The sequence below is a fragment of the Citrus sinensis genome, chromosome 2 (assembly GCF_022201045.2).
Source record: "Citrus sinensis cultivar Valencia sweet orange chromosome 2, DVS_A1.0, whole genome shotgun sequence".
NCBI classification, from domain to species: Eukaryota; Viridiplantae; Streptophyta; class Magnoliopsida; order Sapindales; family Rutaceae; genus Citrus; species Citrus sinensis.
In genome coordinates this window covers 12209861-12270808 of record NC_068557.1, presented here as the reverse complement: position 1 = coordinate 12270808, position 60948 = coordinate 12209861, and the positions used below count along the sequence as shown (strand labels likewise).

Sequence of the window (60948 nt, the reverse complement as noted above, 5' to 3'; positions counted from 1 at the left end):
TTGATCTCCTTTCTAATACAATTATGATCCCATTGATCACATGAATCATAAATCACCGGATAGCATTAAATGTTGAATCATACCACTGCCTAATTGATAATAAGGATGAAGATCTTTTTGACACTCCTATTTATAATGGTGATAGTGGTCATTTCAATAATACTTTCAATGATGGGGACATTGTGCATGATAAGGGTCTAATTGGTGATATGGAAGATTTGCCTCATGTTCACAACGAGCATGAACCATGCCAAAGTAGACATGTTATCCAAGGCCCCATTTTGTGAGGCTAACAATTGACCCCTTCCAAATATTGCTCCAATTTTCTCTTCAAACTTGGTTGCTTTATAATTTGTTAGAAGTATGGATCCAATTATATTTGTGTGGGCAAGTTTTTCAATTCCAAGTATAATTTAATATTGAAACTACGTAAAGTTTCCTTAAGAGATAAGTTCAATTTCAAGGTTGCAATGTCCATATCAACATGTTTCGAGGCACATTGTTCTTCAAAATCATGTAAATGGGTCCAATGATATCTGTATAGTCATTATCGGGTAAGGAATCAGATTTTTGGTCATGTCATCGCAAACAGATTTATTTAGAAGAAGCAGATATACACTCCAAATGACATTATAGTAAACATACAATAGGAGCACAATACTTGCTTATAATACCAGTAGGCATATCGAGCTAGAGAATTTTCTCTTGAAGTGATACAAGGAAGTTTCCCCCAAGCACTCCTATGTATTGGAGAAGGAAAATAAAGGTATCTTACTAATATGAAATTAGATGACAATAGTAATTTCTTGTACTATTTTGTAGCTATTAGATTTTACATCAATGGTTTTTTTGCAGTGTATCAAACCAATGATTGTAATAAACGGTACTTATCGTAAAGGGTTATAATGCGGAACGAAGTTTGTGGCAACATGTCTGGATGGAAATAATCAATCGTACATAGCTATTAAGATTGGTGATTTCAAAAATTATGATTCTTGGGAATAATTTATGATGAATTTGCATGGAGTAATTAGTGATGTTCTTACACTCAAGAATTAATAAAATCAATTTTATGTGGTTTATAAAATATTTTTAAAATAAGTGAAAAAATGTTTTAAAATCCCAACTTAAATGCTAATGTTGTATCATTTTTGATGTCTCTATTTTTATTTTTAGTTTATATTTTAAAAATATTTTGTAAAGGGACATAAATTCTTATTATTGTTCTTGCACAAAGATTAATAATTATGACTCTAAATATTAGGATTTTCATGAATTATCATGAGCATTACAACTTTTCATTTGTGCATTATAACGATGGAAGGTAAAATTTTCCTACACAAGATCTGTGGATTTATTTTAATTTACATATGTAATTACTAATTTGGTCCAAGATCTTTGAGTTTGTAAAAGGATGGAAAAACTAATAGTATGATATAGTTATTCATTTAACCCATGTGATTTAATAGCTTTTATGAAGATTGGAACATTTCTATACATTTTATAAATACAACAAAACTTTATTACATGCATTTAATAAGAACAATATTAATAATTGTAGTAAGGATGATAGTGATAATTGGTGGTGGTAATAGTAATAATATTAAATTTATACACACACACGTGTGCGCAAAATGAGTTGAGCTTTAAGCCCAACTGAATTGTTTAGGACAACAGTTACAAACAAGGCCTAAAAATCTGGCTAAAAAATGAAATGTCAATTACACTACTAAACCACATAGTTTAATAGCATTACACAACAAAAATAATGAAACCTAATTTATGCCCCTTACAAAATATTTTGAAATGGGGGAAAGAGATTTTGGTTGGGTTTTAGGGATTTTACTTTTACTATTGTATTTTTGTATTTTAAACTTTGAACACATTACCTATACCTTGACTCCATAGGTCTAGTGGTTTGTGATCCAAACATCAAAATTTTGAATTTCAAAGTCTTAAGTTCGAGTTGGGACATTTACAAATTATAATGATATTTTTTTAACCTTTGATACTTTAATGTTACTATTTTTGATGTTTAATTTATTGACATACTAATATCAATAATTCGTAATATCTATTTGTTAAAAGAAAAAAATGGCGCATATGTACAAAATTATTTACACTATTTACAAAGTATCAAAAAATAAAGTGTTAATAAAGCTTATTTTTGCAGTAATGCTAACTAATTATTTGCTTGTTGTTTGATGTCATCTTCAGTTCTTTTTTTTTTTTAGTCTAAATGGTAGGGAAGGGATGTTTGCATTTATTCATTTAACTAGTTGTCTTTTAAATATTCATAAAATCTGAATTTAATCCAAAGTTATTAGTTTGATCCAAATCCGAATTAATATGAAATAATCATTTGATTTGTAGTTAATCGGATTAGATTTAAGTTTTGGATTACATTCAAATGGCTTTTATCCCAATCCAAAAATCTGAAACTCGGTCTAAATGATTTGAATTCAATCTGAATCTGTTTTCTTAAAATAACACTTCAATTGTTGTATAATTTAGTTTATAAACTTTATAAATATATTATTATTTTTTATTTATTAATAAAATTAAAGTAATACTATATTAAAAGTTTATATATATCACAATATTTTATAAAATTATTTTTCATACCATAAAAAGTCAATTATTATTTAATATTTAATACCCTTGTTCGCACATCAGCGAACACGAATTTTGACATTAGAGACTGGCAAGTTAGGTTAACTCAAATTCAAGGCTAGCAATCTGCCACAAGGTCCAAATACGCAACCATTTTTTTCGCCGGTTCGAATCCTAAAAAATTTAAACATTGGCAAGTACAACGTTTCAAATCACCACTAAATTGGGTCAAAGATAAAAAATTTAAAGCTAATGCTAAGTTACATGCAAATTTAAACATTGGCAAGTACAACATTTCAAATCACCACTAAATTCCGTCAAAGAGAAACATCAATAAATTATTGTTGTCAGTGGATCCGAAGCCTCCATGCATTCAAACTCTATCAACGAGAAATTTTAAAATATATCAGAGATATTATGTCAATTATATAATAATTAAATAATATTATGATATGTGTATATTTATTTTAAAAAACTATCATATAAGTGGTGGTTATATTAAATTCAATTACACATTTTATGCATACATCAATTGACTGTAATAAATCAGACGTATTCTAAAATTTCTCTAAAAATAGATATTACATTCATTGGGAGTTAATTTTCCACCCTTACGTGAATTGCGGTGCTAATATCGAAATATTTGTTCCGCAATCAACACTAAAACAATGAATATTTTAATTGATCCTTTTTTCTCTTAAAAAATACTATTCAGCTATTTACAATCAGTATTAACGTAATTTTAATTGAATTTATAAAATAGATAAATTTTTATCTAGCCATCAGAGTTCTTTTTTTCCTTTTTTTTTTAAATGTTTATGAGATACTCCAAAAAGGTTATGTACCTGTAGAGACTCTATTCAACACTAATTGGGTAACTCTCGATGAACCTTATCAATAGGACAAATCAATGTCACTGGTGAACTGCAATTCAGAATGGATAAAAATTCAAAAGTAATGACAATTACATGACACATCAGGAGGGTTATGATGTATTTTAAAACTTTGGGGGCGGGGACCGCGGGGTGAATGTTTACAATTTGCCAAACAAGAGTGGGGTCATTTCCCTTTTTTGTGAAGGTTTTTATTCTTAATAATCAATTTGTCAATCACAATTTTTTTTCCAATCTTTGTTGGATTAGGTTTCATTTTTGGAATCAAATTATTAAATTCATACACCGATCCATCAAAGTATCCAAGATACGTCTAAATAGAGTTATTCCAAATATTTAAAAAAAATTCAAATATTTTTAACGTGAAAATAATGGTAATTATTGCGACTACTGTGTCTTCTCTCAGCCAAGCCTATAAAATGCGGAAGCATGAAGGCACTAAAGACACCAGCAAGCTTTAGCAACCCTTTTTTCTCAAGACTCAAAAGCCTTCAGAAGCAATAGAAATTAAATGTCTTTAGAAGTTTCAGCCTCTTCTGCTAAAGTCATCCAAAATTCTGGGAAAGATTCTACTCGTCGCTCTGCAAATTTTCGTCCAAGTATTTGGGGGGATCATTTCCTTCAATATACTTGTGACTATCAGGTAAAATGTTTATTCAGAAATTATATTCCCCCTACCATTATATTCGCCCCTGTATCGGTACTTATGATTCTCTAGTAGTATTGCTCTAACAACCTTTTTTTTTCTTTCTAATAAATATATATACAGGATGTGCCAATCAATTAAAGGAGTTATTGATACTATAACAACATAGTAATAGGATCAATAATGATAGAGATATAAATAATTTTGTACAAATATGTATGTAAAAACTGGTGTGTCATAAAGAGATTGGCTGAAAAGTAATAATAATTATTTTTTTCAATTATGTGGTCTCATAATAGTTTTATACAACCAATCTCCTTTGTTAGTTTGGGTCGAGACGTCGGATAATATCCACATAGTCTAAAATGTTTCCATTCCCTGATATTAGCTTCGTTTCTTCAAATTTCCATCTCGTTAGGAAACCGATGATCGAAGTCTAAAGCATCTAGAGCTGAAGAAAGAAATTAGAAGAATGCTAAAAGCTCTTAACAAGACTTCACATACACTTGAATTGATAGATGCAATTCAGCGGTTAGGAGTGTCTTACCATTTTGAAAGTGAGATCGATGAAATCTTGGGAAAGATGCACGAGGCTTACCGAGAGTGTGATCTTTGGGATAATGAAAATGATAAGCTCTATTATATCTCTCTTCAGTTTCGATTGTTCAGACAAAATGGCTATAGAATTTCCTCTGGTATGTATTTTTCTCATTGTTCCTCTTCTTAAATGTCTAGTAAAAACCCTTTCATCTTCACTCATGTCCAAGTCATAGGAGCAAGAGAAACTCAACTTGTAGCTCTTGTACATGTGTTATGTCAGTTTCACTTGCTTTTCCTTTAATTTCGTGAAGTAACAGAAGTTATGTATGGAAATCAATTCATAACGAATAAAAACTCTTGGAGAAGTTATAGAACATGCATTGCTATATCTTCTAGTTAGAAATACATCCAAGCTATCGTCTCATTTGAGCTGCCGCTCGGTGAAGCTTAGTGCTTCTGACTATCTTTTCTACTTTTATAATTTACGTAAAGAGCTGTCTACATTCCCCAACCCCCCCCCCCCCCCCCCCAAAAAAAAAACTAAAAATATGTTTCTACTACGATGGATACAAGCAGTTTTGTCCAACCAATAAAACTCAAGCATTTGCTTATCTTGATTTGGACATAATCAGAAACCAATAGAGAAAACTGAAAGAAAGACATGGAAAAGCAATTCAAAAAATTCTTATTAATTGTCATTGCTATAAAAAGAATGTTTGTATAAAATGGTAAAAATGAAATTCAAAAACAGAAATCATTTGATGCACTAATCTTTCAAATGGGGTAGCAGATGTGTTCAATACGTTCAAAGGCAGCGATGGGAAATTTACGGCATCTCTTGCAAAAGATGTTCGAGGAATGTTAAGCTTGTATGAAGCTACGCATCTCAGGGTTCATGAAGAAAATATACTAGATGAAGCGCTTGCTTTCACCACTAGTCACCTAGAGTCAATAGCGACTCATCAAATCAGGTCCCCACTTGCTGAACAAGTCAAACATGCCTTAGTTCAGCCTATCCACAAGGGCTTACAAAGGCTTGAGGCAAGAGAGTACATTCCTATCTATCATGAAGAACCTTCCCACAATGAAGCTCTGTTAACCTTTGCAAAGTTAGATTTTAACAAATTGCAAAAGCTTCACCAGAAGGAACTCGGTGATATTTCAAGGTAAATAACTAAGCTCTAAAAATTATTTCAATTCCACTCTGAGTAAATTTAATTAAGCTTTCCTATTTTGAAGGAATATTAATTTCTAAATGGTTGTCTCATTTAGGTGGTGGAAAGAATTAGACTTTACGCATAAGCTACCTTTCATAAGAGATAGAGTTGCAGAGGGCTACTTTTGGGCAATAGGAGCATATTTCGAGCCCCAACATTCATTTGCTAGAAGACTATTTACGAAAGTGATTACTTTGATTTCTGTTATTGATGACATCTATGATGTGTATGGGAAAATTGAAGAACTTGAGCTTTTTACTTCAGCTATTGAAAGGTTTGAATCGCTCATATTTAATTTGAGATCTCATGCTCAAGATTTGGTATATTTTGGTTAAATTCCGGTTATTGATATGGGCTAGCAATTTCTTTCCCAGGTGGGATATTAATGCAATAGATCAACTTCCTGAGTATATGAAACTGTGTTATGGGGCCCTTATTGATGTTTACAGTGAAGCAGAGAAAGATTTGGCCTCTCAAGGAAAGTTATATCGACTCCATTATGCAAAAGAAGCGGTAAGTACTCCTCAATTTTTCATTAAAAATTGATATCAGGCATAAATTCATTCTTAATTGCTACAACGATCTGATATATTTGGTTTCTCATGACCAGATGAAGAATCTTGTTAAGCATTACTTATTTGAAGCCAAATGGTGTCATCAGAGTTATGTACCGACAGTGGATGAGTACATGGCAGTTGCATTGGTTACCTCTGCCAGCCTAATGTTGTCAACCATATCTTTTGTTGGCATGGGAGACATTGTAACTAAAGAATCTTTTGAATGGTTATTCAGCAATCCTAGATCTATTAGGGCTTCTTCTGTAGTTAACAGACTCATGAATGACATAATGTCACACAAGGTAAACATATAATATATATCGTGCCAATGCCGCCATTAATATAATTTCTCTTCAACCAAAATATATTTATACATTTGTTTTTGTTTTTGCATATAGTTTGAGCAAAGCAGAGGGCACGTTGCCTCAAGCGTTGAGTGTTACATTAAACAATATGAAGCAACAGAAGAGGAAGCATACAATGAGCTCCGGAAACAAGTTTCAAATGCATGGAAGGATATAAATGAGGATTGCCTACGACCAACTGTTGTGCCAATGCCACTCCTTATGCGAATTCTCAATCTTACGAGGGATGCAGATGTCACTTACAAGTATGACGATGGCTACACTTTTGCCGAAGTGCTGAAAGATTTTATTGCTTCTTTGTTTATTAATCCTGTGCCGATATCAGCATGATATTAAGCTTATGTTTCTCAAAACCCTGCTGCTAAATAATCAATCCCTTGCCGTTTGAGCTTGGATGCTTTTAAAAAATAAGTTGAAGGGTGGTGATCCCCCGTTGTAATCAGACTGCACTTAGATAGACAAGTTTTAATAAAGTTTTTGTAGTTTTTATTTAATTTAAATAATCTTGCAGTTTGCACGATTAAGAAATTAAGTCATAGGAAGATATTGTTATTATTATTGTTGTTAATTATTGCTTTTTTAATTCTGACATGATTATTGTTTTCCATTCTGGTATGATATTTGAATCCCGTATCAACTTTAATTATTATCTCTTCAAAAATCATTTAGATTTTCTTATATCTCATTCCATTCCTATATACATGAGAATCACAATTAATAGCTCAATACAGGTACGAAACAATTCTTTTGTTCCATAGTCTTGAGGCTATTTACAATTAGGCAAGCAAGAATTCCTAGCCAATTATTTTAATATGGACAGTAATTTTAGGAGATAAAAAAAAAATTAGGATTTAGCTATTGAGAAATTAGGAAGGATTTAATTGATCGATCATGCAATTTTATTAGTCAATTTTATATTTTGGAAACTGATTGGAGTTTACTATAAGTTACCTTTAAAATGACTGTTATTTCCGTTTAAAAAATAAATAAATAAATTGATGCTAGGGACTGATGGTAGCTCAGGCTAGACATGTGGGCTGATATTCACCTATTACAATATAATATGTAAAAAGCAAAAAAAAAATTGGTGAGAGATGGAGACGTGTGAACTGGTGAGGCCCAATTACATCCATTCGCTATTTCTCCCTTAGCCATCTTTTTATTTAGTTACTTTTGAGCGGTACTCTTTTAGTTTCAGAGACTTAAAGGCCCTGTTTGGTATTATTTTTGAATTTGTATTTTTTAAGAATAAAAATAAAAATAAAAATAATATTTTATAGTTACTATATTTTAAATTTAAATATGCGTCTGATATCATTTTTTGTATCCTATATTTTAAAAATAAAAACAATAATATGCGTTTGGAAGATACTATTGAAAATAATAAAAATAAAGAATATGTGTTCGGTAATACATTTTTAAAAATAATTTTTACTAAAATATTTAACTAATACATACACAAACATACCATGCACATTAAGCAACTCTACCTAATCAGTAACTTTTTGTTCTTTTTTTAACAATTGTTAGTTTGCCCAAAAATTGTTAATTTTAAAATTTTTAAAAATTGATATAAAATGTTAATTGGTATCAATATTATTATTAGGTATAAATTTATTATTAATATAATGTTAATTATATGATTTATATATGTGTCATCATCATTATGTACTGCCAACAAATAATAAGAAATGTAATGGTCAATCTCAATCCATGTGAAAATGACGGATGAATCCATAATTTTTTTTTTGTTTTGTTCGTCCAATTAAATGCAAAATCGACGGCATGCTTCGAGCAATCATTCAAAACGAAAAATAGATTCGATCGGTTAAGCAGAAAATGAAATTAAGCCCTCCCTAAAGCAGAGCAGAGATGCAGCAGCAACGGCCGCAGCACCACCAGTCAAGACGGAGCCGAGATGCAGCAGCACCAATCAATCCTCAACAGACATGCAGCAGTATCAGTCGATCCACCATGGCCGAAGCAGAGCAAAGATGCGCCACCACCACCACCACTAGTCGAGATGGAGCTGAGACGCAGTAGCTGATTTTGGTTGGAGAACTGTCACGGAGAGAAAGAGAGTTGTGGATGAGAGAGATGAGAGAGAGATGTGTATATTGATCGGGTTTTGTTTTGCAATTTATTCTAAAATTTGGTTTGTGATTCACTGAGAACGTGTTTCTCAGTTTTATAACTGTAAATGCTAATCTGAATTATTTGTTTTACAGTTTATTTTTTTAATTCAGCGGACCGAACGGGTATTACATTTAAACTCCAAAAACGAAAATGAAAATAAGCCCTTCAAAATGATACCGAATGGGCCCTTAGGGACTGCTCTTTTTTTCTTTTTTCTGACTTAATATTTAATTCACATCATTTTAATCAGTTAATCATTAAATTTATTTTTTAATTTAATGAAAAAAATTTCAGTCATTAAATTATTAACCCAATTTCTTTTAACATTTTATTTAATTTAGAACATCTAAATGACATCATTAAAAGATTTTTTTCCAGAATATCCTATCTGATTAATTAATTTTCATCCTTACCAGATAATTAATTTTCATCCTTACCTAAATAAAATTTAATAATTAACATTGTTAATCTTCTCTATAACTTGTGGTAATCAATATCGTGGTAAACTATTATTATTTTTATCTTTTCATTGTCTTCAAATTAGTATTATTAATCTTTATAATTTTTTTGAATATTTTTATATAAAACATTATAAATAACAATAAAAGTGATTAAAATATACTGATTTAGATTATTAAAGGATTGTATTCAATTGAACATTATTATTTAATAATAATGTATTATCTTATTTATATTTATTAAGATGCCTATTGTTTGTTTAATCTTTATAATTTGTAAGGGTACAAATGTAAAATATTAGATTTCAGATTTTTTTAAGTTAAAAAAATAATTTAATACTTATTTTTAGCTATTTAGATAAAAAAAAAACATGTCATCCAGATTTACACATTCAGTTTTATTTAAAATTCAAACTAATTGAGGTCTATTTGGATTTTAGGAAAAAAAAAGTAAAATTTATAAAAATAACCATAAAACTTTTCAGTTTTTTAAATTTGACCCCTCAAACTTTTTCTTATCATAACTAATTGAATACTAGTTTTTTGAACCAAATAGCCCTCATTACTTTCAACAAATTTGCAAACAATGCCACTCATACAAATTCGAGATTTTATTTAACACTCTCAATAAACCTCAACACTCTTAACACTCTCAACAAATCTCATCACTTTCAGCATAACAGAAAATATAAAATCACCAATTGGAGACCATCTTAAAAGTTAAAGTATGTTTTTACACTATAGGTTTTTAATGTATTAAGTTTAGGGTTTAGATTCGAAATTGATGTGGGTTTTGTTGTAAATGTTATTATTTTTCATTCATAAAATAATATGATTTGTTAAAGTACTTAGATTTAAGTTGAGAGATAAAAAAAAAATTATTGAAAACAATAGAAATTCAAGGTAAGAATGAAACCCAGGTTATGTGCGACCAGCTAAATTATGTGTGACAGGTTGGGCAAGAGGTGCCTGTCACACATAAGTACCATTGTATTATGTGTGACAGGCACCTGTCTCCCAACCTATCGCTCATAATTCGGCTTGTTGCACATAATCATAGTATGTGCAATGATACTTTTCGGAAGCTATAACTTAGGCTACACATGTCTATTTTGGGTATATATTTTATTGTTTCGAAGCTTGCGGCGAGACGAATCAAACCCAAACTTTTTTTTTTAGCTATTCTATTCCATGGTCAAACTAAAAATTTATTTGAATTTATGTGCGACAAGCACTTGCCGCACATAAAGTTGCCTGTTGTACATAATCACAGTTTGTGTGACATTTATGTAAAATGTGTTGTATATTCACTTTATCATGTTTTGTATTGTGTAACAATATTTATATTTTTTTTAATATTTTTTAGACCTAATGGATTTACTTGTGCTTCAATTGTGTTGCGACAGTTGGTAGGAGAATTATTAAAAAAAATATGGTTACACACTACAAAACATAATAAAATGAATATGCGACACATTTTGAATAGATGTCGCACAAACTATGATTCTGCGCGACATGCAACATTATGTGCTACAGGTGTTTGTCACCCTTAAATGAGGTAAAGTTTTTGTTTGACCATAGGGTAGAACGAAATAAAGTTCTGGATTTGATTCGTCTCATTGCAAGCTTCAAAAAAGTATATTATACGCATAAAATGGTCATGTGTAGTCTAAGTTATGATCTCTAAAAATTATTGTCTATGATTATGTGTGACATGTTGAATTATGTGCAACAAACAAGGCAACATGTGCATATCACACATAAATATAGTAGCACTTATGTGCGAAGGCACCTATCGCCCAGCAAGCTTCGAAAGAGTATATTCTACGCCTAAAATGGTCATGTGTAGCCTAAGTTATGACCTCTAAAAAGTATTGTCTATGATTATGTGTGACATGTTGAATTATGTGCAACAAACAAGACAACAGGTGCCTATCACACATAAATACAGTGGTACTTATGTGCGAAGGCACCTATCACCCAGTCTGTCACACATAACCTAGGTTTTGTTTTTAACTCGGAATTCTACTATTTTCAATGATTTTTTTTATTTCTCAACTCAAATCTAAGTACTTTAACAAATCACATTACTTGCAACTGAAAAATAGTAACATTTACAACAAAACTCACATCAATTTTGAATCTAAACCCTAATACATTAAAAATTCATAGTGTAAGAACATATACAAACTTTTAAGATGCTCTCCAATTGATGCATTTTATATCTTTTGTTATACTGAGAGTGATGAGGTTTTTGAGAGTGTTGAGAATGTTAAGGTTTGTTGAGAGTGTTAAGTAAAACCTAGAATTTATAACAGTGGCATTATTTTTAAATTTGTTAAAAGTGATGATGACTATTTGGTCCAAAAAACTAATATTTGGCTAATTATGATAAGAAAAAATTTGAGGGGTTAAATTTGAAAAATAGAAAAAGTTTTAGTTATTTTTGTAAATTTCCCAAAAACAAATGCCACCCTCGACATCCAAAAACATCTAGTTCGCAGGTTAGGCTCCAATATACTGCATCTTATTTAGGGTGTGCTAATTGGTATTTCGACTGGAATCAGAATGTACTAGAATTGGAATAGAGAATAGAAAGTAGAATAAATTATTTATCTTAACTGTAGATGTGAATAGAAATAAGTTGTATTACCATTGCTGTGTTTATTTTGCCTTAGAATTAGAATAAATTGTTGTAAATTACTAAAATGACGTTCATTAATTATTGTTATTATGTATTAATAGTTGTGATTACTATTATTCAAAATAATTATTGTTAAAAATTGTTATTATTGTTGTTGTTGTTTTGGTTATTATTATTATTATTGTTGTTGTTAGAATTACTATTACTATTATTATTATTATTATTATTATTATTATTATTATTATTATTATTATTATTATTAGTAAAATTATTATTGTTTATCATCATCGTCATTATCATTTTCATTATCATTGTCATTAATTAACAATATTATCATCACCACCACCACCACCACATTATTATTATTATTATTATTATTATTATTAACAACAATTAAGAAAGAATAATAAAAATAACAATAATATAATAATATTTTCATTGAGGATAAAGTGAAATTATGAAATTTAGGTGAGTATAAATTAGGGAGTTCAAGGAATGAGAACTTGTTTTCCAACGGCAACGAGAATTAAGTTCCCATTCTTTAATCTCAAAAATATGTGCACTCATATATTTTATTCTCACTCTTACTTTTATTTTAATAAGTAAATACTATCAACCATTCTTATTTTAGATTCTGATTATTAAATTTGAGAAGTAAACGCATCATTAATATAACCATATGCCTGAGCAATTGGAAAAGCAAATTAAGAAGAAAAATGATGAATATAATTAAGGCAAACTTTGTTCGTGCCAAATATAAAATAACTTTAAAAGAATGTCAGATCTTCACTAAATCCATGATGATCCACGACATTAACAATACCCCATTCTACCGTTTTATATTACACTTCATGACTACGGGGTGGTGCTTTTTATACTCTACAAACTACCCATAACATCCTTTGGGGAAAAAAAGTAATAATAATATATAATATATACCTATCGCTTAAACTATGTAAATGCTGACTTAGTATTTTTTAAAGTAAAATATGTGTAACACCTTTGCTATTTACATTAAAAGGTACGTAACATGTGCTATCAAATTTTTGAAAAGATGGGAGAGTTTTTAGATCGGGGAAGGGATGCAAATTCATTTAAGAATCGGTGGGAATAATTTTATTATATAAACACTTTGAATCGATGATACAGTTTGAGCATAAGAGAGGGCATGACGCCTCAGCTGTTGAATGCTACATGAAGCAACATGGTGTGTCTTAAGATAAGGTAATTGATTAAGAGCCCGTTTGGGATTGTGGTAAGGTAGTTGGGCTGTCAAAACCCAGCTACTAAGGTGTTTGGTAACACTTGTAGCAGAGCTTTGACAGCTTAGGAAATTTTTTTTCTCAATTTATATTCCACAACAATAGTTTTTACTCCACAGCAGCTGCAGCTTAAAAGGTATAACACCTCACTCCCAAACATACCCTAAATGAGAGATTTCTCAAGCCAACGGATGTGCCATTTCCCACGCTTGTGAGTATTCTTAATCTTACGTGTTTATACGAATTTCTGTATAATGATGGTGATCGATTCATGTGTTCGTATTTGATGAAAGAACAAATTGCCTTAGCTTGAGCCTGAGCCTGACCCTGTAATGCTTTTAAGACCATTGCAGTTTTTGTTAATTTTATTTCATCACAAATTTGAGCAGTTATAATAAATAGTATCAGCATGAAAGAACAGTCGATCGAAGTTAAAAAGTAATATTAACAGTTTGAAGTAATTTTAGAGTGACCATGATAGGAGGAAAACAATTTCTTTTGAATATTAATTAATGTTGTACCCTTACATCTTAGTTTAAGGTTTTGGGTCTACTGATTAATTTCTCAATGTATGAAGGCCTAAGTTTATTACTTAAGAGTAATGATTTTTTAAGTTTTTAATTTTTTTTTAAATAAAAGATGAGTCAAATTTAAATTACTTTTTTATTCTTTATCTCTGAAATATGAAGCTGGGTGGTTAATTGATTAGCGCGCGCACGCACGCGCACACACACATATATAACTATATATATATATATATATATATATATAGTTATTTTTATTGAACAGGAAAATAGCAGGAGATTATATATAGAAAGTGCATAATAGATCCATAAGTGGGAGAGAATTGAAAAAGTGAATGTTATGTTCCAAATAAGCTTCCACACGAAGCGTAAAATAATTAAACAAAGATTTTATTTGGCAATTCGAATGCATGTGCTAGGCGCGGGAAGAAGACATTTTAATTGTCCTTTTGCTTTTATCTCAAACGAGCGGTTACCTTTCAAATTCTAATAAGGAAACAATATAAAAAAGGTTTGTTTGTAATAAAAAAAAATATAAATAAAAACGGTTTATTCAGTGGGCTTTGTTAAATGGGTGCATGGCCTTAACTTACTATAGGTGGTGAAGAATTAATTTCAATTAGAATCCAACAAGGATTAAGCAAGTCAGTAGCCATATTATAAAAGGAGACAATGAAGAAGCGGAAAGAAGGGAACTAAAAGAAGTTATGGAAGTGTATCAGGCACAGCAGGTTAAATAACGGGAGAGCCATGGAAATACAGTAGAGGGAAAGATGCAGATATGGACTCCACCACCAAACAACAAAGTGAAAGTCAATGTTGATGCAGCAGTCAAAGAAGATAGGAAGAGTGCAGGCTTGGGCGTGGTCATCAGAAATCATCGAGGGCAAGTGTTAGCAGCAGCAGTGAAAAGCATGAATTTCCAGGGGAACATAGCTATAGCAGAAGCTTATGCTATCAAGTGGGGTATGGAGGTAGCCAAGGATCTTAGTCTGTCAAGTGTGATTATAGAGACCGACTGCAAAAATGTGGCTGACTTAGCAAATAAGAAAGTTAGCAACATGACAGAGATTTGGTGGACTATGTCAGACATCCACAAGAGCACACAAGATTTCCAATTGATATCTTTCCAACATGTTCTAAGGAAGTGTAATGGCTTTGCCCATTTTTTAGCTAAAAGAGCTTTGTGTAGCTCAGAATCTGTTATCTGGAGAAACAATTTCCCAGCTGATGTGTTATGTATGGCTGAAAGTTTAGTTTAATGAAAAGTTTACTTTCTTTTCAAAAAAAAAAAAAAAAAAGGAAGATCGCGGAAGACAGATAGGAAGAGGAGCGGCAGCATCAATCCTTCAATTTTTCCATGGCTAACTGTATTTACTTTTGTTCCCTATTTAAGTATGTCTAAATAATTTCCGCCTTTTTTTTCTTTTGATACACAGGGGCTCTATAAAGCGCTAAAGTAAAATAAGAAGGGGATGAGCAACCCCATATATGTCATGAGTAATAAAAGATTCAAAAGATTCTACTCTAAGAGGGGGTAAAAAAAATGAAAACCAAGAGGAAGAGGTAAGGCATAGTTGGCAAGAAAGTCCTTAGCGGAGATTACTCATTTGTAATCACCCTTGTGAATTGTGAAATCACGCTTGATAAGGTCTCTAATGGATCGGAGCAGAGGAGATTACTCATTTGTAGCTTCCAGCGGCTGCTGAACCAGTTGAAACACACAGTGGCTATCAACTTACACCATTACCCTCTAAACCCATGCTTCCACGCTATATTAAGACCATGAAAGAGCCCCCATAACTCAGCTATAGTAACTGAACAGTACCCTATATTGATACCAAACCCAGTGATCCAAGTCCCATTATGGTCGCAAACCAACCTACGAGCGCTAGCCTCACAATTTTTCTTCCGAGCCTCGTGATTATGGTTCTTGATGATCATGGTCTCAGTGCCCTAAATAATTTTTTATTTAATTAATTCCCTACATAGATTGTTTGATGATTATGGTTCTTATTTCACATGTTTGATTGACTAATTATTTTTTCATCTTTAATATCATGTATTCTTAATAGTTAAAAGATTATTTGATTAAATTTAAACTTGGTAAACTAATGATTAATATGATTCTCTTTAATTATTTATTTTTTTAATAAATTAGATACATAGAATGCTTAGAAATTTGATTCTTTATTTTTCAACAGGATACATATAATGTTTAGAAATTCTATCTTAAAGCGAAAAAGATCTTACATTAGATTTAATTACTTAGTCTTGATTATCATATTCATAAAATGACATAAATTAATTTCAAATTGTCATTTTAAAGTCATATGCTCATCACAGGACACATCATAAAAGTTAATTAGAGCATCATAAAAGTTGATTGGAGTTAGAACTATTAAGTTTGGCATAACAACAAGCATCCAAATTTATATCCCTTTATAAAATGTTTTCAAAATATAAACTAAAAATAAAAATAGAGACATAAAAAATGACACTACACCAATGTTTCAGTTAGGCTTTTAAATCAGTTTTTTCCTTATATATATAAAGTGTTTTATTATTTCTGTTGTATAATGCACTAATGCTGTTAAACTGTGCAGTTTTATAGACTAAGCAATATTATATCTTTTGGTGTGGCTTCTAGGCCTTGTTTGTAGCTACTGTCCCGAACAAATATATAAGGCTTAAAGGGCAACACATTCAATATATTTTTGAATTTTTTAATTAAAATTCTCTTGTATTAATATTATCACTATTTCCAACATAATTATATTATCAATATTGTTCTTAATTAGTACATGCATGTAATAAAGTTTTACTGCATATATAAATTTATAGAAATGTTCTAATCTAGGATGCTGGAATTGAGTTTCGGAAACCTATCAAATTGTGCAATTTAAATGAACTATTTTATCACGCTATAAAACCACATGGTTTAATAACTTTCTTAGATTTTCATATACTCAAAGATTCTGGACAAATCCATACTTGCATATGTAAATTAAAATAAATCCACAGATCATGCCTAAGAGAGTTTACCTGCTGTCATCATAATGCACAAATGAAAAGTCATATTGCTTGTCATTGAACACATTATGAAAGTTAATAGTACTTAGAGTCAGAACTACTAAGCTTGGAGCAACAACAACTACATGAACTTATATCCCTTCATAAAATGTTTTTAAGAGATAAACTAAAAATAAGAATAGAGACATAAAAAATGATGCTACATTAGCATTTCAGTTGGGCTTTTAAGTCAATTTTTTTTTTATTTTTAATACATTTTTTATAATGGGCATAAAGTGTTTTATTATTTCTATTGTGTAATACTGTTAAACCGTGCGGTTTTATAGTATAAGCAAAATTTTATCTTTTGGGCTAGGCTTCTAGGCCTTGTTTGTAGCTAATGTCCTAAACAAATAAGGAGGGCTTAAAGCGCAACAGATTCAAGATGTATTTTAGAAGTTTTTAATTAAATTTTTCTTGTATTAATATCATTGCTGTAATCACCACAATTACATTATTAATATTGTTCTTAGTACATGTAAGTAAGAAAGTTTTACAACATACATAAATTTATAGAAACTGTCTAATCCAGCATGCTGGATTTAAGTTCTGCAAAGCTGTTCAAACCTTATTCAAATGAATTAATTTATCATGCTATTAGACCACATAGTTTAATACCTTTCCTAAACTTTCATACACTCAAAGATCTTGCACCAAAGGTGTGCTTACATTTGTAAATTAAATTAATCTAGGGATCCTACATAGGAAATTTTACCTACCATCATCATAATGCACAAATAAAAAGTCATAATCCTGGTCACATGGCACATCTTTAAAGTTATAATACTTAAAATTAGAACTATTAAGCTTGGTGCAGCTACAATCATCCGAATTTATATTCCTTTATAAAATGTTTCTAAAATATAAACTAAAAATCAAAATAGAGACATAAAAAATGATACTATACCAGTGTTTTAATTAGGTTTTTAAAATCAATTTTTTTTAAATTCTAAATGGGCAACCCAAGAAAGGGGTGAATTGGATATTTTAAAAATTATAAGAATAAAATCACAAATAAATATAAATAATGCCTTAATCAATTTGATAAATGTAAATTCAAGCAATAAATTAAAATAAAGAGATAAGAAAGAAGAGAACAAGCATGTGATTTTTACATGGTTCGGCAAATCCTATCTACATCTCTGCTTCCAAGCAACTCGAGTTTGAGAATTTCACCAACTAAACCTTACAACTCAAGGCTTCAAAATGTTTGCAATTACCTTCCTAGGTGTGAATAGACCTTTACAAATTGAGATGAATCACACACCTCTTTCCCAAGTGTTTTCCACACTTACAACCACTTAATTTTTAAAACCTAAATGATGTTTACAAAGATATACACTCTCTTAATTTAATGTAAGCAAATGATAGCTCAAATGAATGTATGTATGTAATATTGAAGCTTAGAGCTTTTTTGAATACTAATAAAGATTGCCAAGATTTTTTAGCGGAAGTATTTTCCTTAGCTATTTATGGATAGTCCAATAAAATTAGCCATTGTTGATTTGTTGGGCATAATCGGTTTATCACTTCCCATTAAACGATTTATCGTTTGCTTATGTGGCACTTACCGTTATGTCTAAAGTTTGAAATTCTTGCTTAAGCAATTTACAGCTTCAAGAAAAACGATTTGCCGCTTGATTCCAAATAGCCATATTGATGAAATTGGTTTGCCACTTGCAGATAACGATTTATTGTTTGAGTCCAGTAAGTCATCTTGATAGAATTAATTTACCATTTCAGCTCTATAGTTTACCCTTTGATTCTAGAGAGCGATCTTGATGCAATTGGTTTGCTGCTTTCTTTTTAGTGGTATGTTGTTTATTTCCAGTAGGTAATTTTACTTTAGTCAACTTATAGTTTGGATTATAGTGGTTTACCGTTTAAGCACAAAAGTGAATCTTTATTTGAAAAGCTTTTATGAAAACACATGTTGGGTGCTTTTTATTGCTATAGGGGTCAATGTGCAAGTATACACAACAAGTAATATACTGATGAGTATTCAGATCATCTCTATAAGAGATTGATGTTATTAGACTTGCTACAGTAATCTTAACAGTGTAGTTTTGTTCTAATTAAAATAAAACAATTTATGAAACTAATGAACTAATTAAACTAAATATGCAATAACTAAAATGCAATAAAGAAAATTCCCACGTCAAATACAAGAATTTAACCAATAGGAATAGAGTAATTGAGTGATTAAATTCACTTAATGGTGTTGACTGTTCCTCTAATTAAAATCTTGTTGCTACAGTATCTACTACAGTACTAGGCAGAATCTCTTATGTATCTTCAGCTGTCGCTTGTTGGATATCTTATAACTAATTGCAACTTAACAATTACCAATTGTTATGCTAACATTAGATATAACATTATGTGTTTGCCGTTCCACTTACCCTACTAGGTGAATCCCTATGTCTAGTTATTTACTAATTTTAGATCAAGCATGACTTTATTCAAATTGAGATTTACTCAACTTGGGAAATTCAATTTAAAACTAAGTATTGTTTTAATTTGATCCACTAAGTCAGACATTTTTTAGGCTCTTTCTTAGGTAGTTTCCACTAAATGGGTGGTCAGCTGAAATAGGGAATTGTAACAAGAAAAATTAAGACAAAATGTTATAGCAAATACAGAGCAATACACATATATCAGTAAAACATCCATTAAGATTATTTATCACTCAATCACAATTAAATTTAGTTCATGATTTGCAATAGATCAGTGAATAAAATTGCTTTAGCCAGCAAATACATCCCCATAAGTAAACATAAAACAAGAAATAAGAAGAAAAACTGAGTTATGCTTGGTCTTTGTGATTTGTCCTCTGTTTTCCTCCTTGAGTCCTCTGTTACAGCCTTCAATCTCTCTCTTAATTTTTGTTTTCTTGTTGTTTTCTTTTTGGTATTCTCTTTGGGTGATGGCTTTCTCTTTTTATTTTCATGCAAGCTCCTTTCATAACTAGGGAGGGATTAGGGCAACCGAAAGTGTGTGGCGTGTATCCTCCATTTTGGAAAACTTCAGATTGCAATTTATTAGTTATTGCGAGTGAAATCCAGTCTGTCAGTGCTCCAGGATTGTTACAACAACAACTACAACATCTTCACTGATCCAGATTTATTTTAACTCATCTGTAGCCAAGTTCTTTCATTATCTCTGCAAATCTGTTGCAGTAGCATTCCATCCCTAAAATTTGAGCTTTTGATCACCTACAATTATGTGCATTATCTAAGCACAAAATAATCTAAAACAACTCAATTTATTAAAAATAAACTCAAATGGATGCTAATGTAAAATGTAACTAAAATACAATAAAAACACATCATTTACTCTCTAAGTTATATTGATTTAAGTCCAAAAGTGTCATGATAACTCTCATTTCATAAAGTTATCGCACCCCCAAATTTAAACCATTACTTGTCTCAAGTAACGATACTAACACTTTAATCACACAATCATGCAACAAACAACTTAGCGCTGGTCATCAAGCTTCTCAGGATTCATGAATCCTCAGAGCACGCTCTTAACCATGCAAAATTGCCATAGCAGTTCCAATTCTGGACTTAGGCCTTACTCTGTCTAAAGTGTGTGTGTGTTTGTCACTTTGCTCAAGTTCTAGAGGTGCTGTAGCATCACACAGACATCACATATAACTTAAGAATAAAACATATGTATATTCATATATGGGGGAGCATAAGTCACAAATAGGTTCAAACTGTGCTACAATAAAATATTCTTTCTTTTTTCTTTTTTTAGCAAATTCTCCTCAATGTGCCACTGATTTTTCTTGTGAATGTTAATCACTTGTAATGATGACAGCCAATTACTTAACCAATGCACATATCACAGTTGTTGTAGCAATGTTATAACATAGGTTTATCTATAGACACCTTTAACTCAAGATTGAACATGGAGCTCATGAACAGACTTGGCTACTCAATATCTTAGATAGAGGATCTTGCTCCTTTTTTTTTCATTCGCTACAGTAATGCTCATAACTTTCGCTATCTCTTTACTTAAGTCTGCATATGGGGTTCATACTCAACCCTGGTTACTCAGTAACTAACCCCTTGGAGCATAATTTATTTCCTATCAAGCACAGTTTACGAGAAATCTAAAAAAACTTTCCCCCCAAATTTGAGATATTTTCTAACCTTTTTGGTCTTCCTAGTTTTGCTACAGCATACTCACAAAACTCAACCAAAGCCTCGGCATAAAGATAGAGTTTCAACCTTCATCTATAAACTATCCCTACTTTGTAGTCATTCATTCCCATATTCAACACTCAATTCATCCCCATAGGGTTTTATAATTTACCAACAACTATTAGATAAATAGAGCTACACACATAATGCGAGCACATGCATTAATAAACACATTACGTCGTAGCATAGCCCGCCCAAACATGAGAGGTGTTGTGTCCTCACAGGCACACAAAATAAAGTAAAGACAAACATGTGTACACTAACAATAAAGAAATACAAAATGAACAATCTAAAATAAGTAAAAGAAAAGAAAAGTTTTAAAAGTTGGAAAATTGTATTGGGCTAGTAGGGGATACTTCCCTGTTGTTGGATGTTCTGTTACAGCTCTTGCTGAAAAAAGTTCACTTCTTCTTAGTTGCACTTCGTAAATGTTCCTTAGGTGAACCTAGTGATGCAGCAGTTGATTGTTCCTTTTTCTGGCTCTGAGTTGGACTGATTGGTGGGGTTCCAGCAGGTTCAGTAGCTTTGGGCTTAGTTTGCTTGTTCTCTTGTGTTCTAGCTCTTCTGGTGTTGCAGCACCTCCAGAAGGTTGTGCTTCTTTACGTTTGTTGAAAACCCTAGGAGCTGTGACAGGAGATTTTGTTAGGGTTTGTTGTGTAGCAGCTTGAGTTGGTGTTACTGCAGCTAGTTCCCTAGTAGTGATACTGGCAATAAGGTCTCTCAGGCTACTTCTTGCTTCTTTTGTTCTAGCAACTCTGTTAATAGCTTCCTTTATGGCTGCATCTACATCCTTTTCCCACTCTGATTCTTACTCTTCTTCAACTAAAATTTTCTCTTTTCCTTTGCTTATGAGAGTCGCCTTTAGAGACCCTGCCTCCCTTTCCTCCTCTTCTGCCTGCTCTTTCTCTTTATCTTCCTCAATTTCCTCTCTTTCCTGCTCTCCATCTTTAGATACTTCTGCTGCTTCAGCATATTATGCTTCATGTTACTCTGGCTGTTGTTCTTCCCCAAACTCTCCTTTAACCTACTCTGCTGCATCAGCATCTTCACTCTCTTCTACTGGAGCAGCTTCCTTAGCTTCTCTAAAATTAAATTGTTGCAGCAACGATTCTAGAAAGTTTGCATCTTTACTCTTCATGTACCAGGCAAATTGGTGCTTTTGTGCTTCAAAATATTGTAAATAGGTTCAAAATCTCTTATTTTCTTCCATATATGCTTGGACACATGCTTTCACTGCTTCACTAAGTTCTTGAAGTATATTCTCGATCCCTGTGGCTTGTTCTACCCTTGCTGTAGTAGGGCGTTCTGGGGTTGTTGCAACTGTAGATTTTCCAACAACTCTCTCAATTATTCTCACGGTAATGGCCCTTTCATTCTTTATTCCTTCATCACTATCTTCAAATTGCACTCCCGAGGCTTCACATATTCCCATGATAAGAAAACGAATTAATAATGTAGTAGATTTTTACTTCTTTACTGCACAATCTCTAATTTCCCTCCCAATGATCTTGCCTACATCTATAACTAAGCCCTTGACTATAGCATACAGAATGATGAGTCTGTCTTGAAAAACTGTGGTAGTGTGGGTAGTTGGCATTAATCGAGATTTCAAAAACTTTTCTCGAACCTTGGTAATAGGTTTCAAATCTATTTTACAAATTACTCGCCCCTCTTTATTAATCCACTCACTACCTGAGACAGTCAAGGTTTTAAAAATTTCTCCCCATTTCTTCACCATCATGTTCTCAGCAAATTGTGTCTATTCACACTCTACAACAGTAGGTAAATCATTGAAGGCATAAATAATTCTAGAGTCTAAAGGGACTTGTACTTATCTTACAAAGATATTGTGTTGATCCTGCTGTAGCAAGCTGGAGTATAATTCTTTTACTACCGGGATGATTGGATCTTGGGGGTGAGAGCAAAATTTTTCCCATTCTCTTCTTGCTACAACATTATAGATGATGTTCATTACTCCCGTTGGTTGCTTTGGGAATATAAAGCCCTTTTCCTCCAAAAGTTTTCATGGTTCTATAAATTCCTCAAATTTATCTTCTGCTCTATAGTTGTGGAAGCGTGAAAGGTCCTTCAATCTAGCAGCTCGTGTTTTAAATTTCGGCATTACTGTAGCAGTTCGAACATAATTGTATTGTGCTGAAAAGAAATATAGAATGTAAAAAGAATTGTAAATATTGTTGAGAATTATCGATGAGGATAGAAAGAGATTTGGTGGAATTGAAAAAGATTCCAGTGAATCCCTAATTTATGGCATTTAAGAAAGTGGAAAAAGGAAAGTAATTAAGAGGATAACATGGAAATATTTTTTTTTAAATTTAAAAGCAAATCTAAATGAAAAAGGAAATGATATATATCACGGTAATTTAAGGGTTGCATAATCTTCCCTTATCTTCAATTCTAATCTGCTGACGCAAGCATGACAACTTTCTAACGGTAAAAATCCAAGACTTGTCAGTGCAATGGTAAAAATTACTGTTGCAGCAATTAGATTCCCCTATTGGTTGAGAACCACTTTCCTACTGCCATGTTGTATATGATGTAGTAGCAATTCCTGCCAGTTTTCTTTGCCCTTTTTTTGAACTTTTTAATTTAAAAACTTGCTGTAATAAAATAAAAGAAAGAAGAGAAATTAATACTCGATTTAAAACGACAAAAATTGTAAATTAAAAGTATGTAAAACTAGACTTAATTTTTAAGGAAAAATTGAAATAACTTCCCTCATTATTGGGTTGCCTCCAAATTAGCGCTTAATTTTAAGTCCTTCAGTTTGACCATCCTTGATTGCTCATGTTGGATCCCTTAAGAATAGGTCCTTCATTGGGTGATTCACAATAATTCCTATGTAATGGTTTACTATATGCCCATTCACCTTGAATTCTTGATCTACTCTTTCATCTTGAATTTAAACAGCCTCATGAGGATATACTTTGATAACTTTGAAAGGTCTTGACTATCTAGATTTCAATTTTCCAAGGAAGAGCTTTAATCTCGAGTTGTAAAGCAAGACTTGATTGCCTAGAATGAGTTCCCTCTGCTGGATTCTTTTGTCATTCCATTGCTTGGTCTTCTCCTTATAAATTCTTGCATTTTCATAGGGGAATAACCTGAACTTCTCTAGCACACAAAGTTGTAATTTTCTTTGCTCCGCTGCAGTAATCATATCCATATTCAGTTGCTTGATTGCCCAATATGCTTTATGATTCAACTCTAATGGCAAGTGACAAGCTTTTCCATAAACAATTTTGTATGGGGACATGCCAAATGGAGTTTCATAGGCTGTTCTATAAGCCCATAAGGAGTCATTTAATCTAAGTAACCAATCCTTTCTATTGGGACTCACAACTTTCTCCAAAATCTTTTTTATCTTCATGTTGGATACCTCTGCATGTTCACTTATTTGTGGATGATATGCTGTAGCAACCTTATGCTTAATTCCATATTTAGCCAATGCTACAGCAAATGTTCCGTTATAAAAATGTGTTCCTTCATCACTAATAATGACTCTTGAAGTGCCAAATCTTGAGAAGATATTCTTTTGAAGGAACTTCACTACTGCCTTGGCATTATTAATTGGTAATGCTACAACTTCTACCCATTTAGAGACTTAGTCCATAGGCACTAGGATGTCTAGATTGCCGAAAAAGTGTGGGAACAATCCCATAAAATCTATCTCCCATACATCAAAGAGTTCTACTTTCAAAATATTAGTGAGTGGCATCTCATGCTTTTGAGAGATGTTCCCTGCCTTTTGACACCTGTCACAACATTTAACAAACTCATAAGCATCTTTAAAAATCTAGTGCCAATAGTAACCTGATTGAAAGACTTTTACTGCTGTCCTGTGCCCTACAAAGTGTCCTCTATATGTTGCAGCATGACAAGACTGTAGGATGTCTGAAATTTCTTCATCTGGTACACATCTTTTGATCACATGGTCTAAACACATCTTGTACAAGTAAGGCTCATCCCACTGATAATTTTTTACATCATTAGGAAATCTCTTTTTTTGCTCGTAGCTTAAATCGAGTGGTAATAATCCACTCACTAAATAATTAGCAAAATCTGCATACCATAAAAATCTTGACTGCTGCAGCATCCGAGTTGCTGGCAGCATTAACAATTGCTCATCAGGAAACAACTGCCAGCAACTCTTGCCTTTCATTTTCCCTAGCATTGTTCTAACAGAATGGTCACTAGTATTACATATTAATTCAAAAGGCATACTTCAATCTGGTGCTATAATAATTGGTGCTGTAACAAGAGCTTCTTCAACTCAATAAAAGATTTTAAACAATTCTCATCAAAATTGAAAAGTCTGTCATGTTCCAACAACATGCATAAGGAATTAGTTATTTTTGAAAAGTCTTTAATGAACGTTCTATAGCACCTAACATGTCATAAAAAACTCCTAATGCCCTTTATTGAAGTAGGTGGTGGAAGTTTATCAATTACCTCTATTTTTACATTGTCCACCTCTATTCCCTTTCTAAAGATTATATGGCTTATGATTATCCCTTTTTGTACCATAAAATGACACTTTTCCTAATTTAACACTAAATTAGTCTCCTCACATCTTCTAAGCACATTTTGTAAGTTATGTAAATAGTTATCATATGATTCCCAAAAAACTAAAAAATTATCTATGAATACCTCAAGTGTTTGCTCTATTATATTTGGAAAAATAGACATCATACACCTCTGGAAAGTTGCTGGAGCATTACATAGGCCAAATGGCATCTTTCAGAAGGCAAAGGTTCTATAAGGACAAGTGAATGTTGCCTTTTCCTGATCCTTTGGTGCTATAACAATCTGATTGTAGCCTGAGTATCCATCCAAAAAGTAATAATATTCTTTTCTAGCAAGTCTATCAACATCTGATCTGTGAAAGGTAATAGGAAGTGGTCATTCCTTTTGGCTTTATTTAGCTTCCTATAATCCTTGCAAACTCTCCATCCAGTTACTATTCTCGTGGGAATGAGCTCATTCTTTTCATTTGCTACAACTGTTACTTTACCTTTCTTTAGAACACATTATATTGGACTTACCCATGAGCTATTTGATATTGGGTAAATAATTTCAGGATCAAGCCACTTTATGATTTCTTTATTTAGGACTTCTTTAATGATGGGATTCAATCTTCTCTGTTGCTCTATAGAGTTGCTGTAGCAATCTTCCAATAGAATCTTGTGCATGCATATGGAAGGGCTGATTCCTCTGATATCTGCCATGGTCTATCCAATAACCTTCTTGTATCTCCCCAATACATTCACTAAGCTCTTCTCTTCATTTGCATTCAAAGAAGATGAAATGATTACAGGAAGGGTATTATTGTCACCAAGATAAACATATTAATGTAAAGGTAAAATCTTTAATTCTAAAATAAGAGGTGACTCAATAGAAGGAACAAAATGTTTTACTTCCCTATTTGAGAGGTCTAGAGATTCAAAGTGTCTGTCTGTTCTAAGGGATTGCTTCTTTCCTAGCCATGCTATGTCAGTTGCTTCGAGTTCTTCTTTTTCAAGTTCTTCAAATTTTACAGCTTTGACTTCTTTATTTCTGCAACAACTATTTACTCGTTCTACTACAACAAAATTCTTAATGATAAAATTGCAGCCTTAAACCTCATCAAGACTCTTCATAGCATCCAGCACATTAAATGTAACTTGTTGATCATTAACCCATATAGTCAATTCTTCTTTTTTCACATTAATTAAAGTCTTTTCTGTAGCTAAGAAAGGTCTTAATAGAATGATTGTCACTTCTTTATCTCCCTCAAAGTCCAACATTATGAAATCCATTGGAAAAATAAATTTATCCACCTTCACCAATACATCTTCAATCTTTCCTTCTGGATAAGCGTAAGATTTGTCAGCAGGTTGTAAAATCATTATTGTTGGCCCAACTTCCTAACTCTGAATTGCTTGAACGCTGGTAAAGGTATAAGATTGATGCTAGCCCCTAGATCACAAAATGTCTTACCGTTGTATTTAGTTTCTATGAAGCATGGAATTATGAAGCTCCTTGAATCTTTCAACTTCTAAGGGATTTTGTTCTGAAGTATATGGTTGCATTCTTATGTTAGAGCAATTTTTTCAAACTCTCCAAGCCTCTTTTTCCTTGCTAGAACATATTTCAAGAACTTCATATAATTTGGCATTTGTTCAAGCACTTCTACAAAAGGAATGTTGATATAAAGCTGCTTCAACACTTCTAAGAACTTACTAAATTACTTGTCTTACTTTTGCTTCTGGAATCTTTGTGGAAATGGTGGTGGGTGCTTAGACTGTTGTGCTGTAGCAGGTTGCACAAACTGTTTCTCTTTTGTCATGTTCTGGAATGATGTGGATAGTACTGTAGCATCTTCTTCCATAATTACTGAATTATTATTCTCTACAGATGTTGTAACTTAGTTGTCCTCACCAGTGTGGTGAAAAGTAGGAGGTTGTAGTTCCTTTTCAACTTGAGTTTCTTTTTGGGTTAGAGTGGGTTCAATTCTTCTCTTTGGTAATCCAACTAGAATATGAACATCCTTTTCCAGATCTTAAATTAACCACCTTGTAATGTTTCTTTCCTTCTCTTCTTGGATCCTCTATATTGCTGGGTAAACTGCCCTGAGGTCTGTTGTTTAAAGCTGTAGTAAGTTGTCCAATATGATTTTCTAAATTTCTTAATAACACGGTTGGACTCTGAAAAACTGCTTTTTTTTTCACAATGTACTCTTTAATCAATGGTTCAAGAGAATTGAGTTGATCATTGTTGGTTATCTTTGCCCTTGATTTTGGTAGTGAAATTCGGATGGTTGAGCAAGCCTGTTTTATCCACTAGTTGCTACAGCATTATGATTCTGGTTGCTCTATGAGAAGTTTAGGTGCTATCTCCATCAATGGTTGTAAGTGTTTGAATATGGTTATTCTGGTTCTATCTGTTGAAATTGCCCACATAGTTAACTGAGATTGGATTTCCAGAACAATTGTCAAATAAGTGCCCTTCTCCATCATAAACACAGGAGACCTTAGTAATCTGGTTAACAATTGCTGGAGCAGTAATCATAGCCTTCACCATATTTGTTTATGAGGTGACTTAAATTGATGATGTTGTCAGGGCATCTACATTATGACTCCTACTATTCCTCTTATTGTAACTTGCCTAGTAGATGGCCACTGATAATTATTGTTGGCTATCCTCTCCAAAATTTCATTAGTCTCATTGTAAGACTTAGATAATAAGGTCCAATTTGCTGAAACGTCCACCATTAATCTAGTGCTCGGGTTAAGATGTAGCTTTCCAACTGTATACAATAAGGAATGCCACGATGAGGACATCTCCTGAGTAACTCTTAAAAACCTTCTGATGCATCATATAAGCTCTCATTTTCAAGTTGATGGAAAGATGTGATCGCGTTCCTCAATTTTGCATTCTTGGTCAGTGGAAAGTATTTCATCAAAAATTTGTCAGCCAAGTCATTCCATGTGGTAATGCAGTTAGGTGGTAGAGAATTCAACAATGATCTTTCTCAATCCCTTAAAGAAAATGGGAAAAGTTTGAGCCTCAATTGTAACACCCTAAATCTAACACGTGCAGAGCACATAAAGAATAAGGTTACTTACAAATCTTAATCCTTACTCATTAATTCCAAACTGAAATACCTCAAATTCTTATTCAAATAAATCCACAAATTCATACGTTTAACACTAAATAATCTCTTTCGAAACATAAAAATAACAAAAGTCTCAAAACTCAAAATAACAAGTTTATAACAGAAATATACTAAAAAAAAACATGAGTCTATTTCTTAGCTTATTCAAATAGCAAAAAGGAAATGTAATCTCTAACTCCAAGCTAAACACACCTCTTGAAAAGAACTTAATATGCAAAAAGTAATGACGAGGGGTGAGCCGTCAACTCAGTAAGTAAAACCATTCCTAACAAACTAGGTCTATTGATACAAAAAATATTGCAAGCCTTCTTTTATTTAAAACATATATTATAATTCATAAATTTCATAAATCAACATATTTCAATAAGATGACATAAATTCATGGTAATTCAGAATATCAAAAGAATAATCAATTATGAAAGCAAATTGTAAAACGCATACACATAAAGCATATAGTTAGCTTATGTAACATAGTGTCACCTATAGTCCCGGTGACCCAGCCAGAAACAGAATCAGCATATTGTGTGCACACTCAAAACAAAAACCTAGTACTGGTCCAGAACATACATATCGTATAATACGATCATAATCAGAATCAGAATGACTACGGACAATGAGCCAAAACATTCAAATTAACTTTTCATATGTAATGACTTATACGTGGCGCTTTGCAGTGTTTTGGCCCTCAAGAGGTGGCCCTCATATAGTCTCAAGAGGTGGCCCCTCTACGACCATAAATAATTGAGATCATACAAAGGCACAAAACATTTGTATCAGATTCATGAAAGTCCATAGAAACAATTTAGGCTTGCAAAATATTTTATAGACAAAATTATAAAAGGTAATCATGTCATAAAATAATTTACATAATGAAAAGTATTTATAAAATATTTTGTTAAAAGAATTTAGATTCGAAAACATTTTCATAAAATGATTTTGTTATGAAAATCCATTAATCTTCTAAGTAGTATAATAACTCTTATAATAATATCAAAATACCTATACATATCCAGTATATTAGGAATGGAGTTACTTACCTCGATAAAAGGATTTGAACTAACACACCTTTAAGCCTTTAAAAGCTTCAATCACCTCTAACATCTTAAAGAATATAAGATATAACTATCAATAACTTATCCTAAGAATCAAATTTTCTAATTCTTACACGTACTAGTCTAATTCTCAGAATTTTAACTCTTAATCTAAAAATCAAAATGACATAATATTCTATGGAACCATTCTGGACATCCATGGTACCTCATATAAAATTTTCAAGAGGATTTGATACTAAAAACATTTTCAAAACTATTTATTACTTCATAAATTTGAAACTGTTTCACAGTACCTTAATCGAATAGAACGTGTTCTGAGATTTTTATAAACTCAGTTGCTAATCATAAAATTGTGAAATTAAAATTCGAAATACTAGACACATATATCAACTCCTATATAAAATTTCTGAATGTTTCGAGTTCATTTAATAGTACAAATAAGTTTGTGAATATGATCGCCTTGCTGGAATCGTAGTTTTCCAGTGTATTAGTGTCAGTTTCAAAAATCCATATAAAATTGAAAGTAAAGTCAAATCTTATGAAAAAAAATTTAATCAATAAACTCTGCTTGTCTAGTTTTTAGAAATATAAAGTTCTTAAGAAAAATCGTTCAGAAAATATATGTTTGAATTCGAGATACTCATATTGTCCAAAATTTGTCCAATGTGCTTAATGCACCGATGGTTGATTATTAAAACCCACAATAAATCAGAACCCTAAACAAAAGCTAAACACACTTTAAATCATGTATTATGATATTTAACAATCTAAAATCATGCTAATATAAACCCTAGATAGAGTGATTGGAAATCTTGTGGAGAATAAGGAGAGTAAACTTACCAATCACTTTGATCTCTCCTAAACAAATGTTTTTAATTCCTAGGTTAGATTGAAAATGAAAGGGGCTAGGGGGTACTTATAGGATTTCTTAAGGCTAATGGATGGTTCGGATTTTGCTACCATAACTCTTGATCAATGGTTGAGATTATCCTTTATAAATACCTTACTAAATTCTAGAATTCTTATCTATCTCTACAAACTTCTCTTACATCATCACTTATGTCATTATTACTTAGTCATTGCATCATCACCTATGTTATTACCTCTCTTAGAATTAAAACTTATATATTATTATTATTATTTTAATACTTAAAGGGGCTTGTTAGCTCAAAATAAATTCTATTATATTTAAGTAAGAGAATTGAACCTTACAATTTCCTCCCCCCTTTAAAAATTTCGTCCTCGAAATTCAAGGATTATCTTATGCATAGAAGAGTTGAGGGTACTTTTCCAATATTTCTGCCTCTCACTCCCATGTGGCTTCCTTAACAGAATGGTTCATCCAACGTACCTTAACTAAAGGAATAACTCTACTCCTTAATATTTGCTCTTTTCGATCAACAATCTCAATAGGCTGCTCCTCGTATGACACGTCTTCTGATATCTGAATTGGTTGTAGTCTAGCACATGTGAAGGGTCTGCTATATACTTTCTTAACACAGATACATGAAACACATTGTGAAGCCTAGATAAACCCGATGGTAAAACTATGCGATAGGCCACATGACTAATTTTCTCTAAAATCTCAAACGGTCCAATGAATCTAGGGCTAAGTTTCCATTTCTTCCCGAACCGAAACACCCCTTTTCCATGGCGATACCTTCAAGAAAACAAAGTCTCCTTTTTCAAATTCTAATTCACGTCTATGTCGATCTATATAACTCTTCTGTCTGCTCTGAGCTATTTGAAGACATTCTCTAATCAATTTGATTTTATCAGCGGTAATCTGTACCAATTTTGGACCCAAAAGTTTTCATCCCAGCTGATTGGGGATCTACACTTTCTTCCATATAATGCCTCAAATGGTGCCATGCCAATACTTGAGTGGAAGCTATTATTAAAAGCAAACTCGATCAACATTCGGTGTTCTTCCCAACTACTACTCAAGTCTAGTACACAAGCTCGAAGCATATCCTCAAGGGTTTGGATAGTCCTTTTGGATTGTCCATTTGTCTGTGGATGAAAAGCAGTGCTAAATCTCAATTTCGTCCCCAATTCTTTATGTAAGGTAGCCTAAAAATCTTGAAGTGAATAGTGGATCTCTATTAGACACTATTGACACTGGAACTCCATGAAGCCTTACTATATCTTTAATGAATAACTTAGCTAGTTGGCCTACATTGTTTGTACTCTTCCTTGCCAAGAAATGAGCCAATTTTGTCAATCGATCAACAATTACCCAAATGCAATCACATCCCCTCCTAGAACGAGGTAATCCAGAGACAAAATCCATTGTTATGTGTTCTCATTTCCATTGCGGAATATGAAGCGTTGTAAAGTTCCTACTGGTCTTTGATATTCGATCTTCACTTGTTAGGAAACTAAACATCGAGACACAAAAGCAGCAATATCTCTCTTCATATTCCTCCACCAAAAACTCTGCTTTAAATTCTGATACATCTTAGTACTATCAGGATGCATACTATAAAGTGACTCATGAGCTTCTCTTAAAATCTCTGCCTTTATCTCTTCATCTGCTGGCATGCAAAGCCTTTGTCCTACCTATAATACATCTTCATTGTCAAGTTTGAAATCGAGTTTATGTCATTTGTTCACGTCTTCACGGATTTTGTTGAGTTTTATGTCGTTCCTTTGAGTTATCTTAATTCTATCAATTAGAGTGGTTTGGACTATTAAATGTGCTAACAAGCCTGCTTGCCCATGAGTAACTACCTCGATCCCACATCTCCTCAAGTCCTTTAACAAATGAGTTTGCATGGTGATAAGATGTGCCATGCACCTAGAAGATTTCTTACTCAAGGCGTCAGCTACCACGTTTGCCTTTCCTGAATGGTAATTAATAGAGCAGTCAAAATCCTTCACCAACTCCAACCATCTTCTCTGCCTCAAATTCAATTCTTTTTTAGTAAACAAATACTTCAAACTCTTATGATCAGTAAAGATCTCACAAGTCTCCCCATACAAATAATGTCTCCAGATTTTTAGAGCAAACATTATAGCAGCCAACTCCAAATCATGAGTTGGATAGTTTTGTTCGTGGCTCTTTAACTACCTAGAAGCATATAACCTTACCATGCTGCATTAGAACACAACCCGAGCCCTTTCTAGAGGCATCACAGTAAATCACAAAACCTTCACCCTTAGAAGGGAGAGTTAAAATGAGGGCAGATACCAAACGACTCTTGAGCTCTTGAAAGCTCTTTTCACATGCCTCATCCCAATTGAACTTCATGTCCTTTTTAGTTAAATTAGTCAATGGTGCTGCTATACTAGAAAATCTCTTTACAAAGCGTCTATAATAACTTGCCAATCCCAAGAAACTCCGTACTTCAGTCACACTAGATGGCCTTTCCCAATTCACAATTGCCTCCACTTTGGCTGGATCTATCGAAATACCATCATTCGTCACAATATACCCCAAAAATGCCACACGATCAAGCCAAAACTCACACTTCTTAAACTTTGCATACAACTTCTTCTCTCGTAATGTTTCCAACACAATCCTCAGGTGCGTCTCATGCTCCTCTTTACTCTTAAAGTAAACCAATATGTCATCAATAAAGACAATGACAAATTGGTCAAGATAAGGTTTGAAAATCCTATTCATCAAATCTATGAACGCTGCAGGAGCATTAATTAACCCAAAATGCATAAACAAGAACTCATAGTGCCCATAACGAGTTTGGAAAGTTGTCTTCGATACATTCTCACTTTTGATTTTCAATTGATGATAGCCAGATTGTAAATCAATTTTAAAAAATACAGCTGCACATCGCAATTGATCAAAGAGATCATTAATTCGAGGAAGAGGGTATTTATTATTGACAGTGACCATATTCAACTCTTAGTAATCGATACATAGCCTTATTGAACCATCCTTCTTCTTTACGAACAAAATGAGAGCACCCCAAGGCGACACACTAGGACGGATGAAACCCTTATCTAGTAACTCTTGCAGCTGGACTTTCAGTTCTTTCAATAGGGGTAGTACCAGGAACTAGTTCTATAGTAAACTCAACCTCTCGATCCGGGGGTAGCCCAAGAAGATCTTCAGGAAATACATTAGTAACTCTCTTACAATAGGTATGTCTTCGGGACATGCGCCATTGGAATGGTCAGCAACTACATACGCTGAAAATCCTTCACACCCTTTTTTTAACATTTTTGCTGCCTTAACCATAGAAATCAAACCTCTATGACTCCTATAATTCCCTTGAAAATGAAATTCTTCCTCGCTAGGTAGGCGAAAAATAATTTTCTTAGCAAAACAACCTATTAAAACATGGTAAGGTCCCAACTAATCCATCCCAAAAATTAAATCAAAATCATGCATCTTTAAGTGTAGGAGATCCACAAGAAATTCTCTATCACATAATCTGATCACACATGACTTATAAACATGATCTACTAACTGGCAATCCCCCATAGGGGTACTAATTGACACGTTAACATCTAGTAGTGTGATAGACACATCAGCATAACAGGCAAACACACAAGATACAAATGAATGTGTAGCACCAGGGTCAAAAAGAACTTTGGCTTCCCTAGAGAATAAGGACAATTTACCTGACACTACATCATTGGACACCTCAACAACTTTCTCTGTTAGCGCAAAGACACGCCCTTGCACCTTTGGTTTTTTCCTCTGCCCTTCATTAGTCTGAGTGTTTGCAGCCTCGCTGCGTCTCTTTGGGCAATCCATAATCCTATTTCCAGTTTCTCCACAAGCAAAAGAGGCTCCAATTTTCCAATAGCATTCATCAGAGTGACTCATTCCACAATGTCAACAGTAGAAAAGTTCTTCCGAGCGGTGGTATCAGGAACACCCTTATTATCTCATTTGTTACCTCTATCAACATACTTCTGAGACTTTCATTTCGAGGTCCACCTTGTCGATTCTTTTTATTCCTCAGATCGCTTGTAACTTGAGCTTCAAGAATATCCTTCTCAGCAAGGATTACTCGATCTACTAAATCGACATAGTTATTAAGCTTAAGGATGGTCAATCGCCCTTTGATGTTTGGAAGTAACCCTTCCAGGAACTTCCTACACTTACTACCTTCATTAGCGACTGAGGTAGGAGCAAAACGAGTTAGAGTAGTAAATTGCTCTTCACACTTCGCAACAGACTTTATTCCTTGAGTCAATTTCTGGAAGACAGCTTCCATCTGATGTCGAAATCGTTCAAAAAAATACTTTTCATGAAAAGCCTTCATAAATAACTCCCAAGTAATAGGTGCATTTTGTAACCCAGCCCTCAAAAGACGGGATTTGGCATCCCACCAGTGGTTTGCCACATCCTGAAGGACAAATGAGGCCAATATCAGCCTCTGATAATTGTTACAACCCATTGCCACGAATATCTTCTCCATCTGTTTTAGTCATGCCTCTGCAACCATGGGATCGACAGTCCCCTAGAAGGTAGGTGGTCCCAATTTTTTAAATCGTTCTAAGTTCACTATAGCTCTTTGATCTCTTGCACCACCTTGCCTTGCAACTGGCACATTCTCATGTGCTCCAACTCTACCTCTAGCCATATCTTGTATCAGCCTACTTTGTTGCTCCATCAACCTAATCATTGTGCGCATCATCGGATTACCTAAAACATTTCTCGAGCTAGAGGCATTCCTAGCACCTCCCCTACATGACATCTTTTAACTAACACACGAAGAATAAAAATAAATAAATAGATAAAATGGTAAATAATTCATAGTTAAAGGTTGTGCTAGTGCACAAAGTACTGAATAACTAAGAAAAGTTAGTGATTGACAACAAGAGCAAACAAATATTTCATTCCACGTTATTACCAAAAATCATATACCAAAGAGTTATTATAAAATCACAAGCAACAAAAAAATCAAAATGACCAAAATAGAATTACTAATTATAAACGATTACTCCTCACCATAAAGATCTGTTCTCTCCATTAACCTCAATAAAGTCTACAGAGTCTCATGCCTTCTTTCTACAGCCACAAAGTTCATAGGTTTATTGTTGGTGATTTTTATAAGCAATAACTATCAATGCCAATGTGCAAGTATACACAACAACTAATAAAGTGATAAGTATTCAAGACCGTCTCCACATGGATTGATGTTACTCAAAATGCTATAGCACTCATAATAACACAACTCAACTTGAAACCAAAACAAACAATTGTCAAATAATTTCTATCGTAATCAATAATTGAAATAAGAACTAAATAAGACAATACAGTAATGAAATAAAATAAATTACGTGTGTTTAAGATTCAATTAAGATTGAGGTAGTTGAATGACCAAACTCTCCTTTGGGGTTGACTGATTTTCATCAAATTAGTACTAATTGTTACAACCAGTGCTGCAACACTGGGCAGAGTTTATTTGCATCATCAGCTATCGCATATTGGAAGTCTCATACCCTTAAATCTATTAACAATGATCAGTTGCTAATCTATTTATAGTATGCCATTATGGTCTTTAACCCTTCCACCCTACAAGGTAAACATCTATATCTAGTGTGTCACAAATCTTAACTTCAAGTATTACCCTTATGGGATTCAAGATAACTTAATCCAGGAAACTTGACTTAAGAGCAAGTAATACTCTAATAATATCTGCTAAGACATGCCCTTTTACTGCTCTATCTTAACTGAAACTATTAAATGGGTGGTCAACCAAATAACAGTTATATTCATAAAGCCTACTAAAGTATAATGCTACAGCAATGCCATAACAACATATAAGAACAGTCAACAACCCATTGAATTATTTGTCACTCAACTACAAGTGAGTTTAGTTCATATTCTGAATGAGAAAAGTAAACGTAAATATACTGATCATGGAATACATCCAAACAATTAAATGAAGAAAGATAATATAAGTTGAGCACGGTGAAAGACTAATGATCCTGCACGGTTCTTCAATGATGCCGAACAGCACTCCTCAATCTTGATCTTCTTCTTCTTTTTGCCTTTGTAATTATTTTGATCATAATTCCTTGCTGCCTTTCTATGTGTGCACGCCTCCTTTTTATATTACAAATTAGGTTAAACCAAAGCCCATGAGCGTGCATGTGTTTAAATTAGGAAACATGCAGATCGTGATTTTATGACTGACCAGCGCTTAAGTTTTCTCCCGCATTGCCCCCAGATTGCTACAGCACTGGTTGCTCTAACAGCTGCTACAACACTGCCTTATTCCTGATTGTGCTTTACTTCTTTTGTGGCCATCTTCCTTCCTCCTCTTGCTCTTCTAATGCCTCAACATCCCCTCGTGAATTTAAAACCTACAATTATGCACCTGTTTTTAGCGCAAATTACTTTGATTCAAGCAAAACTTATTAAGACTCAACTAAAATGAATGTTTATGCAAAAGGTAATAAAAATACCTTATTTGTTCTCTAAGTGATCTTGATTCAAGTCTAGAACTGATGTAATAACTCTCATTTTCTAGAGTTATCACACCCCCAAACTTAAACTATTACTTGTCTTCAAGTAATGACACATACTAACACTTCACACAAACAATCATGCACACAATTTTAGCTCTTTCATCAATTTTTGCAAGGATTCTTCCACTTTCAGATCACATTCTCAATCATGCAAGATGACCATAGTAAATTAGTTCTCGACTTAAGCTTTTTTCTATCCATAGTGTGTGTGTGCTCTTTCGGTTGAATTCTAGATATGCTATAACATCACCAAGGGACTGCATGAATTTCAGCAGTGAGAATACTTCATTCATAAATGGGGTAACAAAACTTTCACATACTCAACTGTGATAATTTTAGGATTTGACAAACTAGGAAATATTCAACCTCCTCACTGTAACATTTATCTTTCATGTGAATGTCAATCAATTGTAATGATGACACCCAATTACTCAAACCATGCCCAGATCAGAGTTGCTGCAGCAGTAACTATAATGTAATCTTATCTAGAGGTATCTTTTACTCAAGGTTGAACATGGGGCTCATGAACAGACCTGACTACTCAATGCCTTAGACAGAGAATTTTTTTTTTTCATAACTGTGCTACAGCATTGCTCATAACTCTCGCTACCTTTGAACACAATTCTGCATATGGGGTATATACTCAGATCTGGTTACTCAGCAACTTGAGCCATTGGAACATATTGTATTTCATAGATCTCACAGTTAATCAAACTTGCTTCTTCCCCCCAAACTTAGGATCTCTTCTGTTCTTTTGGCTTTGCTCTAGCAGTCTCATACAATTCAACCAAAGTCTAAGTGTCAGGACAGAATTTCACTTTCATCTATAACTTATCTCTACTTGGCATATAAATACTGAATAGCACTCAATTTATCTTCATTAGGTTTTCAAATCCATGCATAAATACTAGATAACACAGAGCTTCACACCACATAAACATGAACACATGCATACAAACATGAACGTATGCATTCGGAAACACAACCCCCCCCAAACGTGAGAGTTGCTGTGTCCTCACAAGCATACAGAACAAAGGCACATGAACTGACAAAGATATGGGAAAACCTTAGAAAATATCACACAAATTGACAACAGAAGGATATAATTTTTTTATATATATAAGAAATAAACTAGTGAAGAAAGAATACTCCTCTGGGGTGGGGACTGCAGCAAACGATGGGATGCTCTCAGCGCTTTTTGGATGCACTGCGCAACTTATCCTTTGGTGAAGCTTGTGGGGAAGTAGCTGGCAATGTCTTTGTCTTTTTCGTCGCGGGGCTAGTGAGAAGAGTTGTGGATGGGGTTGCTGTAGCAGGGCCTTTAGAAGTACTGCCTTTTCTTTTGTTAGATTGTCGTGGACTGGTGCGAACAGGCTGGCTAGGAGTTTGCTGGGGAGGAATTGGAGTTGATGCATCAGCTGCCTGGCCCTCTACTGTGATGGCAGTAATGATCGCCAGTAGTTGCTTGGCTTGTTCAGGTGTAGGCATAACTTTGGCTGCTACAGCAGCCAGCTCGACATCAATTTGCTCCATTTCATCTTCAGAGGTTGAAGGTGTTGCCATTTTTGCTTTACCCTTGTTCTTTCCTTTGCCTACAAAGACTGGAATAGACGGTTCCTCTTCAAGGTCTTCCTCCTCCTCTTTTTGAATAATGTGCTGCTTCTTAATTTTGGATTGGGTTGGGATGGTTGGTTCCTCACGTTCTTTCTCCAAATTGTCCTCTGCCTTTGAGAGTGAGCTATCAGTCTCAGACTTGTCACCTTCGTCCTCAGGTGGGTAAAATGGTTCAGCATCTTCTGATTTGACTTCTGCTTGTGGTTCAGTTGCAGCTTCTTCTGCTGGTTCATCTGTAGCAGTGGCTTCTTTATTGGCTTCTGCTGGAGCACCTGTGGTGTTGGTGTCAAAATTGTACTGCTGGAGCAGTGAATCAGGGAAGTTCCGGTGAGTGCGTTTCATGTACAGAGCAAATTAGTGTAGTTGGTTATCCAGGTGCTGTAAATAACTTCAAAACCGACCATTTTCCCTCTGCTGAGCTTCCATACATTGAGTGATACTGGTGCTGAATGCCTGGATCGTTTGTTCTAAGCCAATAGTTCGTCTTGCTCCTGTTATAGTGGCTGGTTCATTGGTTGTTCCAACACTCTCACCAGCTACTTTCTCAATGGTACGTGCCATAAAGGCACCATCATTCTTGACATGGTCATCTCTGGCGTCAAGACGAACACCAGAAACTACACAAATGCTAGTGATGAGTGAAGGAAATAGCAAGGCAGCAGTTTGGTGAGTCTTGACTGCACACTCCCGGATTTCTTTTGCGATGATGCTGCCCACATCTATGGGAAGCCCTTGAACAATGACATATAACAAAACCAATCTCTCTTGCGAAACCGTAGTAGTATGAGTGGTGGGCATAAGCCTAGATTTCAGAAATTTCACTCACACCTTAGCAATAGGTTTCAAATCTATCCTATTAACTACACACCCTTCCTCGTTAGCCCATGATGCCCCTTCTATTGTAAGAGTTGTGAAAATGGTGTTCTACTTTTTCGGGGTTAATTTATCACGCAATTTGGCATACTCACAATTAATTTCGGCAGGTAAATTATAAAAAGCATTTATAACTCGGGAGTCTAATGGAACAAGTGTATTTCTTACCCAAATGTTGTGCTGATCAGGGCTTACCAAATTGGCGTAAAATTCTTTGACTACTTGAAGCACAGGATCACGAGGATGGTTGCAAAACTCTAACCATCCTCGCTTTGCTGCAGCATTATAAATTGTGTGCACAATTCCAGTGAGTTGTTCTAAAAATTGAAACCCTTTCTCTTCCAGAATCTTACGCGGCTCTATGAATTCTTCATATTTTTCTTCGGCGTGGTAACTCTAGAAACGTGACGGATCTTTGAGGCGGTTGGCTGTTTTCTTATACCTTGGCATTGTTGTAGCAGTAACAAATTGAAGCTAAAGTTCCTGAGAGTAAAATGAGAAGAAGAGGGTAAGAATTTGGAAGGCTGTACTTGCGAAGGAGATGGGAAATAGTGTCGTAGAGCACTAAGCACAGTGACTCCTTTTTATAATGGACTTTAATTTGAAGATAAAAACGGTAACTAGAGATAATTGAGGGAATAAAATATTTTGAATTAAATGTGCATATCCCCAAAATTATTGGCCAGTGAAATTAAAGCTTTAATTTCAGAGATTTATTTCCACAATATTTATCCATATCCATGCATCCATCTGTCACGATTTTATCTTCAACGGTAAGTGAAAGGCTTCATCTTTTAATTTACTGTAACGGTAAAATTAGTTGTTGCAGCACCCATTCGCTTGCTCTAATAACGGATATATACTCCACACTACAGCTTCTGACACGTGGCTCACCTTTGCATTCTGTCACCATACACTCTCACTTGTCAATATAGAATTCAATTATCACACTTACTTCAAACAAAAATTAATTCTAAATTTTTTAAAAGAAATAAATAGATCAAATTAAAGCGAAAATAAAGAATGCAATAATGTAAAAGGATAAAAGTAAATGGCTAACATAGAAAAATAAAATTAAATAAGATGGTAAAGAGGGAAAGTTGTCTACAAAACCAAAGGATATTAAAGTTAGTTTGGAGTGGTTGTCTCCCCAATGAGTTGCCTCCCATGGAGCGCTTGATTTAAGATCCTTCAGCCTGACCTTCTTGCATTGTTCAATAGCTGGGTTCTTTAAGGAGTAACACCTCCTTTGAACAATCTGTCGCTGGATGTATGTAGTGCTTAACCCTGTGTCCATTAACCTTAAATTCTTGACCTATTTGTTCATCTAGTAGATCAACAGCTACATGAGGATAGAATTTGAGCAGCTTAAACGGGCCAGACCATCGTGACTTGAGCTTTCCCGAAAATAATCTTAGTCTTGTATTGTGGAGTAACACTAATTGTCCAGGGCTAAATTGCCTGTGTTCAATATGCTTGTCGTGCCAGTGTTTTGTCCTCTCTTTATAAATTCTTGCATTTTCATATGAGAATAGTCATAATTCATCAAGCTCACAAAGTTGAAGCTTTCTTTGCTCTGCTGCAACATTCATATCCTAATTTAATTTCTTCAGTGCCTAGTGTGCTTTATGCTCTAGCTCTATTAGCAAATGACAAGCTTTTCCATAAACAATTCGGTAAGGGGACATGCCGAATGGAGTTTTGTATGCTGTTCTATAGGCCCATAGAGAGTCATGTAAGTGTAAAGACCAATCCTTCCTTGTTGGGTTCACCACTTTTTCTAAGATCTTTTTAATTTTTCTGTTGGACACTTCAGCCTGACCATTGGATTGTGGGTGATATGTTGTAGCTAGCTTGTGTTTGACTCCACATTTTACCATTGCTGCAGCAAAGACTTTGTTGCAAAAACGTGTACCCTCGTCACTAATAATTGCCCTAGGAGTGCCAAATCTGGAAAAAATACTTTTCTGAAGAAAAGCCACAACTGTTTTAGCATCATGGGTAGGTAATGCTGCATCTTCTACCCATTTAGAGACATAATCCACAGCAACAAGGATATATAAGTTCCCAAAGGATGGGGGAAAAGGTCCCATGAAATATATTCCCCAGACATCAAAAACTTCCACTTCCAGGATGTTGGTCAATGGCATTTCATGTCTTCTACTTATGTTCCCTGTCCTTCGACACCTATCACAACATTTAACAAATTTATAAGCATCTTTAAAAATAGTTGGCCAGTAATAACCTGATTGCAGTACTTTAACAGCTGTTCTATGACCACCAAAATGTCCTTCATATGCTGCAGCATGACATGACTCTAGTATGTGGGGGATCTCTCCTTCTACAGCACATTTTCGTATTACTTGATCTGAGCACAGCTTATATAAATGTGGGTCATCCCATTGGTAACTTCTAATATCATGAAGAAATTTCTTTTTCTCTTGAAACTTCAGCTCGGGTGGTAGCAACCCACTTACTAAATAGTTAGCAAAGTCTGCATACCATGGAGATTCTGACTGCTGCAGCATCTGTGCTTGCTGTACCACCAACAGCTGTTCATCAGGAAATGTTTCAGTGATATCTTTCCTTATCAATGTGCTTGTGTCTGCTTCCAACCTTTACAAGTGGTCTGCTACTTGATTCTCAGTCCCCTTTCTATCTTTAATTTCCAGATCAAATTCTTGTAGCAATAAGATCCATCTGATTAATCTTGGCTTGGCTTCTTTCTTTGAAATTAAGTATTTGATGGTTGCATGGTCTGTATATACAATCACTCTAGTGCCCACCAAGTAGGCTCTGAATTTGTCAAAAGTAAATACTACTGCTAGCAATTCTTTCTCTGTAGTTGTGTAATTGATTTGAGTTTAAGTAAGAGTTTTGCTTGCATAGTATATTGAGTGAAAAACCTTATCCCTTCTTTGCCCTAATACTGCTCCCACAGAATGGTCACTGGCATCACACATCAATTCAAATGGTAAAGTCCAATCTGGAGATATGATTACTGGAGCAGTGATCAGAGCTTTCTTTAATTCTCCAAATGTTTAATGACACTCTTTGTCAAAGTAAAAGGGTTTATCATGTTCCAGCAATGAGCATAATGGTTTAGCCACCTTGGAAAAATCCTTAATGAATCTTCTATAAAATCCAGCATGTCCCAAAAAGCTCCTGATACCCTTTACTGAAGTTGGAGGTGACAATTTATCTATTACCTCTATCTTGGCTTTGTCTACTTCAATGCCATTCTTGGATACCGTGTGACCCAACATTATTCCTTCTTGCACCATGAAATGACATTTTTCCCAATTAAGTACTAAGTTGGTCATCTCACATCTTTTCAGAACTTCTTCCAAGTTGTGTAAACCATCATTGTATGTTTCTCCAAAAACTGAAAAGTCATCCATGCAAACTTCTAGAGTCTGATCTACCATATAAGAAAATATAGACATCATGCATCTCTGAAAAGTTGCTGGAGCATTGCACAACCCAAAGGGCATTCTTCTGAAGGCAAATGTTCCATAAGGACAAGTAAATGTAGTCTTCTCCTGATCCTCAGGAGCTATAGCAATCTGGTTGTAGCCTGAATACCCATCTAGGAAACAATAGTATTATTTTCCAGCAAGTTTGTCCAACATCTGGTCTATGAATGGCAGTGGAAAGTGGTTTTTCCTTGTGGCTTTGTTGAGCTTCCTGTAATCCATACATACTCTCCATCCAGTTACTGTCCTTATAGGAATAAGTTCATTCTTCTCATTAGTTATTACTGTTATCACTCCCTTCTTTGGAACACATTGAACTGGGCTCACCCATGAACTATCTGATATTGGGTATATGATTCCAGCATCTAACCATTTGATGATTTCCTTCTTCACCACTTCTTTCATGATAGGGTTCAACCTTCTCTGGTGCTCAACTAAATTGCTGGAGTAACCTTCTAGCAGGATTTTATGCATGCAAATTGATGGGCTTATCCCCTTTATTTCTGCTATGGTCAATCCAATTGCTCTTCTGTATTTTCCAAGCAAATCTATTAAACTCTGTTCTTGACCTGCATCCAAAGTAGAAGAGATGATTACAGGGAGTGTGTTATTTTGACCAAGATAAGCATATTTTAAATGTGAAGATAACAGTTTTAATTCAAGATTAGGAGGTGATTCAATAGATGGTAAAGTCGTTTTCACTTCCCTATCTGAAAGATTCAGATGTTCAATGAATCTGTTGTGCTTATCAAATTGCTTTGCTTCCATCCAATCTGTCTGAATTGTTGCAACATCTTCCTCTTCTGCATCATCAAAGGTAGTGACTTTGTCAAATAAATTACTGCAGCATCTGTCCATTCTGTCTGCTACAATAAAATCCACTACACTCAGGAAATTACAGTCTTCTACTTCATCAGGGTTCCTCATAGCCTCTAGTACATTAAATGTGACTTGCTGATCATTCACTCTTATGGTGAACTCTCTTTTCTGCACATCTATCAGAGTTTTTCCAGTTGCTAGAAAAGGTCTTCCAAGTATAATGGGTACCTCTTTATCAGCTTCAAAATCCAGTACAATGAAATCCACTGGGAAGATGAATTTTTAACCTTCACCAGCACATCATCTATTTTTCCTTTAGGGTATACATGAGATTTGTCAGCTAGTTGCAGAGTGACTGTTGTTGGTCTACATTCCCCTACTCTCAGCTATTTAAATACAGACAATGGCATCAAATTAATGCTGGCTCCCAGGTCACAAAGTGCTCTGCCAGCATACCTAGTTCCTATAGAGCATGGTATTGTAAAACTCCCTGGATCCTTCACTTTTGCAGGCATTTTACTTTGGAGCATATGACTACTTTCTTGTGTTAAAGCAACAGTTTCAAATTCTCTCAGTCTTCTCTTTCTTACCAAGTTGTCTTTTAGAAATTTCACATAATTTAGCATTTGCTCCAAAGCTTCTACAAAAGGTATATTAATGTGTAATTGTTTCAACACTTCTAAGAATTTTCTGAACTACTTGTCTTGTTTTTGCTTCTAGAACCTTTGTGGGAAATATGGTGGATGTCCAAACTGCTGGTTAGATTCAGGAGGTACCACACTCTGTTTGTTTGGTTTGGTGTAGGAAGTGGTTATTGGTGTTGCAACTTCTTTTTCAGCATGTTCTGGTTGAATTTCTTTTGCAGTTGCTGTAGCTTGGCCCATGTAATCAGTGTCTTGATGGGGAGTTTGTTGTGACATGCTTCTATTTTGGAGTGGTTTTTGTGCTGAATTGCATTCCATCCTATTTTTGGTTACATCAACTGGGATATCAACATTCTTTCCAGATCTCAAATTAATTACTTTGCAGTGTTCTTTGCTCTCTCTCCTAGGGTCTTCTGTGTTGCTAGGTAGGCTTCCTTAAGTTCTGCTGCTCATTGTTGTAGCTAGTTGTCCCATTTGATTCTCAAGGTTTCTCAAGGACACAACTTGACTCTGCACAATTGCTTTATTCTTTGCAATATACTCCTTGATCAGTGCTTCCAGTGAAGTGATTGGATCCTGACTGATATGCTTTTGCCCTTGACTTTGTTAATGAAAACCAGGTGGTTGTGTGTTTCTACTTTGTCCATTCAATGCTGGAGCATTTCGATTCTGACTGCTCCATGAGAAATTTGGGTGTTGTTTCCAGCCTGGGTTGTAAGTATTTGAATATGGGTTGTTCTGAGGTTGTCGATTGAAGTTACCCACATAGTTTACTGAAGCTGAATTTCCAGGACAATTATCAAAATCATGTTCTTCACCACAGTAGACATAAGAAAGTTCAGTAACTTGCTTTACTGTTGCTGGAGCAGATGTCATGGCCTTTACCATGTTAGTCAATGAAGTTATTTGTGTTGATAAGGTTGTAATTGCATCTATGTTATGTACCCCTGTTGATCATCTTGTTGCTGGTTGCCTGGCTGAAGGCCACTGATAATTATTATTAACAATTCTTTCCAGAATTCCATAAGCTTCAGTTTAAGATTTGGATAACAAGACTCCATTTGCTGAAGCATCCACCATTAACCTTGTACTTGGATTCAACCCATTGTAGAAAGTTTCCAATTGAATGCAACAACGAATACCATGATGAGGACACCTTCTGAGCAATTCCTTGAACCTTTCCCAAGCCTCGTACAAACTCTCATCTTCAAGTTGATGGAAAGAAGTAATCTCATTTTGCAACTTTGCATTCTTTATCGGTGGGAAATATTTCATTAGGAATTTATTAGCCAATTCATTCCATGTAGTGATGGAATCAGATGGTAATGAATTTAACCATGCCCTTACTCGATCTCTTAAGGAATAAGGGAAGAGCCTCAGCCTTAAGGCCTCTTGTGTTGCTCCAGCAATCTTGAAAGCATCACTTACTTCCAAGAATAATTTAAGATGGAGATGAGGATCTTTATTTGGCAGTCCATTGAATTGTTTGCAACATTTGAAACATCACTGGTTTCAGCTCAAAATTCGCTGCTTCTACCTCAGGTCTGATGATTCTAGGGTGTACAACTTGTGGAGTTAATACAGCATAATCTCTTATAGCTATGTCTCTGTCATCAGCCATGTAAATAATATTGTTGTTGTCTAGCTGTCTCCCATTAGCATGTTCATTCTGCTCCTCATGAATGTTGACTGGTTGTAAGGGCCCGTGAAGGTTCAAATTTCCCTCATCCTGTAAATTATTCTTGCCTGAAACAGTCTTTGAATTTATTTATTCTCTTCGCAATCTCCTGACAGTCCTTTCAATCTTAGGATCGAATTGGAATACCACAGATCTGTCCTTGCGCATGCACATACTGATCTGCCAATCAATAGAATGAATTAAGTCAAATTTTGCGCTATCACGATTTACTTCACACATCACAAATAAACAATCAATCCCCGGAAACGGTGCCAAAAACTTATTGGTGATTTTTATAACCAATAACTATCAATGTCAATGTGCAAGTATACACAATAAGTAATAAAGTGATAAATATTCAAGATCGTCTCCATAGGGATTGATGTTACTCAAAATGCTATAGCACTCGCAATAACGCAACTCAAGTTGAAACCAAAACAAACAATTGTCAAATAATTTCTATCGTAATCAATAATTGAAATAAGAACTAAATAAGACAATACGGTAATGAAATAAACTAGATTACATGTGTTTAAGATTCAATTGAGATTGAGGTAGTTGAATGACCAAACTCTCCTTTGGGGTTGACTGTTTTTCATCAAATTAGTACTAATTGTTACGACCAGTGCTGCAGCACTGGGCAGAGTTTATTTGCATCCTCAGTTATCGCATATTGGAAGTCTCATACCCTTAAATCTATTAATAATGACCAGTTACTAATCTATTTATAGTATAGCATTATGGTCTTTAACCCTTCCACCTTACAAGGTGAACACCTATATCTAGTGTGTCACAAATCTTAACTTCAAGTATTGCCCTTATGGGATTCAAGATAACTTAATCCAGGAAACTCAAATTAAGAGCAAGTAATACTCTAATAATATCCGCTAAGACATGCCCTTTTGTTGCTCTATCTTAACTGAAACTATTAAATGGGTGGTCAACTAAAATAACAGTTATATTCATAAAAACTACTAGAGTATAATGCTACAACAATGTCATAACAACATATAAGAACAGTCAAGAACCCAATGGATTATTTATCACTCAACTACAAGTGAGTTTAGTTCATATTCTGAATGAGAAAAGTAAACGTAAATATACTGATCACGGAATACATCCAAACAATTAAAGGAAGAAAGATAATATAAGTTGAGCACGGTGAAAGACTAATGATCATGCACGGTTCTTCAATGATGCCGAACAGCACTCTTCAATCTTGATCTTCTTCTTCTTGCCTTTGTAATTATTTTGATGATAATTCCTTACCGCCTTTCTATGTGGTTCACGCCTCCTTTTTATATTGCAAATTAGGTTAAACCAAAGCCCATGAGCGTGCATGTGTTTAAATTAGGAAACATGCAGATTGCGATTTTATGGCTGACCCGCGCCTAAGTTTTCTCCCGCATTGCTCCCAGATTGCTACAACACTGGTTGCTCTAACAGTTGCTACAACCCTACCTTATTCCCGATTGTGCTTTACTTCTTTTGTGGCCATCTTCCTTCCTCCTCTTGCTCCTCTAATGCCTCAACATCCCCTCGTGAATTTAAAACCTACAATTATGCACCTGTTTTTAGTACAAATTACTTTGATTCAAGCAAAACTTATTAAAACTCAACTAAAATGAATGTTTATGCAAAAGGTAACCAAAATGTAATAAAAACGCCTTATTTGTTCTCTAAGTGATCTTGATTCAAGTCTAGAACTGATGTAATAACTCTCATTTTCTAGAGTTATCATTTACTCAACCGGATAAGGAAAGGATCTAATTCTACTTTTCTTTCCTCAGTCATGACTCTAACTGTCCCATTTTCCTCAAGAGTTTTATGAGGTAGATTATCTAGGCATGAAGAAACCCATCCATTGCTATAACAAGGCTTAAATTGAGGTCTTGTCCAAAATAGGCGATGTATTACAAGCTTGTTTTTGTTAGCTCCCTTGCCATAAACAAGTAGTCCCCATATAGCCTCATTGAATTTCTTCTTTAAAGCTCTAGGTCCTGGAGGAGTATCTCTGTAGACAACACTAGTCCGTCTAAGTCTATCATCCATTCGCTGCTTATGAAGTCTTCTAAGATCTTTGACAAGAACACCACCTAAGATAAAATGCTCAGTCCTGTCAATTTATATCCATCTCTTATTCTTAGCACTTTTTATATCCATAATGTTCTTCTTCATGTCTATAAAACAAGTGTAATTAATTCTTTAGACAATCTAATTAGACTTTAAAAGAAAGTCTACAGAATCCTAACCCAATGCTCTGATACCACAATTGTAACACCCAAAATCTAACATGTGCGGAGCACGTGAAGAATGAGGTTACTTACAAATCCTAATCCGTACTCATAAATTCCAAACTGAAATACCTCAAATCTTATTCAAATAAATCCACAAATTTATGTGTCTAACACTAAATAATCTCTTTCGAAACATAAAATAACAAAAGTCTCAAAACTCAAAATTACAAGTTCATAATAGAGATGTACGAAACAAACAGAAATATACTAAAAAGAAACATAAGTCTATTTCTTCTCTTATTCAAATAGCAAAAAGGAAATGAAATCTCTAACTCCAAGCTAAGCACACCTCTTGAAAGGAACTTAATCTGCAAAAAGTAATGACGAGGGATGAGCCGTCAACTCAGTAAGTAAAACCATTCCTAACACACTAGGCCTATTGATACCAAAAATATTACAAGCCTTTTCTTTATTTAAAACATATATTATAATTCATAAATTTCATAAATCAACATATTTCAATAAGATGAAATAAATTTATGGTAATTTAGAATGTCAAAAGAATAATCAATCATGAAAGCAAATTTTATAATACACATAAAGCAAATAGTTAGCTCATGTCACATAGTGTCACCTATAATCTCGGTGACCGGGCCAGAAACAGAATCAATATATCGTGTGCACACTCAGAACAAAAATCTAGTACTCATCCAAAACATAGATATCGTATAATACGATCAGAATCAGAATCAGAATAACAGCAGACAATGAGCCAAACACTCAAATTAACTTTTCATATGTAATTACTTATACATGGCATTTTGCGGCGTTTTGTCCCCTATACGATCATAAATAATTGAGATCATACATAAGCACAAAACATTTGTATCAGATTCATGAAAGTCCATAGCAACAATTTACGCTTACAAAATATTTCATAAACAAAATTATAAAAGGTAGTTATGTCATAAAATAATTTACATAATGAAAAGCATTTATAAAATATTTTGTTAAAAGAATTTAGATTCGAAAACATTTTTCATAAAATGATTTTGTTATGAAAATCCATTAATCTTCTAAGTAGTATAAAAACTCTTATAATAATATCAAAATACTTATACATATCCAGTATATTAGGAATGAAGTTACTTATCTCGATAAAAGGATTTGAACTAACACACCTCTAAGCCTCAATCACCTCCAACACCTTAACAAATATAAGATATAACTATCAATAACTTATCCTAAGAATTAGATTTTCTAATTCATACCCGTACTAGTCTGATTCTCATAATTTTAACTCTTAATCTAAAAATCAAAATGACATAATATTCTATGGAAACATTTTGGACATCCATGGGTACCGCATATAAAAGTTTCAAGAGGAGCTGGTACCCAAAACAATTTCAAGACTATTTATTACTTGACAAATTCGAAACTATTTCACAGTACCTTAACCGAGCAGAATGTGATTTGAGATTTTTATAAAATTAGATACTAAACAGAAAATTATGAAATTAACAATGGAAATACTAACACATGTACCAACCCCTATATAAAATTTCAGAATGTTTCAAGTTCATTTAATTGTACAAATATGTTTGGGAATCTGATCGCCTTGTTGGAATTACAATTTTCCAATGTATTAGTGTCAGCTTCAAAAATCCATCTAATGCCAAGATAAGTATTATTTGTAATTGGACACGTATACCTTATATGACCATTTCCATTACAATAATTGCAAACAATTTGATGCTCACTAATTGAGGTAGCCTTAGCAAAACAATGTTTATAATATTGTTGTTTCAAGTTTGACTTACAACCAATGTCTCATTTGTCAAAAACACATTTTAGAGAGTTAAGCTATTTTTCTAAATTTTTTTGACCATTTGTAAACTTTAACACAATATTATTAAGCTCACTGCTCTTTTTCTTAAGAGCTTCGTTTTCCATGATCAATTCATTGACAAGTGATTTTTCATGTTTAAAAGAAGTACTTTGTTTTTCTTTGAATAAATTGACTTTATCATGCAACATCTTATACTCTATTTTAAGACATTTAATCTTTTCACTTAAAGAATTCTTTTTTCTTTTGTAAAATATCATTTTCATTTGAAAACTCCAACAATTTCTTTTTAAGAGAAGCATTTTTCAAACCAATTTCTTCAAGTCATTATGCAATTCTTTAAAAGCCTCAAACAGTTCATTATACAAGTGAAGATCATTTACCTCATCTGACTCATCAAAAGATTCATCTCCAATTGCCATAAGTGCCAAGTTTGACAACTCATATTGCATAGTGTATCCACTGATTTTATATTCCTTGACTTGATTTGCTACTTCATAAACAACTTCAAGTTTCTTCTAGATTTCATATGCATTATCACAAAATGAAACTCTATGAAATTATTTCTTATGAAAAGCACAAAACAATGCATTCATGGCTTTAGAAATGAGAGACAATTTTATCTTTTCTGAGTCATTCAATTGACTAGAAAGTTTTGAAATTCCCTTCCCACTCACAACTTCATGTATCTCATAATCTTATGCTTGCAAATAAATTCCAAAACCTTCTAGCCAATTGAATGACTTAGAAAAGAGAAAAATAAGAGACATTTTTTCTCTTTTCTGAGTCATTCGATTGACTAGAAGGTTTTGGAATTTCCTTCCCTTCTTCATTTTTTATTACAAGTGTAAATGGACCTTGACACACAACTTCCCATATCTCATAATCTAATGCTTGCAAGTAAAATATAATATTAGTTTTTCAATATGGATAATCATTTCCATTGAAAAATGGGGGCCTAGTTGTGAATTAACCTTCTCTAAAGGTGAATCATTTTGGCTTGCAATGGATTTTTTTACTATAGATGATTAAATCCTAATAAGAGAACTTTGCTTTGATACCAAATGAAATTCTAAATGGGCAACCCAAAAGAGGGGTGAATTGGATATTTTAAAAATTATACAAATAATCACAACTAATTATGAACTAATGCCGTAATCAATTTACTAAGTGTAAATTCAAGCAATAATTAGAAATAAAGAGATAAGGAGAAAGAGAACAAACACGTGATTTTTACGTGGTTCGGAAAATCCCGCTTACGTCCACGCCTCCAAGCAACTCAAGCTTGAGAATCATACACCTCTTTCCTAAGTGTTTTCCAAACACACAACCACTTAATTTCTAAAACTTGAATGATGTTTACTAATGTGCTCATAATTTATCTATTATTTTAATACTTCCATAACTTAATTTTATGTTAAATTATATTTTATTATATTAATTTTTATCTTATTTTTTTATATATTTTGTCATTGTAGGAATATTGAGAATATTTAAGTGAAAGGAAGTGAAAAGAGGAAACAAATTAGAGTATAATGGAAATAATGTGGAAGCAAAAGGGAAAGAAATAAAAAGTCAAATCAAGGAAGATTGAATTTAAGCATCATGCGGGCAATCACGTGAAGAATAAAGGAAGCGAAGAAAATGTCAATTGGCTTTTAATTTCAAGCTAGTCACGTGGAGGGCATTTGACAATTTAAATGGCAAGCTTAGCATATATTAAAGGAAGCAAATATTTTGGCATTGTTTTAAATGGCTATTGGCATGCATGGGCTTAAAAGTGGCGGCTGGGTTTTTGTTTTTCTTTCTTTTCCATGTGAGGATTTAGAGCGCTACAATATAAAAAGAAAAGTGAATAGGGCAGCCGAGAGGATTGGGAGCCAAGAGAAAAAAGAAAGGAAGCAGCAGCACAACAATTGAAAAATTGGAGATAAAACCGAGAGCAAGAAGAAAAAAAAGAAAAAGAAGAAGAGAAGCCATCGCTGTAAATCTGGGAGCAACAATTTGGAGAAGTCAATTGTAGAGATTGGAGAGAGACAGGTTCTTGAGTTTTTCTTTCTCTCTTTTCTATTATCTTGCTTGAATGTTCTCCAATTAAATTTATGGATTCTCTTTATATTCCCATGAAATAATTTATTTTACTAGGGCTACGATATAGCTTAACTATGAAGATTTAATTCCATAAATTTATGTTATTTTTAATTTATTATTCCATGGTTGAGTGTTCATTATTGTGTTTAGTGCTTTTAAATATTTGGTCAATATTTGAATGATTTGAGGATACATAATGAGACCGAGAGGAGATTTATGTATTTTTGCTCTGTGTAATGGGTGTCATGAATTGAACGAAAGATAGAGATGTGCCAACGTGATTCGTGCAGTTTTTCTAAGAATTTCCATGGAGCTTAATGAATCTTTATATATTTAAATTCACATAGAGATATAGTGGGTTAATGTGTGAAGGTATTTTTAATATTATTCGAGAGAGGATATTAAATGGATTAAGGAAATTCACTGTCAACATGGGGTAGTAAATTTTAATAGCATAGATGGAGGATTAAATTGGATTGGTTATGGTGAAATAGGATGTCCTAGTGTCTTAATTTCTTGGTGATTTCTATTACTGCCTGCATCTTTATTTAATTTTTAATTATTTTAATTTTTAATCTAAATTCGCTTATTTTATTGTTCAAATAAATTAGGGTTAGAATAATTTCGGTAACTAATAGAATATACAATCTCTGTGGGATGATACTCTACTCTTCATTATATTACTTGTGCCGACTAGTACACTTGCTAATTTACGCATCATTTACAAAGTTATACCCTCTCTCAATTTAATGTAAACAAATAATAGCTCAAATGAATGTATGTATGTAAGCATATAAATGAATTTTTATCTAATTTTTTTTTATAAAAACGCACTTATACTTAGAATTTGAAATAATATTCACATGATAGAATTTTCCTTTAGAAAATACAAAGAAAACAATTTTTAAGAATTCAACATTTATTTTCTTGTTTAAAAAAAGAATAAAAGAATATGTGTATTTTCTATTTTACCCATGACACGCAGTCTATTATCATCAAAATCGAAATGCTATATAACAATATAATTTAACAGTTTTTTTGTTTTCAATATATATATTTTAAAGGGCATAAAGTGTTTTATTATTTTTACTGTGTAATACTGTTAAAGCTTGTAGTTTTATAGTGTAAGCGATATGTTATCTTTTGGGCCGGGGTTCTAAGCCCAGTTTGTAGCTATTATCCTAAACAAACCAAGTGGGCTTAAAGCCCAACTCATTTAATATATGATTTTGAATTTTTCAATTAAAGTTTTTTTGTATTAATATAATTACTATTACCACCAACACAATGGTTATCAATATTATTCTTAGTATATGCATGTAATGAAGCTTTGCTACATATATATATTTGTATAAATGTTCCAATGCAAGATGCTGAATTTGAATTTTAGAATGGTATTAAAACGTGCGGTTTAAACGAACTAATTTATCATATCTATTAAACCACAAGGTTTAATAGTTTTCCCATACTTCTGTAAACTCAAAGGTCCTAGACCATATCTGTTCGTACATATGTAAATGAAAATAAACCCACAAGATGTGCGTAGCAAAGTTTACCTGCCATCATCATAATGCACAAATGAAAAGTCATAATACTTGTCACAGAACACATCAAGAAATTTATAATACTTAGAATCAGAATTATTAAGCTTGGGCGCAACAACAATCATCGAAATTTATATTCCTCTATAGTTAAAAAAGAAAATATACACATAAAAAAATGATACTGCACTAGCATGTTTTTTAATAGATTTCCCAAATTTTTATTAGCTCAAATAGCCTAGACTAGATTTTTACTTACATATGTAAATTAAAATAAATACACAATTTTGCATAGGAAATTTTGCCTTCCATATGTACAAATGAAAATTTATAATGCTCGTCACAGTGCACATCATGAAAGTTATCATACTTAGAGTTAGAACTATGAAGCTTTGCACAACAACAACGATCAGAATTTACGTCCCTTCATATAAATGAAAAATAAAAAGAGAGACATACGAAATGATACTACACTAGTGTTTCAACTAGGCTTTTAAAACAAACTTTTTAGTTTTTAATATATATTTTAAAATAAGGGTGGGTGTTTGGTTCAGTTCGAATTAGCCTTTGAAATTTGAACGGGTTGAAAGTCATAACCCGATCAGTTTAAATTTTGAGTCAGGTAAAAAATCTCTCTCACTCACGCGATAGCCCGATTTAGCTCTAAATCCCTAACAGCAAGACCAACAACAACGGCAGCCACAGCCTTCAGACTCCAGCCAACACTCAACTCCTCCTCAATCCTCGCTCCTTTCCTCAGCAGTCAGCACGCGCAAACCTAGTTTTAAATCCACAACCATAAGACCCATAACAATGGCAACCACAACCCATAGCCATGCAGACTCTAGCCAACACCGGATGCTTACACGTCCCAAATTGCACGATTTGCATTTGTTACAATTAAGGCTTGTAAATGGTAACAGATAACAAACACTTTGATTGTTGTTGGTTAATTATTTCTAATTTGGAACTGTTGTCTTGAGTATTGACAGTGGTGGAGATGGATTATTAATCATTTAATCTTGTTTGTCATGTGGAGATATGTTGATGGAGATGAAATAATATTGATTTTTAGATATGTAGCTTTAGTAGCTTGTTTTATGTTTAATGGAGATGAAATTATTGTACTTGACTATTTATTTTAATGTTTTGCTAATTTTAAAAAGACTTGTTGAAATGGTGTTAAGGATGCTTGGTAGTTGAAATTTGTTGTTAAGGATGTTTGGAGTTGAGATTTTAAAATTTTAGTGGCTGCTATAATAAATTTTTGGATTTAACTGTTCTACCCAAATTAACTCGAATCTTTTAGATTGAATTGCACTAATCTAAATTGACCTGAATATATATTTTGGATTGAACTGTTCCAACCTGAATTAGACCAAACCAAAGTTTAAATCCCAATTACCAACCCAATTCAATCTAAATTTTAAACCCAAACTGAACGATTTGGGTTGTGTTTTCAATCCGATTGGATTAAATTTTCCCATCCGATCGAGTTGTAATCCTAATTGAAACTTGAACAACCCGAACTGAAACCAATTGACCTACCCCCATTTTAAAAATATTTTAAAGGGGGCATAAAATTGATTTTATAATTTCTGTTGTATAATACAGTTAAAAAACGTAATTCAATAGTGCTATTGACATTTTATCTTTTGGCCCAGGTCTTTAAATGCACCGTTTGTATTTGATTAATGTTTTAATAAAAATCACGTGCTTTTTTTAGCCAATACAATCATCTTCAATCAACCCACAATGATATCAAAATTTTAATCATCTACCATTAATTCAAAAACCAATTATTATTCAAGATTAAGAAAACTCACATATTTTGGATTTTTTTTTGGCACTCCTTAATGAAATTCTAGTTATGCAACCCAAGAGGGGGGTGAATTGGAATTCTAAAAATATCAATTTATAAAGAAAAGCTTAATGCAAATATAAACCAAATTCAAAGCAATAACAAATACGTTGATCACAATATAAGAAGATAAGGGAAGAGAGATTCAAACACAGAGATTTTTATGTGGTTCGGCCAACCTCGCCTACGTCCACGCCTCCAAGCTTTCCGGGCTTGAGGATTCCACTAAGCAAGCCTCCAAGGCTTCAAATGCTTACACTTGACTTCCAAGATGTCAATACCTTTACAACAAGAGATTATTCCAATCTCTTAACCCAAGTGTATCCCAACACTTACAATCACTCAAAACAAAAGATTACAAATTTGTTTTGCCTCTCACAATATTTAAGATTACAAAATGATGCCCAATATGTGAATAGATGAAGCAAGAATGTGTTCAAAGCTCTATGAAGATTGTATTCTCGAATATAAGCTGAATAGTCGTGTTGTGATCAGCTTTGTTTGAATTTGAATGAGCTTATTTATAGTTGGAGCTGAAAAACTAGCCATTACAAACTGTCTGCCCGAAAATGGTTCGTCGTTGACCATTAACGGTTAACCGTTTAGGCTGGTCAAAAGTTACCATTGGGCCAAATTTTAAATAAACGGTTTGCCATTAAATTCCAGAGACCTGCAAGATGAACATCAGTTATCCGTTTACATTAAACGGTTAAGGATTTGCATGAAGTGACCTCTCTGGATATTATCGGTTAACCGTTTATAATAAACGGTTCGCCGTTTGTTTCCAGTAACCTGCAAAACAATTTAACCTTATCTGGTTTTGTTAAATGGTGCCAGAAAAGTACAACCTTCAATTCTGAATTTTATCGGTTAACCGTTTAAATAAACGGTTCACCGTTAAATTCCAGTAGCCTTCCAAGCTTTTTGTGTTTTCCGTTTTTCTTAATCGGTTAGAGCTTAGGAAATATGTTGCTCTCTGGTTTTAATCAGTTAACCGTTTAAAAGAAAACGGTTCACCGTTTATTTTCAAAATCACATTTTAAACCAAATTTTGCAGAGAATCATTTTCTAATTTGAAAGAACATCTTTTATGAATATAATTGGAATGATTATAAGGCTTTCGTTTATTAAGGAATAGCTCCAACATTTTAATCAAAAACCATTTAAAGTTTGTTATCATCAAAATCAATATTATTAACATATTCATGTTAACAATCTCCCCATTTTTTATGATGACAAACTTCATTCAATATTTTGCTCCCCCTTAATATATGCTCCCCCTAAATGTATGGCCAAATTAAGAAATGTCCAATAAAAAGATTTTTGCTCAAGAAAATATTTTTAAATTCATTTTAAATCTCCCCATAATTATCTCCCCCTTCATCATCAAAAAGAAAAGAGAGAAAGGAAAATCGCAAATCCGTTAAAGAAGTTACCCTGTTTTGGTGAGCGAAAATTTTGGCAGAGTTTCCCCTTAAAATAGAGCAAAACCACTAATACAAAATGAGATTAAAACACTTCCAAAAAATATATTAACAACAACTCCATCAACCAATAAACCAACAATTTCATCAACCAATAAACCAACAATTTCATCAACCAATATCAAGTCATCCCACATCAAGAACATCACACAAACATATCATCAAAATCCATAAAGAGCATATAGAGGTAGCAATGTATATAAAAATATAAATGGCAACACACAAACAACCAAAATATGAAATGTATGTGCGAAAATAGAACTCGGAAACTTTGGAGGTGGAGAAGATGTGCTCCCCGGATCATAGCCGAAATAGTGGAGAAGAGTGTGCTGTCCAGCGATAAGCTCAAGTTGCTGATCAATGCTCTGCTGCTGGAAGGTCTGAAAGTCAAAACGTAGCTGCTGCTGGTCACGGGAAAAAGTGTCTGATCAAGAATCAATTGCTGGCGCTCCGAAATTCGGTGAACATCAGCAATCAACTGCTACACAACGTCTGAAGCAGGGGGCTGAACTGGAGCTGGAGGTGACTCAGAGGCAGATGGCTGCTCAGGAACAGCAGATGGCTTAAGAACAGGGCTGCTTGGGAGCTAAAGGCGGCTCGGAAGAGGAGGGAATGTCAGCATCCATCGCACGCTCCTCAAAGTCAGAGTCAGCTGGAGGCCGAGGGACAAAACGGCGACGCGGAGGATGAGGATGAGCTCCTAATCTAAAATCTGGAAGCTTATTGGGAGGATAGACATCGTTGAGCATCCGATCATCCTCTGGAGCAATCAAGGTATCCCGGTTTTTGGAGTTATTTGTCTTTATCCACTCATCATTCTTCCTAGTAAAACCGATACTAGTCATGGCCTCGAGACCAATCTGTTTAGGCTCCATATAACCGGTATCAAGAAGAGGTACCTGAAAGCGTCGCAGTATCTTAGTAATGATACTGCCATATGGAAGCAAGCGGTGGTTAACTGCGGGAGTACTCAACATGTGCCGCACAATAACATAGCCGAGGTTAATGGGACGGCCTGAAATGAGGCTATCTAATAGGCCAACGTCCAACCTCGTAACCTCATCCGAGTAACCCTTCCTAGGTGTCACTATGTGCTGTAAAATAGTGTGAAGAATGCGAACTTGGAGAGGTAAAAGTTGAGACCAAAAAGATTGAAGACAAATCTCATCAGACAAGTCTCGACCACGACAAATATTATGGACTCCATCAGTATGACAAAAACTATCAAATAAAAGGGCTTTCCTAGATGTGTAAATATTATGACCCTCACTAGAGATATCAAGAAAGTCAGCTAGGTCCGCATCATCAAATTCAATAGGCACACCACCGACTTGAGTAACTATCCTATTTAGACGAGTAGTGGAGATTTTCATGTTTGAATAAAAGACTCGCACTAAGTTGGGATAAACTCGGTCATCAAAGTCAATGGCATACTCCCAAGGCTGAAGCATATCCCTAATGCTTCTACCACATACAACTAAGGTACTGAAATCATCTATTTCAACATAAGAGAAGTCAAGTACCTTTCGACCATTGAAGCGATCCTCGAACCGCTTGGCCAAGGAAGGCATGGGGAAATGAATTCTTACGAATTCAGAGACTTCCCGTGGTGGTATAGGGTTCCTTAAAGGCACAGATTTTCTCCTGAGATTTCTCCGAGGGGGTGTAGCCACGGTGAAAAACAAAGGAGTTTGAAAATTGCGGGAGAGATGTGATGAGAAGAAGATGAACCGATTATTTACTTAGGAATGAGTAAATGATGTGATTTTGATGCTCAATTTGGTTTAAGAATGGGGAAGAATCGGGTTAAAAAGGAAGAAACCCGAACGGCTACAGTTAGGGTTTAGATTTGGGATTTTTCAATTTTGGGCTTGATTTGAGGATTTGAATCGGTGAAAGTGTTCTAAAAGTGATAAGAAATGATGTTATAGGTTTAATTTGGCAAGAAAAACAAGAAAAATGAAGGTTTTAGGGCAGAGGAGGTTTCGGCTGCGCAACAATAGCCGAAACGGTGAAGGGGCAACTGGAGAAGAAGAAGAAAAAACCTTTGAGCAGTTTTATAATCACGAAAACGGTTAACCGTTTATTTAAACGGTTAAGGGGTAACTTCTAGAGGCTAAAAAATGGGAAACGGTTAAGGGTTAAACTCTTAACGGCTGAGGAGTAACTGCTAGCGAGCTCTCTGATTTTAAACGGTTTACCGATTGCATCAAACGGTAAAAGGGTTAAAAGGCAGTCAACATAATCGAGTTTCTAGAATAAAACGGTACACCGTTTATTGGAAACGGTTAGCCATTTATTTGATCAATAATTTCGCACATTTGATTTAATTTTTGGCCAGCAAATAATACATTCCAAGATCATTTAATTGATCTAAAAATATTTCATTAGCCATTTTATTGCATGATTCATGAACATGTATTCAAGCAATTAATTCATATAATCAATCAAGAATTAACAAAGCAAGCACATCATTTGAATATCAAGCTTAAGCATTTACATCATCAATTCACCAATAAGTCAATCAATTCAATATACTCAGTAGCATGAATAGTAACGTTAATGTGAAAAATTCATCATTCCAAGTTCATGCCGAATCTTTGAAAATTGTTCTTCGCCAAGAGGTTTGGTAAAAATATCGGCGAGTTACTTTTCTGTAGAAATAAACTCTAATGCAATATCCCCCTTTTGAACATGATCTCTGAAGAAATGATGTCTTATTTCTATATGCTTGGTTCGAGAGTGTTGAATGGGATTCTTTGAAAGATTTATAGCACTAGTATTATCACACTTAATAGGAATTTATTCTAGGTTAATACCATAGTCTCTAAGTGTTTGTTTCATCCAAAGAGCTTGTGCACAACAACTTCCTGCAGCTATATATTCGGTCTCAGTAGTTGAGAGTGCAACAGAATTTTGTTTCTTGCTAAACCATGAAACAAGTGAGTGACCTAGGATATAGCATATTCCACTAGTGTTTTTCCTATCAACTTTATAACCGGCAAAATCCGCATCCGAATAACATGTTAAATCTATATGAGTTCCCCTAGGATACCAAAGGCCAATATCTATGGTTCCACTCAAATAATGGAAAATTCTTTTAACAACAAGCAAATGAGATTCCTTGGGACAAGATTGAAATCTTGCGCACAAGCATACACTAAACATGATATCGGGTCTACTTGCAGTTAAATAAAGTAAAGATCCGATCATACCTCGATACATTTTGATATCCACTTCCTTGCCTTTTTCATCTTTGTCAAATTTGGTTGTTGTGCTCATTGGAGTGTTTTTGGTCTTTGAGTCATCAATGCCGAATCTTTTGAGTAGATCTTTTACATACTTGGTTTAATTTATGAAAATTTCTTCCTCATTTTGTTTTATTTGCAGCCCAAGGAAGTACTTCAACTCTCCCATCATACTCATTTCAAATTCATTACTCATGCAAGATGAAAATTCTTTACACAACA

General features: G+C 33.8%; 2 protein-coding genes and 2 non-coding genes across 4 annotated transcripts; all 4 read left to right on the top strand.

Annotated features, from left to right (window-relative positions):
• The first annotated feature begins 4574 nt into the window (after positions 1-4574).
• Positions 4575-7283, top strand: LOC102631432 ((-)-germacrene D synthase-like). The gene is made up of 6 exons (XM_006469826.4): positions 4575-4847; positions 5483-5858; positions 5965-6183; positions 6284-6422; positions 6520-6768; positions 6865-7283. Exons 1-6 carry the CDS (start codon positions 4625-4627, stop codon positions 7159-7161), a joined length of 1503 nt encoding a protein of 500 aa, XP_006469889.2. The 5' UTR covers positions 4575-4624; the 3' UTR covers positions 7162-7283.
• A 7345-nt stretch (positions 7284-14628) lies between these two features.
• Positions 14629-15117, top strand: LOC112497228 (uncharacterized). Its single transcript, XM_025095011.1, has one exon. The coding sequence runs from the start codon at positions 14629-14631 to the stop codon at positions 15115-15117; it is 489 nt and encodes a 162-aa protein (XP_024950779.1).
• A 13340-nt stretch (positions 15118-28457) lies between these two features.
• LOC112497406 (small nucleolar RNA R71) lies at positions 28458-28564 on the top strand. The gene has a single exon (XR_003064202.1). It is a non-coding gene; the product is annotated as a small nucleolar RNA R71 (small nucleolar RNA).
• A 17314-nt stretch (positions 28565-45878) lies between these two features.
• Positions 45879-45984, top strand: LOC112497394 (small nucleolar RNA R71). Its single transcript, XR_003064192.1, has one exon. It is a non-coding gene; the product is annotated as a small nucleolar RNA R71 (small nucleolar RNA).
• The last annotated feature ends 14964 nt before the right edge of the window (positions 45985-60948 follow it).

Excerpts from the sequence above, each read along its gene's own strand:
- LOC112497228 (XM_025095011.1), top strand. The coding sequence starts at position 14,629 with ATGCAGATATGGACTCCACCACCAAACAACAAAGTGAAAGTCAATGTT.
- LOC102631432 (XM_006469826.4), top strand. The coding sequence starts at position 4,625 with ATGCTAAAAGCTCTTAACAAGACTTCACATACACTTGAATTGATAGAT. Across the intron at positions 4,848-5,482 it reads TGGCTATAGAATTTCCTCTG|ATGTGTTCAATACGTTCAAA; the intron begins GTATGTATTTTT and ends ATGGGGTAGCAG. Across the intron at positions 6,769-6,864 it reads ATGACATAATGTCACACAAG|TTTGAGCAAAGCAGAGGGCA; the intron begins GTAAACATATAA and ends TTTTGCATATAG.